At 34.9% G+C, this 71,666-nt stretch overlaps 4 protein-coding genes and 1 long non-coding RNA gene across 13 annotated transcripts in view; 1 reads left to right on the top strand and 4 right to left on the bottom strand.

Annotated features, from left to right (window-relative positions):
• Nucleotides 1–32,943: 32,943 nt before the first annotated feature.
• On the bottom strand, nt 32,944–36,479 carry LOC105636081 (GDSL esterase/lipase At5g03610). Of its 3 annotated transcripts, none has more exons than XM_020680083.3 (5): nt 36,383–36,479; nt 36,093–36,305; nt 35,168–35,445; nt 34,114–34,423; nt 32,944–33,365 (listed from the first exon to the last, which is right to left on the bottom strand). In XM_020680083.3, the coding sequence occupies exons 1-5, from the start codon at nt 36,444–36,446 to the stop codon at nt 33,154–33,156; spliced, it is 1,077 nt and encodes a 358-aa protein (XP_020535742.1). In that variant the 5' UTR covers nt 36,447–36,479; the 3' UTR covers nt 32,944–33,153. The 3 variants fall into 3 exon arrangements, with proteins under 3 accessions (XP_020535742.1, XP_089578592.1, XP_020535743.1); XM_089722466.1 differs by having other exon boundaries at nt 35,168–35,340; XM_020680084.3 differs by having other exon boundaries at nt 36,093–36,302; nt 36,383–36,474.
• A 2,120-nt stretch (nt 36,480–38,599) lies between these two features.
• On the top strand, nt 38,600–46,542 carry LOC105636077 (protein SUPPRESSOR OF K(+) TRANSPORT GROWTH DEFECT 1). 3 transcript variants are annotated; one of them, XM_012219247.4, is made up of 9 exons: nt 38,600–38,745; nt 39,156–39,867; nt 40,960–41,065; nt 42,216–42,414; nt 44,770–44,838; nt 44,929–45,003; nt 45,117–45,215; nt 45,343–45,498; nt 46,166–46,542. In XM_012219247.4, the coding sequence occupies exons 2-9, from the start codon at nt 39,396–39,398 to the stop codon at nt 46,289–46,291; spliced, it is 1,302 nt and encodes a 433-aa protein (XP_012074637.1). In that variant the 5' UTR covers nt 38,600–38,745; nt 39,156–39,395; the 3' UTR covers nt 46,292–46,542. The 3 variants fall into 3 exon arrangements, with proteins under 3 accessions (XP_012074637.1, XP_012074639.1, XP_012074638.1); XM_012219249.4 differs by having other exon boundaries at nt 46,145–46,281; XM_012219248.4 differs by having other exon boundaries at nt 46,096–46,221.
• Nucleotides 46,543–46,666: 124 nt separating this feature from the next.
• On the bottom strand, nt 46,667–50,465 carry LOC105636076 (RNA-binding (RRM/RBD/RNP motifs) family protein). 2 transcript variants are annotated; one of them, XM_089722630.1, is made up of 9 exons: nt 50,021–50,465; nt 49,850–49,947; nt 49,405–49,642; nt 49,224–49,342; nt 49,073–49,138; nt 47,902–47,991; nt 47,302–47,370; nt 47,118–47,224; nt 46,667–47,023 (listed from the first exon to the last, which is right to left on the bottom strand). In XM_089722630.1, the coding sequence occupies exons 1-9, from the start codon at nt 50,389–50,391 to the stop codon at nt 46,937–46,939; spliced, it is 1,245 nt and encodes a 414-aa protein (XP_089578756.1). In that variant the 5' UTR covers nt 50,392–50,465; the 3' UTR covers nt 46,667–46,936. The 2 variants fall into 2 exon arrangements, with proteins under 2 accessions (XP_089578756.1, XP_012074636.1); XM_012219246.4 differs by having other exon boundaries at nt 49,224–49,321; nt 50,021–50,464.
• Nucleotides 50,466–66,749: 16,284 nt separating this feature from the next.
• Nucleotides 66,750–67,425, bottom strand: LOC119369641 (uncharacterized). The gene is made up of 2 exons (XR_016321435.1): nt 67,212–67,425; nt 66,750–67,116 (listed from the first exon to the last, which is right to left on the bottom strand). It is a non-coding gene; the product is annotated as an uncharacterized LOC119369641 (long non-coding RNA).
• A 1,375-nt stretch (nt 67,426–68,800) lies between these two features.
• The window catches only part of LOC105636075 (uncharacterized), a 5,117-nt gene continuing 2,251 nt past the window's right edge, over nt 68,801–71,666 (bottom strand). For 3 of the 4 annotated variants that reach the window (XM_012219244.4, XM_089722501.1, XM_020680087.3), the window contains 12 exons: nt 71,622–71,666; nt 71,422–71,544; nt 71,120–71,292; nt 70,876–70,951; nt 70,350–70,436; nt 70,063–70,143; nt 69,940–69,972; nt 69,768–69,821; nt 69,625–69,666; nt 69,428–69,506; nt 69,171–69,241; nt 68,801–69,106 (listed from right to left, as the gene is read on the bottom strand). The exon at nt 71,622–71,666 is cut by the window's right edge and continues 68 nt beyond it. In XM_012219244.4, coding sequence (XP_012074634.1) covers nt 69,020–69,106; nt 69,171–69,241; nt 69,428–69,506; nt 69,625–69,666; nt 69,768–69,821; nt 69,940–69,972; nt 70,063–70,143; nt 70,350–70,436; nt 70,876–70,951; nt 71,120–71,292; nt 71,422–71,544; nt 71,622–71,666 — 951 coding nt within the window. In that variant the 3' untranslated portion in view covers nt 68,801–69,019. Of the gene's footprint in view, nt 69,107–69,170; nt 69,242–69,427; nt 69,520–69,624; nt 69,667–69,767; nt 69,822–69,939; nt 69,973–70,062; nt 70,144–70,349; nt 70,437–70,875; nt 70,952–71,119; nt 71,293–71,421; nt 71,545–71,621 lie in introns of all 4 variants that reach the window. The other variant, XR_005177264.2, reaches the window with a different exon arrangement.

The following is a 71,666-nucleotide window of genomic DNA, read 5'->3' as shown; positions in this document are numbered from 1 at the left end:
TTATTTAAAGGCTTTTAGCCAAAATTTTGATTTAAGCAATTTGTCGCTAAAAAAAAGATTAATCTCACTTATAGGCAATTTGTTTGCCAAAAGTGATTAATTGATTTGCAATGTAGGCAATGTATTGCCAAGAAAAAACGTGTTTAATTAAGGCTATTTAGCCACAATTATTGATTAATTGGACTTAAGCCAGACTGTTCGAAATAAAGGCGATTATACCATAGCTATTAATTAACTAGGTATTTTAAGCCACTATTGTCGGATTCAGGCTTTAATACCACGATTATTAATTAACCGGGCATTTAGCCTAAACTTATTTATTTGAGGCAGTTTACTTGCCTAATGATGACATGAATGCATTTATGCAGTTGTAGAATTAGGAGTAGAAGAGAAGCATGCATGAAGTGCTAAAATTAAATAAGCAAAGTTTCGTTTATGTACCTGATTTAATCGACGGCCGCTTCTTAGCTTCAGCTTGAAAACTCCAAATTAAGCTCCTCGTTTGGGGAATATTAATTTAAAATTTATTTAATTTAAGTGACCAAGTATCACAACAACAAAATAATAAAAGCCTATGCTAAATGCAGAAAGCAGTAAAGAATCGCAAGGAGCGTAAGGGAGAAGGAGCGTCCGTCAACACAGACTCAGTGAGTAAAACTGAGTGCCGGGGACAATATTTATAAGCAAAATTCGGCCAGGAGGGCGGCCGCTGCCGCCGAGGCCGGCGGCCGGAGCCGCAGTGTCCGGCGACCTGAGTCGTTGCGTGTCCGGCGGCCTGAGTCGTTGCATCCGGCGGCCCGAGCCGTCGGGGCCGGCGGCCTGAGCCACCGGGGCCGGCGGGTTTGCTAATTTTTCATTTCGGAGGCTTTTTCGGGAGTTCCGGACCTCCAAAAAATATTCTGGGACCAGTTCTGCGATCTTCATAATTTTTCGGACGTTTCAAGTACCATATTGGCATACTTCCGGTGAACTTTCCGAATGGCCTTCGGTTCGGCCGGACTGTTTATAGTCCGGGAAAACTGGCTCTTTGAGCCTCAAAATTTGGGTATTCACAGTTGCCCCCCACCGGCAACCATAAAAAAGATTTATGGGAGTCGGTGGTTGTCTGAAACACAAATTTTGAAGGCGAAAATCGGACGCGTCCAGAAGACTCGCCTTTTGGGCTATTTGCTTATAAATAGCTTAAAATTCTCACTTTTCATTCATTCTAAACTCTCCAAATCAAAGAGTTCACTCAATTCTCTCAACTTCCTCATCATGACTTCTCCGAGCCGCAGCAGCAACGAGAATTTTCTGGAGTCTCTGGGGATTTCCCTCGAGGAGGCCAATGTTACGGCGGACGCTGACACCCACGCCTCCGTAACTGACATCTATGCCCAGGTAAGCTCCCTTTCACCTTTGTTTTTTTTAATTATTTCTTGGGCCTTAGAGGCCAAAATGTAGATCTTTGGGCCTCTGTGGCAAAACTGTGGATTTTTGGGCCTCAGGGGCCAAAATGTGAATTTTTGGGCCTCAGGGGCCAAGATGTGAATTTTTGGGCCTCAGGGGCCAAGATGTGAATTTTTGGGCCTCTGTGGCCAACTGTGAATTTTTGGGTCTCAGGGGCCAAGATGTGAATTTTTGGGCCTCAGGGGCCAAGATGTGAATTTTTGGGCCTTTGTGGCCAACTGTGAATTTTTGGGCCTTAGGGGCCAAGATGTGAATTTTTGGACCTCTGTGGCCAATTGTGAATTTTGGGGCCTCTGTGGCCAACTGTGAATTTCTTTTTTTTTTCTGCACTTACTGTTTTATTAGTATGCATGCTAGGGTAGAACTAAGATATTACCCTTAGTAAGGAACCGAGGAGTAACTCTTAGATTGCTTTACCTTTTAGGACTCCCGTATTAAATTGGATGTGGGTGAGAGTTCTGTGGCTGAAATTCCGATCGAGATATTCGATCACCATAACCCAGTTGGAGCAATTATCAGTCCGTCTTATCTAGGCTATCTGAGGCATTTTGACATGGGTCGGAGCAGCCACAAGGAGTTACTGGGCGCCTTGGTGGAGAGATGGTGGGACACCACCAATACTTTACACTTTTCTTGGGGCGAGTTGACAATGACCCCTGCGGACTTTTCTGTGATCTCCGGGATCCCTTTTGGCATTCGGCCGATCGAGCTATATGATGACTGGAGGACAGAGATCTCCCCTGACCGGATGGTGGAGCTGATCGGGATAGACCTACCTCGGATTGTCGAGCCAGGCTCTGCTACTCCCGCTTTGAGCGTTTCTAGACGCTGGTTATCCCTCCAGGCCCCTGACTTCTATGCTAGATACAGGGGGGGTGAGCTGACGGCTACTCAGGTGGCCAGATTCACTTTGTTGCTGTTGTTTGCTTCGACCTTCTGGTCCAATAGGAAAGAGAAGTTTAATCCTTCTATCTTGAGGAGTTTGGAAAATCTGGCCCATTTGGGGGAGTACGACTGGGCCGGTGCTATTCTGAGCCACATGTATGATGAAATGTGTGATCTGAGTCGAGGCCACTGTAAACTCAGCAGGACCTACTACTTCTGGGAGGTAATGTAAAGAACAGTCTTCCTTTCTGTGTTTTTCTGTTTATCTTGATTTTTCTTTCTCACTGATTCCTGTTTCTATTTTGCAGACTTGGGCATTTGAGTACTTTCCTTACATTCGCCCAGAGCTGATTCATACTGATCTTGGATTAGGGCTGGTGCCTTCGGCTTGGAGATGGTACCGAACAAACCTTCAAACCGTTCGGCGCAAGAAATCGCTGAGGGATCTGAGAGCCTTTTTTGATACTTGCACTCTAGAGCAGGTATGTGCTTAGTGATTCTTGGATATGTTAAATAAAAAGGATTTATTAACATATTTGCATCTTTTATAGGTCGAAGTGGGGGCGATGAATGCCCGTCTACAGAGCTGGATTCAAGTTGATCCCGATTTCCAGCGGTCAGATGCCTTGTCTCGACGGAGGGTGGTCCTATCGCACCCCATCCTGCGGCGATATTATTTGGGCGAGAGAGTAGACATTCAGATAAGAGGCTGCCGTTCTGTCCCTTATTCCCCTCCTGAGGACATGCGAGCAGGCAAGCAGATGACGCTCACCGCTGCTCATACTGAGGGTATTCCACATGTGGAGTTCATCATGGGAGGAGATTATGATGAGTTCTGCAGAATCTCTTTGATGCAGCCCATTGGATCTCGGCTTAATAGTTTTCACAGATCGGCTCCTTCCCAGCCGCTTGGCACCCATTCTTCTCGGGCTTCGGGTCCCTCGACTAGGACTCCAAGGAGGAGGCCTATGATTGATCCCACTTCTTCCACTCCGGTTGAGGGTCCGTCTCGAGCCGGGCCTAGGCGCTCGGCTGGTCCTTCCAGAGCTCCCCAGGCTATTTTGGAGGCTACTGGGACGCTTCACCCAGACCTGGCCAATCTACGTCTTCCCTACAGCATTCCCTACTATCCTCCTGACGGCCCTCCAGCTTTTCGGGAGGTCTCCCTGGAGAGTGTGGATCGCCTGACTCTTCCTTCCGAGGACATTACTGAGGTAAAGACTGACAAATCTCTCACAAAAAGGATTCATAAGAGATTTGATATTGACTTGTATTTTCCTTTCTATGATTTCCAAGTTCCTGTCGGGTTGGTCAATCAGATGATGGAGTTGATTCTCGGGATGCAGAAAGAGCTAACTTCGTCCTGGACTCATAAGGCCTTTGATGATCAGAGGAGGAGGAGGCCCCATCACTGATAGTTGCTAGATATTCCCTGTTTTTCTTTCTTTACTGCATTTCTGTACTGAACTTTGACTGTACCTACACTTTGTTAGTACTAAAAATCTTATATGTATGCATGATTACTAAATTTGAAAGAAAAAAAAAAAAGGATTTCATTTCAGCCCATTCTATGGAAAAAATATTTTTTCTGAAAAAATTTTTTTTATGGTACTGGAAAAAAAATTTTTTTTTTTGGCGGGGGCCGCTGCCTCCGGGCGCGTTTTTTCCTATAAAAACTGTCTTTTGGCCTTTTTTTTCAGATTTCATTCATTCTTTTCGAAATTCGAGCCAAAGAAGCAGTTTTCAGTCAGTTTCTTCTCTTTTCTCTCTTTTCTTCCTTCTTTTCTTTTCAAAAAAGAAAAACATGAATCCTTTTTACAACCATAGCATGCACAGCTGGACTAGGAGTCTCTCCAAAGTCGAAAAGATCAACTTGGGGAGGTACAGTCTCTCTCCTATCATTACTCTTAGGGGGGTGGTAGTTGACTGGGATTTTTTACTGGCCTGTATTAGACTTTGGGACCCGGAGGCCCAAGTTTTCCGGTTCGGGGCCATGATGGAAGAGATGTGCCCTCTTTTTGAGGAATTCTGTGCTATTATAGGGTGCGACCCCAATGACCCTTTAGTCAAGCATGAGGTAAAAATTGGGTATGTCCGGTCATTTGAAAACCTATTTCAATTCAGCCGACCCCAAGCTAGGGCTATGATTGTTGATGACCAGAAAGCAATTCTGCTGCCCCTGATCGACGAATTTTCAGAGGCTTGCTCAGACGACCCAGACCGGATGAGGCTGAGAATGCGGGCCTTGGTTTTCTGCTTATTGGCTGGTTTCTTGTTCAACCGGGACCCAGGCTTTGGGGATTTGCGCCTCAGACCCATAGTTCAGTAAATGGAGGATATGGGTTGTATTGGCGGCATTGTGCTGGCAGAGACCATTAGGAGCCTTGACAAAGCTGCTTTAGGCTTTGATGATTGGACGGTCTCTCCGATTATTCTCCAGGTATTTCCCCTTTTCCTTTTCCTTATTTATTCTTCTTTCTTTTGGTCCATTCCTTTGTAATAGAAAGGATCCATTACTCAGGTTTGGTTAAAGGACCACCTCCAAGTAGTTGCTGCTCCTACTCTCTTGCCCTATAGCCCCACCCAGTATCATATGCGGAGGATCTTGATCACTCATCCGTCTACTGATGCATGGACCTCGTGGCTGATTGAGTTGGGTCCAAATGAGGTATTGTGGTTCATTTCCTGGTATGACATCACCCACTTTATCCAGGTTAGCTTCCGCCATACTCGGGTTTACCTTTTAGGCCTTACACACTGTACTTGGTACTGCGCTTCGCGCGTTTTGAGGCAGATGGGGATAGACCAGACTGTTCCGATTATGGATGACATTTCATCTGACTCAGACATCACTCCGGGTGTTACCCGAGCCGTCCTTAGGGCTTGGGTTAGAGATCATCACATGGTTAGGCCTTTACCTAATCCTGCCAGTGTTCAGACTTCTCCTGAGTATCAGACCTGGTTAATCGCCGTTGTCTAGCCGATTGAGAGGCCAAGGAGGACTGCACTGCTGAGTGCACTCGAAGGTTGGGTTCAGGCTGACGCTGATGATGAGGTTGGGACTGGTGAGTAGATTGTGTTGGCTCCTCGGACAGGCGAGGTTGGACAGAGTTTAACAGCTAGGGATGACTCGGAGGATGTTGCCCCACGGAGGCGACGGGACACCTAGTCTCCTATAGGCTTTCTGTTGTTTTTTTTTTTTGACTTTGGATTTTGAACATATGTTTTTTTTTTTTTTGCTTTGGATTTAGACTTCATCATTTGTTTATTTTGCTTGGACTTTATTGCTTTCTGCTTGACTTTGGGCTATTATTAGAATGAGATTTGACTTTTAAGCTTAAATTGAGAATGTCATTTGGCTTCTATGCTTTCCAAGCATTTTCCAACTTTATTTATTCAAGCTCTAATTTTTGCCTAAGCAGCCCTTTCGGGTTTTCAACTTAGCGAGCTACCCATTTTTGCCTAAGCCGCCCTTTTCGGGTTTTCAACTTAGCGGGCCCCGACTTTTGCTTAAGCCGCCCTTTCGGGTTTTCGACTTAGCGGGTTTTTCTTTTCTTTTGTTTTTTTCTTTCCTCTTTTTTTTTATTTGGCAAAGAAGAATGAAATATGAAATTATTTTTTTTATTAATGCTTAGACCGCGCCCAAAGAGGGCTGCCTACATATCTCCGATACATAATTTCTTTTTTCCGAGGAGAATCAGGTCTAATGTAGCTCTTTTTACATTATGCAATGCTTATTATACAAAATATCTTTTTAACTGATCTAAATTACATGGATTAGTGAATTCCAAACCATCCAAATCAGTCAAAATGACAGCTCCGCCAGACAATATTTTCTTCAACACATAGGGTCCAGCCCAATGAGGACGAAACTTCCCACGTGGGTCTATGATTGCCTGTCTAATTTCCTTCAGGACCAAACAACCTTCTTCCAGTTTTCGGTGACCTTCTTATTGAAATGACGTGCCATTCTTCTTTGGTAAACTTGAGTTTGGTGGATTGCTCGCAATCACTTTTCATCCATACCCAAGAGTTGCAAGTGATAATTCTCAGCCCAATCTGCTTCGCTGATCTGGCTTTCCCGGATGATTCTCGCCGACTGAACTTCCAGCTCGATAGGCAACACTGCTTCCATACCATACACTAAGGAATACGGAGTTGCCCTAGTAGGCGTTCAAATTGAAGTCCTGTATCCCCATAGGGCATTTGGCAACTGTTCATGCCAAGCTTTGTGCTTTCTAACCATCTTCTGCAAAATGACTTTTATAGCCTTGTTTGCAGCCTCTACAGCCCCATTTGTTTGTGGACGATAGGGAGAGGACTTATGATGTTGAATCTTCTTCTCTTTCAACAAATCAGAGAATTGACTCTGAAAATGAGACCCATTATCAGTTATGATCTCAAATGGTGTTCCGTACCGACAAAGGATGTTAGTACGAACGAACTGTGCTGCCTTCTTGGCATTCAAGACCGAATAGGAGGCTGCCTCAATCCACTTAGTGAAATAATCAACAGCAACCAAGATGAATTGATGACCGTTGGAAGCCTTCGGGTGGATCTTTCCGATCACGTCTATGCCCCAAGTTGCGAAAGGCCATGGTGAAGCAATAGGATTCAAATTGACCGGAGGCTGTCTTTGTAGCTTAGCAAAAATTTGACACTCATGGCACTTCTGCACGTGCCTCACGCAATCTGCATTCATAGTTGACCAGTAATAACCCAGGTTCATAATTTTTTGAGCCAGAGCTATCCCGTGGATGTGTGGACCAAACTCCCCATTATGTAAGGAATCCATGATCGTTTGAGCTTCTCCCTCATCAACGCACCTTAGGTGCAGGCCGTTCCAACTTCTTTTATACAGAACTCCCCCAGTAAGGAAATATCCAGATGCTAACTGTCTCAATGTCCGTTGATCAATCTTAGTGGATCCCTCCGGGTAGGCTTCATTCTGAAGATAATTCTGTATATCCCAATACCAGGGCTTGTCATCCACCAAATTCATGATATGTGCTGGCTGTTTCTATAGCTGAACTGTCAGAGGTTAAATGACTTGGTCTCCCCCTACATTAACCATGGAGGCCAAAGTAGCTAGAGCATTAGCAAACTGATTTTTGGCTCGCGGCAAGTAGTGGAAGGATAAATCCTCAAATTGCTGAGCCAATTCATCCAAGCGCTGTTGGTAAGGAACCAAACGCTCTTCTTTAATTTTCCATTTTCTCAAAGCTTGGGAGACTATTAAATTGGAATCACCGAAAACCTTGAGGACCTTTATTTCCTTTTCCAGGGCTGCTTCTAACCCCTTTATGCAAGCTTCATACTCGGCTTCATTGTTGGTGCAGTCGAAATCTAATTTGACTGCGATTGGGATGTATTCTCCACAAGGAGTTTTGAATACGACTCCAACCCCATTTCCATGGTAGTTTGAAGCTCCGTCGAAGTACATTTCCCATACTTCACTCTCCAAGCTTAACAAGTCTTCATCAGGAAATTCTACCTGCGGCATTTGGTCTTCGACCGGTAATTCTGCTAATTGATCCGCCAAGGCTTCGCCTTTTACTGCCTTCCGTTGTACAAACTTTAAATCATAGGCTGCGAGTACCGACACCCACTTAGCCATCTTACTGTCAAGAACCGGCCTTTCCATAAGGAACTTCAAGGGGTTCGATTCAAAAATAACGTATGTGGTGTAGGACGAGAGGTAGTGCTGCAGCTTCGTACAAGCCCAAACTAGAGCCAGACACAACTTCTCTATCTTATTGTATTTTAACTCATATTCTAGCATCCTCTTGCTAAGGTAATACACGGCATTTTCTACCCTTGTATCTTCTGCTTGTTGAGCTAGCATTGCACCCATCGCTTCTTCCATCACTGATAGGTACAATAGCAAAGGCTTCCCTAGCCTTGGTGGCTGTAAAACCGGCGGGGATAACAGATATTGCTTGACTTGGTCGAAAGCTTTCTGACAATCCTCATTCCATTTTATGGCTACTCCTTTCTTGAGTAATTTGAAGATCGGACCACAAGTATCGGCCAATTGATTAATGAACCGGCTGATGTACTGTAGCCTTCCCAGGAAACCCCGAACTTCTTTTTCCGTCTTCGGTATTGGCATTTCCAGAATGGCTTTGGCTTTTGAAGGGTCAATCTCTATGCCCTTCCAACTGACCATATGCCCCAGAAATACTCCGGATGTAGCTCCAAACAGACATTTTGCCGGGTTGATCTTTAAATTGTACTTTCGAAGTCTAAGGAAGAACTTGTCAAGTGCTGTTGTATGTTCTTCAGCTGTTTTTGATTTAACAACCATATCGTCCACGTACACTTCTACTTCTTTGTGAATCATGTCATGGAAGATGGTCATTGCCATTCTTTGATAGGTTGTCCCGGCATTTTTGAGCCCAAAAGGCATAACCCTATAGCAGTAGGTTCTCCACTCTGTGATGAATGACGTCTTCTCTTTTTCTGGCAAATGCATCATTATTTGATTGTATCCGACAACAAGATCGGTCAAGGAGACCATCTCGTGTCCAACCATTCGGTCCACCAACAAGTCAATATACGGCAGGGGGAAGTCGTCCTTCGGGCATGCTTTATTCAAATCTCGGTAATCCACACACATTCTGACTTTGCCATCTTTCTTCGGAACCGGCAACGTCGGGTAGGCAATGGGTTTTATGAACTTATTCTCCAGTTGCTTGGCTACTTCCTCCTTGATTTTCAAGGACCATTCTGTTTTCAGCCTTCTTAGCTTCTGTTTTACTGGCTTAGCCTCAGGGTATACTGGAATCTTATGCACCGCTATTGCCGGGTCAATTCCCGTGATGTCACTTGCCTTCCACATGAAACAATCGACAAACTTCTTCAAACATTCACTGACCTGTTCCCTGTTCACACAATCAGATGCAATGTATGTATGTTCATTTTCTTCTTTGCCAATTATTATTTTTTCCTTTTCATTTTTTATTTCATTTATTTAATTCTCAATATTTTTTGCTTGGAAATGCTTGGAAAGATAGACACGCAGGGTAGTCAAGAATTTGCAAGCCTTTATTGATTATGACAGAATCGTCCTCAAAAATTACATCAAATTTGAAATCTGGATTTTCTAAATCCGACATAGATGAATCGGAACTGGAACTGGACTCTGACTCAGTTTCAGACTCGGGGTCAGACTCAGACTCAATACAGGACTTGATTACAGACTCTAGGTTTGACTCGGGAGGGGGTTTATCAGCAGTGTGTTCCTCCTCAGCGTACCAGTTGGTGAGAGGCCCTTCGTACGGCTTGATCAGGCTCAGCAGGTCTTGATTCCCATCACTTCCTGTAATGACTGCAACCTCGTCAAAGAGACTGGGCTGCATGAAGTCTTCCACTTCTAGTTCAGTTATTGTTTCGGGCTTGTTGCCCCAGACATCAGAAAATATCTCTAAACCAGGCAGCATCTTCTTGGCAGTCGGGCAGCGAAATGGTTCTTAGAAGCCACGATAAGGAATCGTCTCTCCCGGTCTGCAGAAGTAACCATTCAAAGTCAAAAGGTAAGGCCGCATCTGTATACTCTCCTTCCTTCCCCTCCTGGTTCTCTCAACACGGTCTTCATTAGTGGGCTCATAACCCAATCCAAATGTCCCTTCATTCACCGGACACTCCCAGGCTTGCAGTGCGGGGTATGTCTTTCCAGAACTTGCCATAATCATTCCCGGCAGATAGGACATCTTCAGCATCAAAGGCACTATGCAGTTTATTTGCACCGTCCCGAAATCAAAGAGAATTCGAGAGTTTGCAGTCTTTCCTTCTATGAATTGCATAGTGTAGGATTGAAATCCCGAGAGGGGCAAGTTGGCAGTTTCAGGGTTGACCTCAAAGAGAGGCTGGCCCTTTGGCTTCTTGAGCTGACTGTAGTCATCCCCCTAGATAGTGATAACCTTTTCCTCATAAGGAAACTTGACCTTTTGGTGCAGGGAAGAGGGTACTGCCTTAGCATGATGTATCCATGGTCGACCCAGAAGTAGGTTGAAATTGGTAGGCACATCAATTACCTGGAACGGTACCTCCATTATGGCTGGCCCAATTGCCAATTTTAGTGTAATGACCCCCAATACTTCCCTCCTAGTGCTATCGTAGGCTTTGACTATCTGGTCTGATGGAATGAAATCTATTTCTTCCAACCCTAGACAGCTGGCTACCCTTAGTGGGCAGACGTTCAGTGCTGACCCATTATCAATGAGAACCATGGGCACAGTTTTATCTCTGGTCTGAACAGTGACATAAAGGGCATTGTTGTGACTGCCTCCCTCCTTGGATACTAGCACTTCAGGGCTAACCTCCACCGATGTTTGCAGTTGACTCAAAGCCTTGCAAAGAGCTTGGCGATGAGGAAAGGATGATGCCAAAAGTTCCCAGATTGACACTTTAGCTTGGGTCTTCTTCAACTGTGAGAGTACTGGGTCTTCCTTTGGCTCTTCTACCCTCCAGTAGGGGTTATTTTGGACTTTGTCCAGGACTAGTTGTTCATACTGTCTTCCGCTCCTGGTTATTGCATCGACCTCTTCAGTTAGGTCATTCAGATCCAGGACATAGATTTCATTCATTTCTAGGAATAGGTCGAAAGGATCGATCAATTCCTGGTCAGAAACAATAGCATTTACCCCGTGATTTGGTAAGGGATTAGTGCTAATGTTTGGCTTACTTCTTGTAATAATTGAACCGTTGTCCACCAGGTCTTGGATGCGGCTCTTAAGTGTCCAGCATGCTTCAGTCTTGTGCCCACTACCCTGATGGTACTCACAGTATTCGTCGGTTCTGTAGTTCCTTGGTAATGGGTTGGGTGGTGGCCTGGCTTCCAAAGGCTTAAGGTAATTTGCCTTGACAGCCTCTCGGAATACCAAAAGGATTGGCATCCCGAGATCAGTATATGTTCTTCTGGACTGATTGCCATTTCTCATATTCCCCACACGTAAAGGGTTCGTGGGGGTGATGCTTGCCACTTTGTGGACTTTGCTAGCTTGGCTAGGTTTCTTGTATTTGGAGGTTCCCGAGTCTTCTTTCAGTTGCCCCATTTGAATTAGATCTTCTACCTTCGTAGCAGTGGCAATGAGCGACTAAAACGTTGGTTGGTACTGGGTTTGTAGTTGTTGTTGGTAGACAGGCTGCAGGTTCTTTATAATTATGTCTACCTGTTCTTGCTCAGAAGGCCGGTTAATCATTTGGGCGGCCTTGGCTCTCCACCTCGTAAGGAACGAGAAAAAGGGTTCGTTGTTTTTCTGCCCTTCGAGTAACATCAACCTCCATATTATAGTGGTATTGTGTATTAAACGCATTGCAGATATCTTCCCAGGTCTTCATCTTAGACCGGTCCAGACTGACAAACCACCTCAAAGCAGCACCAGTCAGAGATTGTTGGAACAATTGAGCAAGGAGTTCGCTGCTCAATCCAAACGGGTTAAGGGCACCCACATACATTTTCAGGTGCGTTTTGGGACAAGTGGTTCCATCAAACTTGTCCATGTTGGGCATTTTGAACTTAGTCGGCAGTCTGGCTTCAGGGAACAAGGACAAGGAGTCCATGTCTACTACTTCCTTGTGTGTCTTAAGGGCAGTAATAGACCTTTCCAGCAATTCTAGTTTTTCTCTCATTTTCTGAGCTTCCAGCTCAGAAGCAGTTCTGGAGGGCATGTCATCTAGGTTAAGGGTAGAGTTTGTTGGTTCAGCAACAGGACCCTGATTGGAGGTAGCAGGTCCACTTCCCCCGGCCGAAGCCCCATTTCCATTACCATTACCCAGTTCAGCTATCAGGGCAGTCCTTTGAGCAGCCAATGCCTCATTCATTCTGGCCTCCATCCTGGCCTCCAGTTGTTCAATGAGGTTTTGGATGTCAGTGAGTGATGCCATTGGTGTAGCTGGAGTTGGTGAAGTTGGTGAAGCTGGTGAGGTTGGTGATAGCACTGTAGGTGTGACTGGAACTTGGATAGGCACTCGAACAGCGGGTACCTGATAGGATAAAGGTAGCTGGATTAGGGTACAATGGGTAGTATTTTGTATCAGGGTAGCTGAAGTAGATCGGCTCTTTGTCCAACTGTGCATGACTAAAAAAGGGTATTTTGTGTTCCTCTTAATGTGATGATATGTCATGAATGCGCACAACATCACGTCATAATCCGTTTATGATATGATTCACATCATTGGGTGCATACAGTCCTAAAGGGTAGGTTCTATAGGCTATGACACAAATAGAGAATAGGCTTATAAAGGGACCCTTGAACCTTGAGCATGGATATACCTAACCACATGTGAAACAAAGAGTTTCGCGTGGGTCCAACAGTACGCATGCACATGGGCCATCCCCAAAAGGATTAGGGATGGTTTGCGGTAACAGGGAGGACGCTTTGGCTGTCCGTCGACATAATCAAGGAGACCTGCCGATCAGTGCTACTTACTATCCAGACTCAGAAGTTTGAATAGAGAGAGAAGAAATTCATTTGAAATTCATTTTTTATACAATGGAGAAAAAGATTCTCAATTCGTGCAAATAAATAAAAAAATTTAAATGATTTAAAGTAAAATTCAATTAGGTCCAAATTCTCCTTATTAAGCATTCTTAAAGAAAGAACACTTAATCTTTGCTAGGGTATCCTACAAAATAAAGCATAGTAAAATAATACCCTAAAGAAGGGCAGGTTAGTTTAGACAACAATCGTAGTCCACTTTATGCAAAATGATTACATAATTCCCCAGCAGAGTCGCCAAACTGTGAACCCCTCCCCAAAAATCACGTCAGGCATATGAATGCATGTGACTAAGGGCAGAAATGCACATGAATGTATGAGTCGCCACCTTATTTAATTATTTTAGGGTAAACTAGGAAAAACCCTAAGTGACTCCAATTTTAATTAACCTAATTACAAGATTAATTAACCCAATGCTTAAAGCACAATCTGCGAACCCGAGGTGGATCCCGAGACCATGTCATGTTGATGAACTAACCTGTGAATGAATGCTTTGCAGGGTAAATGATGTAATTGGACCAATGAAAAATGTTTATGTGATTTCGACTTGCCGCTCGGGGTTAAATCCCAAACGTGCCTACGTACTTCCATTTGAATGGAAGATCAAAGTCAACGTAGTTCGATAGGCCTTTTTGAAAGGGCTTTGAATGGGTATGCTTAATGCATGAGTGTGTGTATGCTTTGTGCATTTTGTTTAGGCATTTTGCCAAAGAATTGATTGATTCGATTAGGCGCTTGTTGCCAAAAATGTTGATTTAAGGCTTTTTAGCCAAAAGGATTGATTTAGGCAATTGTTGCCAAAAATTGATGTGATTTAGGCGATTGTCGCCAAAATTGATTATTTGAAGGCTTTAAAGCCAAAATATTGATTTAGGCAATTTATTGTCAAAAGGTGTTGATTGGGCGATTGTCGCCAAAATTGATTGATTTAAGGCAATTTATTTGCCAAAAGTGATTATTTGAAGGCTTTTAGCCAAAATTTTGATTTAAGCGATTTGTCGCTAAAAAAAAGATTAATCTCACTTATAGGCAATTTGTTTGCCAAAAGTGATTAATTGATTTGCAATGTAGGTAATTTATTGCCAAGAAAAAACGTGTTTAATTAAGGCTATTTAGCCACAATTATTGATTAATTGGACTTAAGCCGGACTGTTCGAAATAAAGGCGATTATACCATAGCTATTAATTAACTAGGTATTTTAAGCCACTATTGTCGGATTTAGGCTTTAATACCACGATTATTAATTAACCGGGCATTTAGCCTAAACTTATTTATTTGAGGCAGTTTACTTGCCTAATGATGATATGAATGCATTTATGCAGTTGTAGAATTAGGAGTAGAAGAGAAGCATGCATGAAGTGCTAAAATTAAATAGGCAAAATTTCGTTTATGTACCTGATTTAATCGACGGCCGCTTCTTAGCTTAAGCTTGAAAACTTCAAATTAAGCTCCTCGTTTGGGGAATATTAATTTAGAATTTATTTAATTTAAATGACCAAGTATCACAACAACAAAATAATAAAAGCCTATGCTAAATGCAGAAAAGCAGTAAAGAATCGCAAGGAGCGTAAGGGAGAATGAGCGTCCGTCAACACAGACTCAGTGAGTAAAACTGAGTGTCGGGGACAATATTTATAGGCAAAATTCGGCCAGGAGGGCGGCTGCTGCCTCCGAGGCCGACGGCCGGAGCCGCCGACCTGGGCGGCCGGGGACGGCGACCTGAGTCGTTGCGTCCGATGGCCCGAGCCACCGGGGCCGGCGGCCAGAGCCGCCGTGTCGGGCGGCCTGAGCCACCGGGGCCGGCGGGTTTGCTAATTTTTCGTTCCGGAGGCTTTTTCGGGAGTTCCGGATCTCCAAAAAATATTCCGGGACCAGTTCTGTGATCCTCGTAATTTTTTGGTCGTTTCAAGTACCATATTGGCATACTTCCGGTGAACTTTCCGAATGGCCTCAGGTCTGGCCGGACTGTTTGCAGTCATGAAAAACTGGCTCTTTGAGCCTCAAAATTTGGGTATTCACAGTTTCTTGCTAAACCATGATACAAGGGCGCTACCCAGAAATTAACAAGTTCCCGACGTGCTTTTTCTATCTGTTATGCTTCCTGCAAAATCAAAATCACTATACCCAACAAGATCAAATGTATCACCTTAGAATACCACAGACCCAGATTAGAAGTTCCACAAAGATATCTTAGAATTCTTTTTACAGCAATTAAACGAGATTCTTTAGGACTCGATTGAAATCTAGCACATAAACAAACACCAAAGTGAATGTCAGGTCTACTTACCGTTAGATATAGTAAAGAACCAATCATACTTCTAAACAATTTGATGTCCACATCCTTACCTTTTTCATCTTTTTCTAATTTTGAGGATGGACTCATTAGTGTACTACATACCTTGGCATTTTCCATTTTGAACCATTTCAACAATTCTCTAGTATATTTTCCTTGGCTTATGAAAATTCCATTTTCACATTGTTTGATTTGAAGTCTAAGGAAGAAATTTAATTCTCCCATCATGCTCATTTCGAACTCACCCTGCATAATCTTAGAAAATCCTTTACAAAGAAGGTCATTAGTAGAACTAAAGATTATTTCATTAATATAGATTTGTACAACTAGAATATCATGTGCTTTATTTTTAATAAATAGTGTTGTATCAATCTTTTCTCTAGAAAAACCATTTTCTAATAAAAACTTACTTAATCTTTCATACCAAGCTCTAAGAGCTTGTTTCAAACCATAAAGAGCTTTAGTAAGTTTGTAAACATGATTTGGTTTATCATAAACTTCAAAACCGGGTGGTTGTTCTACATATACTTCTTCATTTAGAAAACCATTTAGAAAAGCACTCTTCACATCCATTTGATGTAACATGAAGTTTTTAAAACATGCAAATGCACAAAGCATTCTATTGGCCTCAAGTCTAGCAACCGGGGCAAAGGTTTCATCAAAATCAATGCCTTCCTCTTGGTTGTACCCTTGAGCCACTAACCTTGCTTTGTTTCTCACAACATTACCTTGTTCATCAAGCTTATTTCTAAACACCCATTTTGTTCCAATAATAGAATGATTTTTAGATCTAGAAACAAGTTTCCAAACTTGGTTTATCTCAAATTGATTTAGTTCTTCTTGCATAGCAAGAATCCAACTTTCATCATTTTGAGCATCTTCTAAATTTTTAGGTTCTAATTGAGAAACCAAAGCAACATTACCAAAATATCTCTTATATTGAGCTTTAGTCATCATCCTTTCTGAAGGATTATCCATGATGTCCTCTTGTGGATGATACCTGTAGAAACACCATTCTTTTGGTAATTGAGAATTTTCATTTTCTGTTTCCAGCATTTGACTTTCAGTTGCATTTTGATCTTCATGTTCTGTTTCTGGTTCAACCTGATTATCAACATTCTGCTCATTTTCTAGCTGTTCTAATTGTTCTGATTGTTCATTATGCTTTTCTTGATTAGAATCTACAACATCATCATTTTCTAAAATTCTAGAAGAAGAGTAAGATTCATCAAACACAATATGAATAGATTCTTCTACAACTAGAGTTTTCTTATTAAACACTCTATATGCTTTACTATTACTAGAATATCCTAGAAAAATTCTTTCATAAGATTTAGCATCGAATTTAGCAAGGTGATTTTTCTTGTTGTCTAGAATAAAATATTTATACCCAAAAATGTGAAAATAACCAATATTTGGCTTTCTACCTTTATATAGCTCGTCTGGAGTCCTTTTCAGTTTAGATCTTACCAAAGCCCTGTTTAGAATATAACATGCAGTGTTTACTGCTTCTGCCCAGAAATACTTTGGTAATTTAGAATCACTCAGCATGGTTCTGGCCATTTCTTGAAGTGTTCTATTCTTGCGTTCCACTACTCCATTTTGTTGAGGTGTTCTAGGTGCTAAGAAGTTATGGAAGATTCCTAATTGTTTGCAAAAAGCATCGAATTTTTGATTTCCAAATTCTCCTCCATGATCACTTCTAATTGCAGATATGTTGTACCCTTTCTCATTTTTTATTCTCTTGCAAAGATGAACAAACATGTCATATGACTCATCCTTATTTCTAAGGAAGAGTATCCAGGTGAATCTAGAATAATCATCTACAATAACAAATGCATAGAATTTTTCTCGAAGACTAGAAGGAGTAAGAGGTCCGAATAAATCAAGGTGTAGTAATTCTAAAGGTTTAGAAGTAGAAACCATGCCCTTAGATTTGAAAGATGTTCTGGTTTATTTGCCCAATTGACAAGCATCACAAATGTGATCTTTTTCAAATTTTAACTTTGGCAAACCTCAAACCAAGTCTTTCTTAAACAATTTAGAAATAAGGAGCATGCTTGCATGTCCAAGTCTTCTGTGCCATAACCAACTAGAATTATCAACAGAAACTATGCATATCAGAGAGATCTACTAGGTATATATTTTCAAACATTTTTCCAACAATTAAAGTTTTGTTATCATGCATGTTCTGAACTTCACAATAAGAGGGTTCAAAGATCAGTCTTCTATTTTTATCACAAATCTGACTCATACTTAACAAGTTATAATGTAATCCTTCTACTAAGCATATATCTTCTATCGAAGGATTTGAACCTACCACACCAATACCAACGATTTTACCTTTCGCTTTGTCTCCAAAGCTTAGTGTACCTCCCTTTTTCTTTTCTAATCTGGTGAATTTCTTTCTATCACCAATCATATCCCAAGAGCAAGCGCTGTCCATGTACCACATTTCTGTTTTCAGCTCACTCCTTAGGCACACCTGAAAAGATCAAGCAAATTTAGGTATCCAACTCATATTGGGTCCAAGAGGGTTAGTGGTAACAGGTGTATTTAGCTTACTATGATTTTTCTATCTATTGAGACTGTCAGATTTCTAATGTTCTAAAGCCACAACATTAGAAATAGCATTTTTCTTATTAGAAATATGATTCTGTTTAGAAATGCAATCATAGCTAGAACTTGTCTTTTCTTTAGAAAATGATTCAGTTTTTAAAGATTCATTTTCAGAATTTAGATTCTTACATTTTTCTTCAAAGTGTTTCAAATTTTTAGAAAATTTATCATTACAATCCTTATGATCTTTGATCTCTATGATAAGATCTTTGCATGTAACTTCTTGATAAAAAGCATCTTTTAAATGATTACATTTAGTTTTTAACTTTCTGAAATCCTTCTTTAGAATTTTATGCTTTCTAACAAGCTTTTCAAATTCATTGCAAAGGTTATTATAAGTATCTAAAAGATCATCTCTTCTGAAACAAGAGCTCCTATCAAGTATCATAAGTAACGGGAGTCTCTTTGCAATTCATAACAGTTCCTATACAATTCCATTTTTTAGGTAGAATTCTAAGGATTTTCTTAACAAGCTCATCTTTTGAAATTTCCTTTCCGAGAGTTCTCAAAAGATTAACTATATTAGTAAATCTAGAATTTAATTCAGCAATAGTTTCTTCTTCTCTCATACTAAATATTTCATATTCTCTCCAAAGGATATTTATTCTTGATTCTTTCACTCTATCTATACCCTCATAACTCTAAGTTTTTGCCAAACTTCCATTACAGACTTACATCCAGACACTTTGTTGTATTCTGTTGGATCTAAAGTACAATGAAGAATATTAATAGCTTTTGCATTTATAGAAAAATAATTCCAATCAGCATCAGTATATTCTTCTTCTGATTTTCTAACTCTCTCATTTTCTACAGTTTCATAGGAATGCGAGGACCAGTAATGACATTCCTCCAGCAGTTTATGTCGACTGATTTTATGAAATTTTTCATTTTGGTTTTCCAATAAGAGTAATTAAAACCATTGAACAAAGGAGGTCTAGAAACAGATTGACCTTCTAAATATGTAAGAGGAAGTGGGGCTACCATAGGATCTTATCTCTTAAGCTGTTAAGCTTTGGTAAGTCAAGAGCCAAAGCTCTGATACCAGATTGTGGATCCCGTATATGTATGGCACAACCCAAGAGGGGGGTGAATTGGGTTTTCTAAAAATAAAAATTTAACTTTTAAAATCAGACTCAGAATTCTGTTGCAGCGAAAAAAGTATTCATTTGTGAGAGTAAGTTATTAAAATTTTAACTTCCTCACAAAGCTCTATGCAGAAAATAGAAAGACTTTGTAAAGAACAATTATAGATTAGAACTGCTTCACAATATCTTATTCAATTTTAAAAATTACTTTATGCAGGAAAGCTATTACTTTTGGAACTTCCTCATGAAGTTTAGATATATATTAAAGACTATATGAGAGACAGTTATTGAATTCTGAACTGCTTCACAAAGCTCTAAGCCAGATTAAAAAACTGATTAAAATCCAAATAGTGAGATATACTGAAAATAGAAGAACAGTTTAGAACTTGGTATATTCATTGTGCAGAAGTCCAAAATTCTAATGGTCAATAATAGATAGAGCTTATTCCAGTTTAGAACATCAAAACTATTAACAACTTTAGCATTTCTAACATATAAATAGAAGTGTGAGTAAAATAGTATCAAGCAGAAGTTCAGAAAATAAAAAGATTGACACAGTGATTTATAGTGGTTCGGCACTAACTCGGCTATGTTCACTCCCCAAGACTCATCTTGAGATCCTCAACTCTCTTTTCAAGGGTAAGAGACAAACCAACAACACAAGGCAATAGATTAACTCCTAGATCTACCCTTTGTCCCACTAGATTTTCTAAGGTTTTAGTTAACCTCAACCCTTTCTATTTTTGGCTGAGTACAGAAACTCAAATCAAGACATTAGAATCTCTCTCACGGAGAAGGTCACTTGATAACCTATTTCACAATAGCTTTTCACCTAAGCTATTACACAAATGTTTTTCAAATAAAACATGACTACAAAAGATTATAGAATCTACATAGACAGACAAAAATGTAAATATAAGCACAGGAAAAACAGTATTTAAGATTAGAAAATCATTTTAGAGATCAGAATTATTTTTCAAAAGAAGTTGTTATAAAATTTCTTTTCTCTTTTAAAGATAAAACGTGAAGTAATAAGATGAAAAGAAATAAGGGGGTTGAGAGTAAGTTTTGAGAGATAAAATATTTGATCAATAAACGTATACTCTTAAAACAAAACCATTTTTTTCTCCACGTCTTTTAAAGAGAAGACGTCTTTTATAGAGAAGGATGAGAATCCCGTTTTTAGAAAGTAAGATCTCTTTTTCAAATCAAAATATTGACTTTCCATTTTTAAAAGATACGGAGATCTTTGTTACCAAAAATTCTTTTGAGTCAATATCCTTTCTTTTTGGTAAGTGAATAAGAGAAGATTAAACTTTCCTTTAAAAACATAATTTTCAAAAATAAGGATATGAAAAATCTTTTTCAAAATATTCATTTACCAAAAATAATTGAGACAAAATCTCTTTCATTTAGATAAGTAAATAAGAACAAGATTTTGGTTTTCCTGAAAAATTTATTTCCAAGAATAAAAACATAAAGATTTTATTCTTAGCTTATGTCAGTGAGAATATCCATGCAACTTTTACATCCGATATAAATCCATGCAAAATCTAGTTTCGAATGAGAATATTTAAGCCTTCAACAACAATTAAAAAAATAAATGCGGAGAGAGGATCTCCCTATTTAAGTCCACAACATATTTGAATTTCTTCAATTGGAGACCCATTTATCAATACTGATAGCCTTGAACTCCTTAAACACTCAGATATCCAACTCTTCCATTTGGCACCAAAGGCCATCTTTTCCAATTTCAATAATAGAAAATTCCAATTAACTATGTTGAAGGCTTTTTCAAAATCTAATTTGAAAACCACTGTGAACCCCTCCCCCAAACATCACTGGCATATGAATGCATGTAACTAAGGACAGAAATGCACGTGAATGTATGAGTCGCCACCTTGTTTAATTATTTTAGGGTAAACTAGAAAAAAACCCTAAGTGACTCCAATTTTAATTAATCTAGTTACTAGATTAATTATCCCAATGTTTAAAGCACAGTCTGCGAACCCGAGATGGATCCCGAGACTATGTCATGCTGATGAACTAACCGATGGATGAATGCTTTGCAAGGTGAATGATGTAATTGGACCAAATGAAATGTTTATGTGATTTTGACTTGCCGCCCGGGGTGAAATCCCGAACGTGCCTACGTACTTCCGTGTGAATGGAAGATCAAAGTCAACGTAGTTCGATAGGCCTCTTTTAGAGGGCTTTGAATGGTATGCTTAATGCATGGGTGTGTGTATGCTTTGTGCATTTTGTTTAGGCATTTTGCCAAAGATTGATTGATTTAGGCGTTTATCGCCAAAAGATTCATTTTGAGGCTTTTAGCCAAAAGAGTTGATTTGGGCTTATTCTTGCCAAAATTTGCACATTCGGACTTATTATCGCCGATGTGATTGGTTGGGCTTATTACTGCCAACAATGTCGTTTTTAAAGCTTTTTAGCTGAAACGAGTTGATTTAGACAATCAGTTTGCCAAAAAAAATGTGTTGATGTGGTTTAAGCAATTTGTTTGCTAAAAACGTGTTTTAGGCGATTGTCGCCAAAATGAGTGTTTTAAGGCTTTTAGCCAAAATTGTTTGATTTTAAGGCTTTGAGCCAAAATGTGTTGAGTTAGGCAATTTATTTGCCAAAAGGTGTGATTTAGGCGATTGTCGCCAAAATGGCTGATTTTGAGGCCTTTGGCCAAAATTGTCCGGTTTTACGGCTTTGAGCCGAAAATGGTTGATTTTGAGGCGTTTCGCCGAAATTGTTCGATTTTAAGGCATTTAGCCGAAAAAGATTGATTTTAAGGCGTTTTGTCAAAATGGTTCAATTCTACGACTTTTAGTCGAAAAAGATTGATTTTAAGGCGTTTCGCCAAAATGGTTCGATTTTACGACTTTTAGCCGAAAAAGGTTGATTTGTAGGCATTTTGCCAAAAATGTTGATTCAGGCTTTTAGTCACAATTATTGATTAATTGGACTTAAGCTGGATTTGTTCGAAATAAGGCAGTTGAACCGTAGTTATTAATTAACTAAGCTCTTTCAGCCAATATTGTCGGATTTAAGCTTTAATGCCACGGTTATTAATTAACCGGACGTTTAAGCTTAATCATATTTATTTAAGACAGTTTATTTGTCTAAATGATGATGTGAATGCATTTATGCAATTATAGAATTATTAAGAGTAGAAAAGAAGTATGCATGAAGTGCTAAAATTAAATAGGCAGAGTTTCGTTTACGTACCTGATTTAATCGTCGACCACTTCTTAACTCCAGGTTAAACTCCTCGTTTAGGTATATTAATTAATTTTTAATTTTATTTAATTTTAGTGGTCAAATATCACAATAAAAATGCAATAAAAATTAAATTAAAATGCAAAAAGCGGTAAAGAAGGACGCAAAGAGCGTGTGAGAGAGAAGGTTTCGTCTATCAAAACAGACAAGGCGCACCAGAAATAGGCTGAAAATGGTCTATTTATAGGCCATTTTCGGGTCCCGGGCGGCAGGCCACGACCACGCTGGGCGGGGGGCTGCCGCCCTGTCGGGTGGTGGCGGCAGGCCCGCCACGCTGGGAGGGGGGGGTGGACGCATGGGAGCGCGGCTAGCTGAAGCCCAGTCGGTTGGGGCGGCAGGCCCCGCCTGGTCTGGGCGGCAGTGTAGCCCAAGCTGGGCGGCAGGTGCCGCACAGGGGCCGTGGGGGTGGCCAGGCCCGCCTGCGAGGGGCTACAGGCATGCAGGGCGCTGGGCGGCACGCCGTCGCCCGCGCGGGGCGAAAGGCCCCGAGCGCGCTGGGCGGCGGCCTCGCCGCTCGCGAGCTGGGCGGCAGGCCTAGCCAGCGCCGAGCGCTGGGCGGCAGGCCTCGCCCGCGAGGGGCGGCAAGCCCGCCAGCGCGGGCGGCAGGCATCGCTCGCGAGGGGCGGCAGCCCGCGTCCCGCAATGGGCGTCAGGCCTTGCCCAGGAAGTGCGGGCGGACCAGGTGCCGCCAGCTGGGCGGCTGCGGACGCCTTGCCCGGGTCCGGCGGCAGGCGCCGGTGTGGACATCGTGCCTCACTCCGGGGGCCTTTGTGGGAGTTCCGGACCTCCGAAAAATATTCCGGGACCTGTTCCGCGATCCTCGCGATATTCCGGACGTTTTAAGTACCATATTGACATATTTTTGGTGAACTTCCGAAATAGCCTCCGGTCCGGCCGGACTGTTTGCAGTCCGGGAAAACAGGCTTTCTGAGCCTCAAAATTTGGGTATTCACAACCGCTGCTTTCGACCTTTTGATTTTCAAATCATGGTATCAATCTACGCAAAATGAAGCTAAATGTAAAGTTTCTAATGGAGCTGTTATTTAGTGCATTTGTAAATAGCTGTTTTAATTTTTGCAATATAATGTGTTGACTTAATCATAGCTGACTAGGATAAATCAGTTATACAGCTAAGAAAATTCTTAGCCAAACTACTTTTACTCTTTTACTTGTATATATTGTATTGATTAGTTCCATCAAATACTACATATAATTCATTTTCTTCATCTTCTCTAGATTCGTGACATGGTATCAGAGATCTAAATCACAATTTTTCGTGTTTCAAGAGATTATTGATTTTCTTCATCAAATTTTCATTGAAACCTTCATTGTTCATCAATGCCGACTTCACCTAATTCTTCCAATGCTGCTAATTCTTCATCTTCGGTCCCCAATCTTGTTGAGGACTCTTCTTCTCCTTATTATCTACATCATTCAGAGAACCATGGTTTAGTTGTGGTTTCTCTAGAGCTCACTTCGAGCAATTTTTCGACATGGCGTCACTCTTTTCTTCTTACAGTTTTGATAATGAACAAGTTAGGGTTCCTTGATGGTTCGATTCCCAAACCAGATGTTTCTGACCCTCTTTATCGGCCTTGGATTTTTTGCGATAATCTTGTTAATGCTTCACTTCTTATGTCAATTTTTTTCTCAAATTGCATCTATAGTTTTTATCCAGAAGAAGCGAAGCAAATTTAGGACAAATTACATCAATGTTTCTCACAGCCTGATGACGCTAAGGTTTGTCATCTCCAACGTCAATTGTGCAACACTACTCAAGGCACCAAGTCAGTAGATAGTTATTTTACCGAATTAACAACTATTGAGGAAGAAATGAGAATCTATAGACCTCTTCCTCATTGAACTTATGGAAATTTCTAGAAATTCATTACATCACAATAGAAGGATCAAGTTTTCCAGTTTTTTAATGGCCTTAATGAGATTTTCAACGTGTTTATTTACGAATAATAATGATGAAACCTTTTCTCTCTTTGGATCAAGTCTATAACCTAATTCTTCAAGAAGAAACTCAGTGATCACTTTTATGCTTCAAACACACTCCTTTCATGAATCTTCTACTTTGGTAGTCAAGTGACACAAAAGTAAAGCTGAGTTGTTATGCTATCACTATGGCAAGCTTGGCCATCCAAAGGCCAATTGCTTCAAGCTCATCGGCTTTCCTCCAGACTTCAAGTTCTATAAGTCTAAAAATTAAGGTCATTTTGTTTCACGACCTAAATTTTCAAGGCCATTATCTAGAGCTACAAACTCTATTACTACTCAGTCTTTGAATTCTAATTCAGAAGTTGATGTTCCTTCTATTGGAGCTATTTTTGAGCATATTTCTGGTACTAAGCTCTCTAAGGATCAAGTGCAAAAAGCTCATGCATCTTTTGAATGATCAATCTGTTATTTCTTCTTTCTCTCCATCTTCCAGTTCAGCACCTTCATCTACTACAACTCAGGTCAAGCTTGTAGGTGTTAATTCTTCAGTCTTTTCTCCTACTTCAGCTTCTGTTTTTCATAAAATGCTAAATTCTAAATATGATTAGTCACCTTGGATCGTTGACACATGTGCTATTGATCATATCATTTGTCATGACTCTTTTTTCTTGCACTTTTCTCTTTTACAAAACTCTTATGTTACTTTGCCAAATGGTATACTTGTGCGAGTTACAGCCATAGGAACTGTGAGATTGAATGTCAATTTTATTCTTGAAAATGTTCTTCTTTTGCCTTCCTTCAATTTCAACCTTATTTCTATTAGTAAGCTTACTGCTACAAATCTTCTATGTTTTGTTATCATTTCTCGTTATTGTTGTATCCAGGCCCTTTCATCGTGGACAACATTAGACGGGCTAAATTGCGAGATGGATTGTTTGTTTTGCAAAATAATTTCATTTTACCAATCCTATTCATTTTGTCATTTCTATTTCTTCGTCATCTAGTGTTTCCTTTGAGATATAGCATCATAGATTATGTCATTTAGTAGATGATAAGATCAAATTGTTACAATCGTTATTTTCTATCCTTATAACAAACACTTAGTCCTTGTGACACATGTCCTAGAGCTAAGATGAAAAGATTGCCTTTTCTTTGTAATGATTTTACTTCAATAAAACCTTTTGATTTTGTACATATGGACATTTAGGGTCCATATTCCTAGAAAGACATCAATGGAAACCATTATGTTTTGACAATTGTGGATGATCATACTAGATGTGTTTGGACTTTTCATATGAAGACTAAAACTGAAGTGTTTTTTTGGTACCACAATTTTATAAATATGTTCAAACTCAATTCCAAACCAGCGTTAAAATAATAAGGATAGACAAATGGTAATGAGTTTTTTTTACACACATTTTTTGTCTCATCCGGCATTATTCATCAATCCAGTTGTGTTTACACTCCTCAATAAAATGGAGTTGTAGAACGTAAGCATCAACACGTACTTAATATGGCTAGGGCTCTTTTATTTCATTCTTGTTTGCCACTTATTTTTTGGGGTTTTACCATCCTTACCTCTGCCCATGTCATCAATAGGATTCCTATGACACAATTGTAAAACCAATCTCGCTTTGAAATGTTATTTCATAAGTCTCCTTCATATACCTAGTTAAGAGCTTTTGGTTGTTTATGCTTTGCTTCCAACCTCATTTCTTATAGAAGTAGATTCACTTCTAGGGCTAGAAAGTCTATTTTTGTTGGATATCCACTTGGGGTTAAGGGCTATCTTCTTATGACCTTGATGCCAAATCTATTTTCATTTCTAGAGATGTGATTTTTCATGAATCTATTTTTCCCTCAAAGCATTCTACACCTTCTTCTACTTTACCTTTGCCTTCTTTAATTGTTTCTTGTCCTTCCTTACCTTCTGGTTCTTCAACTATTCCTTCTTCTGTTAATTCTGATATTTCTCTTGATATTTCTTCTTTACCTACTTCTGTTTTTAGGTCAGATTTTCATGATATTTCTCCTTTTATTCCTATTTCTTCTTCTAATCATGTTTCTCTTGACTTTCCTGCTTCTCAATCTTCTCCTATTTTAAGTAGGACTTTTAGACCTCAGAAGCCTCCTTCTTACTTAAAATATTATCACTTACCCTATATTTCTAGTTCTCATGCATGTGTTACATCTCATCCAATTCAGAAATTCCTTTCTTAACAACATTTATCTCCTTCCTACAATTCTTTTGTCAATTATATTTCCTCTGTTTCTGAACCTATTTCTTATCACTAAGCTGTCTTGGATGATCATTGGAAAGAAGCTATGAAACTTGAGCTTGATGTATTAAAGGATAATAATACCTGGACTATTACTCAATTACCTCCTAATGTTAAACATGTTGGATGTAAGTGGGTTACAAAATCAAGCTTAAAGCTGATGGTTCAATTGACAAATACAAGGCCAGGTTATTGGCTAAATGATACACTCAAAAAACCTGGTTTTGACTACCAGGAGACCTTTAGTCCCATGGCAAAGCATACATCATTTAGGGTATTTTTGTCTCTTGCTGCTATCTATTATTTGCATCTCTCTCAATTGGACATTAATAATGCTTTTTTGAATAGGGATTTGCTTGAAGTGGTTTATATGGATCTTCCTCAAGGTATATACCTAAGGGGGAGTATGGTTGTGGTTATAAAATGGTTTGTAGACTTCAAAAATCTTTATATGGCTTGAAACAAGCCTCTAGGCAACGGAACATTAAATTCACATTGTTGTATTGAAGGATTTTCATATTAATGTACCTCAACCTGTGATATTATATTTAGATAGCATGTCTACTATCCATATTGCAAAGAATCCAGTATCACACGAGAGAACCAAGCATATTGAAATAGATGTTCACTTTATAAGAGAGAAAGTGTTGAATGGTGTTAACAAACCAATATATTTTAAGTCCAGTGAACAGAATGTAGATCTTTTTACCAAAGTTTTGCATCCTTCTTAGTTTAAGTATCTGTTGAATAAGTTGAATATAAAGAACATTTATGTTCAACTTGAGGGGGAGTATCAATCTATGCAAAATGAAGATAAATGTAAAGCTTCTAATGGAGTTGTTACTTAGTGAATTTGTAAATAGTTGTTTTAACTTATGCAATATAAAGTGTTGACTTGCTCTAAGCTGACTAGGATAAATCAGTTATACAACTAAGCAAATTCTTAGCTAAACTACTTTTACTCTTTTACTTTGTATATATTGTATCAATTAGTTCCATTGAATACTACACAGAATTCATTTTCTTCATCTTCTTTCTAGACTTATGACATATGGATGACCTCACTACATATGAGTATACCATCTGAAATTTGCCTTCCCTCAATAAAGGCTGTGAAAATTCAAGGACCTCACTTTGACTTGAAGCGAGTCTATAAATGGGGTCGCAAATCAGAGTTAGGAGAGGTGTTGAGGTTGAAGAGAAGATATTCTCACAATAGAATTTTGCTACTTCCATAACTTAATGCACCTCATAAATCCAAGAGCCATCAACTAATAATTTGCCAATATGGTTCATTCTCTTCTTTTATTAATGCTGGCATGAAAAAACTTGGTATTAGCATCCCCTTCTCTAAGCCCAAGAACTTTTGCCATCTGTTTGAGTATGCTTTCGTGAATTCTTTATAATTTAAATAATCTTTGAGTTGAATGCTTTTTGTTAATAATATCCTCATCAGCAAGTGAACTGTCTTCTACTTTAAGATCAAGCACATTTAAAAGCTTGCAATTTGGCCATTTCATATGTTATGATACCAAAAGAGGACCAATTCCAGTCCTTGAGATTTAACTTCAACTGCTTTAGCTTTTTCTGAAGCACAAAACCAGACCCATAAAAAAGATTTGAAACCCAAGTATCCTTGACTAAGCTCATAAATTCATTGTGTTCTCACCAACAATTTTAAAAATGAAAAGGCTTTGGCCCCCAGTCTATAGAATTTGGTGCTAAAATAATTGGACAGTGATCGGAGCATAATCTCTTCAACCCTTGCATCTAGTATTAGGCAACTTTTGCGACCAGTCAAAGTTTAAAAGAAATCTATTTATACGACTTATTCTCGCACCATCAGCATCGATTAAAGTGAACTTATGGCCGATTAATGGAATATCAATGAGGCAGCAAGAAGAGGTAAAGAGGTTGAAATCATTACAGCTTGTAATATCCTCCCTAGAACTATTTCTTTCATGGGCACAAAGAACTGTGTTCAAATCACCTCTAATACAAATGAGCCCTAACAAATTTGAGTTAATGAGGTATAAGTAAGACCACAGTTGCTTCCTAAGGCTTACATCACATGGTGCATATATATTAAGTGACAATCTTCTGCTAAATTTGCCAATTTACTAGACAGTAGCAAAAAACCTTCCCCTGAGATTACTTGGGGATGCATCAAAAAATTCAAACTCCAAATTATTAAAATACCACCTGTAGCCCCATTTGCATTAATAGCAGCAAATTGAAAATTTTGGTCCACCCACAATTTATTTAAGAAATTTTTGTCTAAAGAAAGCTTTATTTCTTGAATAAATAATACCACATGCAAGAAACAAAACCAAAAAAGTAAAGGGGATACATGAGCAGGTTCAGAAGTACATAAAAACAAAGAACAAACAATATACAACACAAGTCAATAGGGGCCGCCAACTTGCCACTTTCGAACCGTGAGATTGGGTGTAGGTGCATACGAGGGAATGAGATTTCCTATTAAGAGAGAATCAAAGTTGCAACCAAAGGGTGATAGTCCATTCCAAGTTATGGAAAAGATCAATAACAATGCTTATTGTATCAAGCTTTTAGTGGGAATTATATATATATATAAATAATCCTGAAGTAAAAAAAAAAAAAAAAAAAAAAAAAAAAAAAAAAAAACTTCAATAAGATTATGTGGCACTCTATTCTTTCAACATTCCATTATTTCTTTTTTTTACCAATTTTCTAATTTTTTTAATTAATTTTTAAATATTTATTTTCCTATATCTAGTATCTAATCTAACATATATCAAAAATTTTAAATAATTAATAATTTAAAAGTTTTGAATTTTGAAATTAAAACTTTTAAAATTTTGAATTTATTTTGAATTTTGAAATTAAAAATTTTTTAGTTTTATAACATTTTTTAAAACTTTTGAATGTCTTTTGAATTTTAAAATTAAAATTTTAAAAATTTTTAATATATATATATATATATATATATATACCTCCATATTAATCATTTCCAATGATTTTCTTCCACTGGTTTTTTATTTATTTTTCGTTGCTTTTCAATTCTCTGAGTTTTGATTGCTTTCTTTATTTATTTCTTTATTTGTATATATGTGTGGTTTTTAGTTTTGCAACTTCATTCCAAATAATATTAATTTCTTTTTTTTCGATTGAGATAATGTTAGTTCTTTGATCTCTTTTTTCCTTTTTTTTTACATTTCAAATTTTTTAAATTTTTTTGTGCAATTTTTATGGTTTTCTCTTTTTTTTTTTTCTGTGCATCATGTGATTTCTTTTTTTATTATTATGTAGGTATGAGAAATATCATATTGATGGAGATGAAGGAAAAAAAAAAGCTCACTATTAATCCATTTATTTATTTTTTAATTTATTATATTTTTAGTAGATAGTAGAAAATTATTAATTTTTTTAGTCATTGCTTCATATATATATATATATATATATATATATATATATATATATATATATATATATATATAAAATTAAGTCAGTAAATTACATGATTTGAGTATTTGACTTTTGAGAGAGTTTCACTAAAATTGAATAGAGAAATATAAGTATAATTTTATTTATTTATTTTTACATCATCATCATCATCATTTTGCCAAGAGAAATCTGTTTACTTAAAGTTATATATATAGCAAAGTGAATATCTACACCTGCCTATAGTTAAAATAATATTTTTATTATTAAAATTTTATTATCATTTGTATCAAATAATTATATTTTAAAAATTAATATTGATTTACAATAATAATCTATATTTATATTTCAATTTTAAATTTTTTTATTTGATCATTTAATATACTTTTTAGGTTTAAAAATTATTATTTGTTTAAAATAATTATTTATATTTATATTTGAATATTTATTATTTTTTAGTTTTAGATTGAATTGCTTAATTTTTTTTGTGTCCTTTTTTAGAATAATAATTTACTTTTACATCTATATATCTTTATTTATAAGTAATGCTTATTGTTAGGGCTTTATATTGTATGTATTTATTTACTCTATTTTAGTTTATATATATATATATATATATATATATAATTTTTTTTATTTGTTTCTTTTTATTTCTTTGAAGTTGTAGGATTTATTTATTTTTAAATATTTAATTTTATATGTGCAATAAAAAGTAACATCTAATACAAAGTATAATAACAAAGTAATAAAGCAATCCACGCAATGCGCGAGCCTCCTCCTAGTTCTAGTTGTAATATATTTTGATATTTTATATGAAATTTATTTCTCAAAGTAATTTTGGACAACAAGAGATAGGTTGTCATATTTCATGGGATATTTTGGTTAATTTAAACTAATTTAAGGCATTTCAAAAAAACTAAGTGTGGGGTTGGTCTACATCTTGAGAAGACAATGTCAACCATCAGTTTTGAAAGGTTTTTGGTGGTTATTGGAAGTACTAGAATTAGGGAGATTAAGATTTTATTTTATTGTTATTATTTTGATTTGATTGTAATCTTTTTTATTTGATTTTGGGAATAATGTTGTCTCCTGCTGTATAAAAAGGGAGAGGTTGTTAGTGTAGGGCATCTCTTTTTTTTTCTACAAAGCACATTGTTTAATTTTGTAAGGTTTAATGGCCATGAATGGCTAAAACACATTTATTCCAACTTAAGGTTTAATCAAGGGCTTGGTTCTACCAAAATGTTGTGAGATTTGTTCTTCTTTTACTCTCTTGCTCTTAATGGTTATAGTGGATGTTTGTTATTCTATTTAATTAGATAAATTTGGTCAATTATTTAGTTAAGTTAGAGCAATAAATGCTAGTTAATAAAATCAAATCTTTTAATTGTTTAACTAAATTAACATTTGTAGCAATTACTATAACTTGATTAAAACCAAATTTTCAAGTTATATTATGAAGATAAATAATATCTAACTTGAATAGGCTATGCATGTGGTTTATTAGTTAGAATCAGGTTTTTCTAATTCTTAAAGTTGTCAACAAATTAATATTAGGCGCATGTCAAGATTAATTATTGGTAAGGGATTATTCATAGTGCATTGTCTTATTTCATCCATTACTACGGAAAGATTAAGTTGTTAGAAGCATTTTTTGGCAACTATAATCGATTTATTGAATGAATTGATAAGTCTATTTTTGTTTCTATGATCAACACTATAGAACTAGTCCGAAGATGCCCTTCAGCTGGAATTATTTCTCTAATTGATTTTCTTAGTTTAATTTCTTCTATTTACTTAAATTTAATTTTTCCAATTAAACCCTCCAATTTATTTTCGTTAATTTTTCTGGTTTTTTAAAAAAGAATACCGTTAATTCCTAGTCTCTATCGATTTCGACCTTTACTCACCATTATCTGCAATTCTTTGTAAATTGGTTGTAAGATATTTATTTTTGTTAGAAAAAGGCACTTAAAAACATTTTCTTCAAAGTATAAAGTTGCCTTTCAATATTTCCTATTTTAATTTTGTGAATATTTACTATGGTTTGTTTAATTTAAAAAATATGCAATTTAATTGAATTTTATATAATTATATTTGAAATTAATTTAGAATGGAAAATTCATTCACTATTTCATAAAATGCTCTTGATATAATAATTTCTTTAAAACAAATCACAAATAATAGATTTATATTAATTGAATAAACTTAATTTATATATAAGAGAAAAATATTTATTTTAAGAAACTAAGCTAGATTATATACATAACATAAAAATTAAACTTATTGAACAAATAATACTCATAATTTTCATCGGCAATGTAAATTTTGAATAAAAAGTTATATAATATATAACAAGAGAAAATATATACATTTTGAAACAAGATAGACATTTTAGCAATTATTAAATCAAGCCCAAGTTAAAATGGTTGATCCAGTCAAATCTGAAGTGCTTCATAGTTCAACCAACTGGTTGAACTAGCCCGGTCCATCTGGAATAAGACTATAATGATACCATATGCAAGAAAATTAAAAGGCAGGAAGAAATTGGTAATTTTGCCGGTTAAATTTTATGGAATTCATTTAGAAATTACATTTATTTTAATAAAGTTTGATCTAGTAATTTTCAATCTATAGAATTAAATTCATAAAATTGAAACGTTTATCTTTTGATTCAAAACACAAAAATTTCGATTTTCACATATTAATTTATCAAAATTTTATGGAATTCATTTATTTCGGAATATGGAATGATTAGAAATATAAATATGATTTTGTAGTCATTTTGACTTTTTATATAATTAATGTCATTACAGTAGATAAAAAATTTCTTTTCATATTCTTTTGGTTTTATAAATTTTTTCTTATATAATTTCTTATAAATCGTAAATTATTTCAAGGATCGTGCGAATAAATATATTCTTGTTCGTTTTATCTTTAATCGCATGAATTATGAAGACGGTTTACTTGATAGAATTTGAGTGATGAAAATAAATATTATGTGCATTTGTCATCTAAAAAAAAAAAAAAAAAAAGATTGCACTTTCTAATCCAACGATGGAATATTAAATTCTAAATTTGATGATTATTCATATATTATGCAATTCTTTATATAGGCGAACTTCGAGCAGATCCAAATATAACTCTATATATACCTATTCATCATTATATAATCAAATTAGAACATAAAACTATTTTAATTGCTCCAAACAAAATAACAAGTACAACGAACAAATAGAGTAGGCATTTCATCTAATTGAGTTTTTTTCTTTTTATACTTGCATGAGATGTCTAGACCCACGACAGTTTTAACGATTTACAGTAAAATTTGATTATTCACGCTCACTCTCGGAAGCAGAGGAGCTGACTCGGGAGAAATTTATCTCATCTAATAGAGTTTGTGAAGCGAAGATTTCAAAGTAAGATAAACTTGATACCAACCATTCTGAGAAGGGTGTACTATATCCCAAAAGATTGAAACCTCTGGGTTATTGCATATCACATACTTGATTGTTCCATTCTTGTCTATGTCTCCACATGAGGAATCACTTGTCACTCCTTCGCAACATGGCTTCAAGGAACTCTCAGAGTTCAAGCTTTCTGAATGGAAGAATTCCAAGAAAAAAAGAAATAATATTATTATATTAATCAATCATACGTTATATTTTTAATTTTGATTATACTAAACTATAAATAAAATGTTAATTCATTACCCGGTAAAATATGATTTTTAGTTGCTAAATACATTAATTCAGTTTTAAACTTTATAACTTTAATCTTTTGGCGCCGTGAACTTTGTTAATGACCTATTATTCACTTGAACTTGTAAATTTTTGTAACGTTACTCAGTTTTCCATATTAACAATAATAATTTTTAAGACTTTTAGCTTTTATACATAAAATATTTATTTGATATATAGTTAGCATAGTTTTTGAAATAATAATTTTCACATTTTTCAACTTTTAATAGGTGTTTAATTGATCTAATTTTGCAAGTTGAAGTGTTTAATAAAATAATTTTACAAATTGAAGTATTTAACATGTGTAATTTTATAAGTTTCAAGTGTTTGATGGGTTAAAACAAAAATAGTACCATAAGGTTAAAGTAACAAAATTCAGGTGTGAAATTATATATTGAAACAATTTTTAGTATGGTCACGAATATCAAGCCAATCCATAAAGAGTTTTTAAGAAAATTATTACTGTTTTATTATTATTTTTTTCCAGTAAATGGTAAAAAATGCTCTGGTTATCACCAAAAGCTTGTTTTCGATTACTTAGTATATAAATAGGATAGGCCCATAAACTCAGAGTTGGTAAGTCTTTCACCAGACATTAACACACGTACCTGGATACAGTGTTTTGTTGAATGCATGCATGAATGCACTAAATAGATCCAAAATTTCAAAAACATGTTTCTGTGAGTGGGTGTCATTGTTCAACTTCTGCACTTCTTGCTTCAACATCTGGTTGTGGAGTTTAGAGGCTCTATTCCAACTTTCACTGCAGTTTTGATATGAAGATGAGGCAGCAAATGCAGGCAAGCAACCTACAGGCTGCAATCCTGTTACTGCTATTTTTTGCACTCCTAAACCATTAATCCTTTTTAGGTTCTCTGAAAGTTGTTTGATAATTGATGCTGTGAACTTTGGCAAATCCTGTGAATTATAGAAAATGATAGCATTGAGTTAGATTTAAACCAGCTTCTATGTCCAAAAAAAAGTGTTATATTTTAATATAGATAACAAATTTTTAACCACCATTAAGGGTTTTTGGCAAAAGTTTTTTCACTATTTTTTATACTGTTCGATAACATAATCTTTCAATGGTATGTTCAGCAACAGCATTTTAGGTAGCTTTTAGCGTTTTGATCAGCTATTTTTTTATAGTGTTTAGTAACATAATGTTTAAACTAGTTTTTAGAGGTTAAGGTAGGATTTTATGAAAAGTTAATTCATGTAACATTTAACTTTTACATTGCATGAAAGCTACTCAAATAACAAAACAGCTAAATACTACTATAACGGTTAACAGCTACTAAAACATCTAATTCTGCTGAACAAATCCCAACTAGTTAAGGTAACAGTTATAAAAGATTAACTCATTTAGCTTTTAGTATTTTATAAAAAGTTATTTAAACGGCTACTACCTACTCAAATAGTCAAACGCTAGTAAAACAGCTAACAGCTAATTTTATTAAATGGACCCTAGCCTTAATTATATCAACCAAACTAAATAATTAAGCCTGGTTGGTACCAACAGTAACCATTTTATGCCAAATTTTAATTTATGGGTAGTTAATGACACTAAAATTGTAAATCAAATATAAGGGGAAGGAACAGATTACCTACCAAAGGGTTAATTATAATAAATATGAACAATATTCAGTTTACCAAACTCACCTTAAGGTCACCATTCTTATAAAGATAGGTATTGTAGTCATTGCCTGCCAGAGATACAAGAGCAATGGAAGAGTTAAGGTCCTGTTTGGTGTACACTTTTTCTTCAAGTAGCTGTTGAAAAAGGTTTATCTGTGTCCCCATGTCTGGTTCTTTGTTTAAAGTGTCAAACACACCTGTCCCACCATATGCAAAGTTCATTCCATACTTTAGACTCTGTTTTTTTGAGGTTTGCTTCCATCTTGAATAAGGCACTGGAGACTCTATACCCAGGAATGAAGCTGCGTGTTCCAATAAATAGTAATAGAAATATTTATTATAACTTAATGAGTCTTTGAAGTAATGATTTATGTAATTGGAAGTAACCAATTAGGTTTATAAATTGGAAGCAACTATTGATTCACTAATATGCAAATTCGAGTGATTATGTTAAAAGTCCTTCCCAAAATTCGGACTTGCTCTTCTCGAGATTCAGATTTCACGACTCAATCTAGCGATCACTAGAGTGAGATATATTGCACTTCAACCATTAAATCAAGCTAACGTTATTAAACAGAAAGACATTTTCCACATATATAAGCACATACTATTTGGAGGCAAAATGAATGTAACTATTTTCCTATTTTACCTTTATTTGTATGAAAACATTGTTTAACTCAAATAAAAAATATTTTGAGTTTTTAATTCTAAACTGCTTTGTTTTCTTTCAAATGTCAATTACGATATAATTTCTTTTCCTCCAAAATGACTCATTTTCTAAACTTAAAAGACACAATTTTATTAATTTTGTTTTATAAAAGGGACAGGATTTCATTAATCCTATTCTTTCTAAACAAGAGAAATGAATTCTATTTTGATTTTCTAAACAAGAATTTAATTTGCTGCTTAAGCCATATGATTCTATTCTATACAATGGTTATAGTGTTACCTATATAATCTGTCAAGACACGGCCATCGGAGAAGCGACCGGCAGGTCTCCCTGGAAAAGTGATCCCATAAGGCTGTTTCCATGAAATAGCAGACTTTTCCCAGTTGCCAGTATCAGCATATGAATCTCCAAAAACAAAAAGCTTCACTAAGCCATATTGGTGAAGATGATGATGGTATTTTTCTCTATGGGATTCTTTCACTGCATCAACTTCTTCAAATTGATGAAAATAAAACCATTAATGGAAAGAAAACCATGTAACTTAGGATGTGAAAAGAAAGGCAATTTACCTGTAAAAGAATACAAGTAGCAGAGCAGAAGATAACAGATATGGAAGCTAATTTGTTTCTTCATTGAGGAGATTGGTAGTTTTGAATGGAAAATTGTTATAGCTATATATATAGATATATATAGCTTTTCTTGAGACTGGGAATTCAATTTAGTTTCTTAAATCAAATGATCAGTTGAGCTAATTAACTAATCATTATTACTCCATACATAAGAAATTGTTACCTGGCTACATGCATGCATACTGTGCAACAATAGAATATATTAATCAAATCATCTACTATTTTTGCAGTCTATTATAAATTTTAATTAGGTGAATTCTAGAACACCATTGACTATATATATATATATATATATATATATATATATATATATATATATATATTTTAATATATGATTCCAATATCTTTCCAGTACTAATAATATAAAATATTATGTTCCTAAATAAATTTCCTTTCTAATTTTTTATCCGGTATCGGAAAAAGTTTATATAAATTGTTTTAAAGGAAAACATAGACATATTAAAATTTTATATATTTCGTAATGTATTTATAAATTATGAAAAACTCTTTATTTCTCATTTGAAATAATTATTTAGTTGGAATCGAATAGTTGGGACTTCTCCCTTCATCAAAAGTTTTGAGTATGATTTATATATTTTATTTATATGATCCTTGCAGTAATCAAGCTGAATGGAGCTGGAGTCCAATGGAGTTTTGAATACCGGAGGTTATAGACAACAAAAAAAAAGTAAGTATTTGGTTCTAATATTTTCGATATTCATTACTAAATTGACTAAAATTGAAAAGAAAATGCACACTTTAATGATTTGGTGTAATTTTTTTAATTCATGGTATACCTCGTAGAATAATGAAAAATCAAAATGTCTTGTAAAAATTAAAACCAAAGAATACAGAGTTAGATTTTCTTTGTAAAAAGAAATTCACGTCATTTTGTTGGCATAGATATATTTAGGGATGTATACGAGCAAAGCGGGCCTGTGAGCTATACGATTTCGACTTGAAAAAAAGTTTTAAAAAATCTGCTCGAATTGAGCTTGTTTAATAAATAAATAAATCTAACCCTTACTGAATCCTCGAACATTCATCGAGTCAAGCTTGAGCTCAAAATTATTAGAGTTGAGCTCAAACTTAAATATTTCATATTTATCGAACTTGATGCTCAAGGATTTGAGCTCGGCCTGAATTTTTACACTCTAGATATATTATTATAATATAGAAGCATTTTTTTTGGGCAACTTAACAAATGTCAAAAATTAGATTTCTATATTAATAAAATGTCAAAAAATAAATAAATTAATTAAGAGATTGTCAATATTGGTAATAAATAAATCAATAATCCTCAAACTATTCTTATACACCTTATGTGATTCAATCACGACAAACAGCAATAGAAACGATGACGGCGTCCATCGATCAACTTCCGGTGATCAGCGACGATAACAACAATGGAATCGACAAAGGCGACAACCATGACAACAACAACAACAATGACGACAACAACGACAAGGACAATATGATGACAATAAAATGGTAAAATAATAAATGAATAGTGAAAATAATATTATTTTAAAATTTAAGGTCAAACTGATATTTTTTAAAAATAAAATTTTAAAAAATGACATTTAGGAATGAGCATTCGGTTCGGTCAATGTGATTAATTTAATTAATTCGGTTAATTCAATTCGTTGAATAAATGTTCGATTAAAAATTTGGTAAAAAAAATTTAAATTTTTAGTTATAAGTTAAAAATTATTTTAAACTAATTAATCAAATTAACCGACTCTCAAAACTACATTGTTTTGATTAAGTGAATAATAAAATTAAAAAATTAAAAAATTTTTATTTTTATTTTTATTTTGATTAAGTAGTGATTAATAAGTTCAATTAATTTTTATTTCGGTTAAAGTCAGTTAATCATAAATTTAGGTTAATTAAGTTTTCATTTTCTTTAACTTCAATTCAGTTAATAATTAAAATTAATTCGGTCAAAACAGTTCGATTAAGTTCGCTTAAAAATTAATTCAGTTAAATTTGATTAAATTAAAAAATTTTTTTAATTAATTTATTTCAGTTAAAAATATTACTCAAATCAACCAAATTAGCGCAATGCTAACCCTAACGACCTTTATTGCCATATTTTTTTTAATACACGACTATATTGTTGTTATTTGTGGGCTTGTGGCCCATTTTCCATTTTTGAACTGACAAAGGCCTGTCCGGCATTAATTGGCTGGCTTGCTTAATGATGTGGAACACCCGAATCACAAACATCAGAGCACCATCACTTTGCAGCAAGCAGCATGCGTTTGTGATCGAGGCTCAAATGGCAAGCTCGTTAATGGGTATTTTCGTTTCTGCTACGCTAACTTATGTATCGCTTTATTTATTATTATTATTATTATTATTATTATTTTATTTCTTATTTGCTGCAGAACTGCAGATAGATTATTAATACATCAAAATTTCTTTATTGGATTGGTAAAAACAGAGAAGACAAAATGAAAATGCAACAAATTTGGGTTTTGGTCCTGTCTTGTTTGTAAATAGAAAAGCAGATGTACAAGTTGTAGTATATTAAAGCATCATGTTTCTCAAAACTAGTTTCAACTTTATATTTTGAGTATTGGGTTCTTAAGCTTTGACTGAATTTTGGTGATTTTGGGTCCTTCATTGTTTTGAAGTGTTTTCCTCTTTCATGCATTGGATTTCATTTATTATTATTTAATTTTGACTGTTTTCTGGTGTTTTTCAGGCCCTGATTGTGTTGAAGTATTGAATGCGTAGCTTGATTAAGTTGTAGCACTATTAATGTTTTGTATATGTTTAAACAATTGAAAACTTAAAGGGATCATATTGCTCATTGGAATATTAGGTTTTCATATTCTTTAAGGTTTACAGTCTAGACTTCAAGAAAGTCAGGGAGTTGAAAAAGGGTTGATTTTAAGTGTAAACCATCTCTTTTAGGATTGATTTTGTCTCTTGTGAGTGCAAAATGTATTGCAATTTTATAGAACATGGGGCAGAGTATGCAAAGCATGCTGTTAAAGAGGATGATGCTGGAAACTATGCTAAAGCGTTTCAGCTTTACAAAAATGCGTTAGAGTACTTCCAAGCCCACCTTAAGTATGAGAAGAATCCACAGATTGCGAAAACAATTAAGGAAAAATGTATGGGATACTTAAGGAGGGCAGAGGAAATTGGGGCAATTCTTGATAATGAGGGGAGTGTTCCCACCTCGAATGGATCTGGTACAGATCCTAAGGCAAAGCCAAAGTCAAAGCCCAAAGATGTAGAAGGAAAAGACGAGGATCCAGAGCTAGCAAAGCTTAGGGCTGGACTTGATTCTGTTATCATTAGGGAGAAGCCAAATGTGAAATGGAATGACGTGGCTGGGCTTGAAAGTGCCAAACAGGCATTGCAAGAGGCTGTGATATTGCCTGTGAAATTCCCACAGTTCTTTACTGGTTAGTTGCTTTATCATAATGTTTTGAACTGTATGTTCTGCTTTTGGTTTCTTGTTCAGTGTATTGCTGTTTCCTATATATTTGTAAAATCTAAGAAGGTGGCATGAACAAATCACCATAGATAAGAGTTCCTGAAGTTGGCAACAGTTGGCTAGTTGAAATTCATTTACTATTCTGTTGTAAAGTTGTATTTTCTTTCTTCAACTTATAATTGTTTGACTGATTTGGTTAAAATGGAATACGCAATTGTTCATTCAAGTGGTTGCTCCTTCCAATGATAGTGTATAGTCTTTGCACATATATTATTACCATGTGTTTCATGAAATGCAACAACTGAAAGGTTAACTCCAACTTTACTGAAATTTTTATATTAGGAGAAGAGGAATGTATGGATTTGTATTTATGAGTGTATAAGCAAACACATACAGAGTATGCATTTGAAAGGTACATACATAAATTCATACAAGGACATGGTATGATAGATTCAGCTGTCAAATAGCCTCCTACTTCTGATCTGACACTATTGGGGTGTCAAACATGTTGTGAGATTAAAAAAAATGATAAACTGAGTTGAAGTTTACATTCTTAAGTTAGAAGTCAAAATCTAGCGTGTTTATTGCCTGGTTGGTTGATAACATGCTTGCTGTGAATTTGAGATCAGTTTTGGGAGATATCAAAGTTATTCTTTTATAGTAACTGGTGCGATGAAGTCTACACCCTTCCATTTTCTTGTTCTTGTTTTCTCAAAATGGAACCATTTCATGGGTATACACTTACCACTTTATAGACAATAAATTTACAATTTGACTACTTTACAGGATATATATAAATATTTGTATTTTTTTTAAGAGATTAATTATGTCGGAAAACATGACTCTTTTGTTTTTTAATAAGTAAACAGTAATTTAACTCTTCAGCACGCAACATCATAGGGCAAATGACCCTGTTAGTCATGACTTTAGTTAAGTGCTTCCAGATTTCAGCAACAAAATCTAAGGAATGAGACAACTTCATCCTTATTTTGTAAAATTTTGTTGCATTTGTTAATGTCCTAAATCTGGATGTATATTCATTGGTCTGCTTCTTTTTCAGGGAAGAGAAAACCTTGGAGGGCCTTTTTGTTATACGGTCCTCCTGGAACAGGTAAGTCATACTTAGCAAAGGCTGTTGCAACAGAAGCAGATTCAACTTTCTTTAGGTAATACAGCCAATCACAGACCACAATTTAGCATATACCTCCATTAATAGCAGAGGGATATCTGATCTTCAGATCTTTTCAAGATGCTCTTTGCTGTTCCAATCTAGCAAGAATTTCTGCATTTTATGCATTTTCAATTATGTATCTTGTTTGTACTTTCACCTTCACATTTTGATTATTGTGTTTAAAAATTGTCAGTCTACTACGAACTCCTTTAATATATTTTAAAATGTCATTCTCTTAAAAAGTGTGGGATTGTGGAGCATTTTCAGCAGATTAAGGATATGACGAGTGTAAAGGATGAGAAATGAAAGATTGAGAATTGAAATTTAATAGCTGGACCACTGATGACATATTCCGGAGAAGTGTTACTGGATCTTGCATTTAAAAAAAAAAGAAGAAAAAAGAAAAAAAACTCTGTAAAATGATTGTATCCTTGGCAGCACCTTCATTTGAGTGCAACTCTCTATCTATGATGGATATTACTTGCACAGAATTTTGGTGGTATCTCCCCAAATAAATGGATCAATATCATATGCTGAATCTTTGACTCCATAGAATCTGTGCTATCTTTATTGGATGAAAGTTGACATGCTCGAGGCATTAGAGCCAGATTTCCTTGTATGGAACTGGGTTAGATGGCGCCACGAACTTGCAAGAGAAATGCCATTCAGAAGAACTGAGCCTAAGTTTATTTGGCTATTCATTTTATATAAATGATCTTAGCGGGGATATTGACTTAATCTGGAGGGGAAGGTCCATAATGAGCCGAGGATTTTATGGTCAAATATTCAGTATTCTTAATTTGTGTTTACAGCACGAGGACTGGTTACCACACATGATATCTTATTGTTTTCTCATGTGTATCACTCTGTTTTTTAAGTGAATGTCCGAGGTCCTTTTCCTTTTATCTTTTCTTGTTAATATCATGTCATTGAATCCTGGAAAAGAATTTTCATCAGATATATGCCTAGTATTTTATGTCTATAAACTTATTGTTATAAGGAAGTCACTCATGCAACTACTATGACATCTCTTGTTTAGATGCATGTATGTTAGATTGTAAGCCTGAACATCCAAAACTTCTTTAATTACAAGTCTCCTCCAAATTTAATTTTGTTTGCTTTTAAGCGTTTTCATCTATATGCAGTGTTTCTTCCTCAGACCTTGTTTCCAAGTGGATGGGTGAAAGTGAGAAGCTTGTATCAAATCTTTTCCGAATGGCTCGTGACAGTGCTCCTTCTATCATTTTCATCGACGAAATTGATTCATTATGTGGGCAACGGGGTGAAGGCAATGAGAGTGAAGCATCTCGGCGCATCAAAACAGAACTTCTTGTACAAATGCAGGTAAGTTGCATTTTCTGGATAAAGACCAAAATGGTTCTCATTTCAATAGTACTCCCTCCGTCCCAAAAAGATAATCCATCTTTCATTTTTGGTTTGTCCCAAAATATAGTTCATTTCCTTTTTTGTATTAGAGTTAATCATTAAATTGTCTATTATACCCTTATGAAATTTTATCTTTTTTTTCAATAACCTTCTTTAATTCTTACTTATTTTTCAAATATAATAATTGCTCATGTTCTATTTAAGATGGGCATAATTGAAAAGTTATATGAATAAAGTTGTCATTGAACCATATTTCCTAATCTGTGCGAAAATAGGAAGTGGACGATCTTTCTGGGACATAGGGAGTAACATTATTACTCTACGTAAGTGCATACATGTGTGTGTGTGTGTGTGTGTGTGTGTGTGTATTCTATTTTCTTCTGTGCAAAATATGGAATTTCTGTTGTTTTCTGCAAGTATGCTCTAGGAGAAAAAGTAATTGCTTTCTGATGGGATATTGACATCTCAGAATATTTTATGTAATTGGACATATAGATTGTTCAAACTAGTAGGAAAATGTAATTGTGGTCAGCAAGACTATTCTTCTTTTGATCTAAAGTACTGCGTTTTGGCATACATGTGGATTGAAGAACTAAAATAGTTAGAAATATAAATGAAGAAACCATCTTGATTACACAGAAAAAATACTAAAGAAAATTTTTAAAATCCAACTAAGGGGTATTGTAGGAAGAAGATTCAGGCTTCATGTTCTGGTAGAGTCGACTTTCACCAACTGTGATTCTTTTAGACAAGTTAATGGATAATATATGGATAGAAAATAATAGATAAGAGTGAGAAGAAAGAAAAGGAAACAATAGGATGGTAGGAGGGATTTCATGGCATTATTGTCTGTGACCATAGTTACCTAATACATTGCCATCGTGAAAGTACTATGGTGCACATTGAATTGCAATACTTCCGCAGTCCAGAACTTGGTGGTACACATTCTGGTTTGTGTCATTTGATTACCCCATCTGGCAGATAAATAATGGAAAAAAGAATGGAGGAGTTGAGAAGGATAAAAGTTTGGCTCTTCTTAATATCTAGGCTATTTAATATTAAGCGAGAAAAATATTGTTTCTTATTTTCTAGGCTTAATCAATGTTATGATAATAGCCTTTCTAATAGCTGGGTAATTTAATGTTAATTGAGAAAAATTAATAATTTTGTATTTTAGGCTTAGTGATGGGTTAATCAATGTTTATCCATACTATTAGGATGATTTTTAAAATTTGTTTCAAGACTTTTGTTTGAACAGCCATAATAATAATGAAAGAAGGACGTCTGACATAATTTAGTTATGTATTACGTAAATCATCATGTGCTCCAGTTCGTAAGTGTGATACATTGTTGGTGGAGGATGCTAAAAAGGAAAGTGATGGACTTAGAACTATATGGGTGGAAATTGTCGCAAAAGATCTACTGTTTCTTGAGATTTTTGCGGATTTAGCTATGAACAGAGCAGAATGCAAATAAAAGACTCGTATAGCCGACCCCAATTAGCTTAGTCGATGTTGTTGACAATATACCACCTATTGGTATCAATTTCCTCATTTTTTAAAGTATATCATGTCAAATAAGATTATAATAAAATCAATTATACTATTCTAGTATTTAAAAGGAATACATGAATCAGCCCAACTACTCTAATTCGTGTACTCTGACTGAGTCTTCCTTTTTTTACCAAATGTTAAGTTGTATATTTTGACCCTGTTCCTGTAGCACGACCTGCAATGTACTGTGTTCTAGGTAATCAAGTCTCAAAATTTTTCGACTATGCTCCCCCTCAAGCTAATGCATAGATTTTGCCCTCGTCTAAGTCACACAAATCGGCATGAGAAAACTTGCAATTTTGAGCCCCTTTTTCAAAACGTCAGGTTTGCGCTTGGTTTCATTACTGGTGTGTAACTGTGTAAATAGACTAGTCTATATCTTTGTTTGATAATTATGTTAACTTTAGGTGCATGAATATGCAATTTAACCAGGTCACCACCGAATTAATCGTGTCTCTTAACTCAAGTCCCTTGACACAAGTTAACACCACTGTAACTTGAAAGCCCTAGCATGAGCCCTATATCTCTTTTATTTCATCAGCATTCTTGTACATAGTGGTGCAGAGATTATGAATTTTTCTGCCTTTATTCTTCTCATGATATTAGTTTTTGGAATTAGTAAAACTGCCTCACTCCTCTTGGGTGTTTTAACTGGAATATTGTTTGGTAAAACGCATGTATCTTTTATCCAAAATTGGGGTTTGTGCACTTTCAGTTTCTGTTCCACCTCATACTGAGGGGTATCTTTTATGTGTTCCAGGGTATAGGGAATGATGATCATAAAGTTCTTGTTCTTGCAGCCACAAATACTCCCTATGCTCTGGATCAGGTGAGAATAGCCTCATCCTTTAGACTTCCATGTTCACAAATAAAATTGTCTTATAATATCAGTAAAGTTTTCTTGCAAAATGGACAACAGGCCATTCGGCGGCGTTTTGACAAGAGAATATACATTCCTCTCCCAGATTTGAAGGCAAGGCAACATATGTTTAAGGTATTATGTTTTTCAAATTGTATAGGCCTATTAAAATATCATAGTAAAATACATTTCTGTAGTTTAGGACCTTTTTATTGTCTTTTCTGGAACCTGATATGAGTCATCAATAGGTGCATCTTGGAGATACTCCCCACAACTTAACTGAAAGTGATTTTGAGCACTTGGCTCAGGAAACAGAAGGATTTTCAGGTTCAGATATTTCTGTTTGTGTGAGTGTCAGTTTACTTCAAATATTACAGTACTGTACTAATAAGTTTCATTTGAGAGGTTAATGAAAAGACAGAAGTGGCTAGCTATTTCCTGTTTTCTCATTTTGTTCTTGTACTCATTTGATAGGTTAAAGATGTACTCTTTGAACCTGTTCGTAAAACCCGAGATGCTAAATATTTTATGGAGACTTCTGATGGCATGTGGCTGCCTTGTGAACCAACCCAACAAGGAGCTATCAAGATCACACTAGAGGAACTTGATGAACAAGGCCTTGCTTCAAAGGTATGGACGGGATAAACAAAAAAATGTTGCATATGATAAAAAATGGCAACACTAAACTTTTTGGTACACAGAAGACTTATTCTTCATTGATCTATCAAATGATAATAGTTAAGTGAATTGCACCTACGGTTACCAAATTGATTCCTAAATCTCAGTTCATTCTGAAATCTTAGTTCATTGCGTTTAAGCTGTTATTATGAAGAAATATGACACAATGCTTGTTAGCAAGTGCATGGGCTTTTATGCAACCACCTAGATGTCACATCAACTACCTTTATAATTAACAGATTATTTTTTCCCCAGTCAAAATGAATCTGATTGGGCAGTCTATGCCAATGGATTATGTTGCATCTGTTTTTCCATTCAGTTTTGGTGACAGGTTTACAGATTCCTGATTCTGGAATATAATTATAGTCACGAAATAAAAGAGTGGTTGTCTGACTGGGAAACATTGAACTGTCGTGACTGAACTAGAACTTTTAAGTTAAGCATTTCTGAATGCAATTTACCATTTTTAATTTCTATTTATTTTCTGTTAAAGTTATTGTGCATTTTGTGGGCGAAAGATTGTTATATATGCCTTTTTTAATAGGACAGATTTGTAGTTTGATGATCACACTAGCATTATGTCCTTTGACTTAAAAAGGTGGTTTGATTGGGAATTCAGATCCTTCCGCCGCCGATAACAAGAGCAGATTTCGATAAAGTGCTTGCAAGGCAGAAGCCAACAGTGAGTAAAGCTGATCTTGAAGTACATGAAAGATTCACAAAGGAGTTTGGGGAAGAGGGCTGATAACTTTTGGCAGAAGATAATACCTGATTAGTATTATACATGCTGGTTACATAATGTACATAGTTAAAAATACAATAAAAAAATGTACATTGTTTGCCATCAAATATAGATCAGCAGAAGTGATATTTCCAGCGGTAAGTGTACATGTATCAAGGATCCTACTTTTATGTTTTTGTTCTGTTGGCCTGGCCTGTACCAGGTGATTCTAAGAGCATTTGAGTAAACAAGAATTTTAGAGTACATTTCACAAATCTGAGTATATATATTAAGTTTCTTCCCCCTCTTCCTTTAAAGATAGAATATATTACATTTACACAAATCTAAGTAACCATAACAATTAGGATTACAAATCAATAAGAAAAATTCAATAGAGAATAATGCACAAAGGTCATGCTTTCAATTAACGAACCATATGCTTCTTTTCTGCACAGTGAGAAACAGTAAGCTTTAACTTCTACTATTCAAATTTCAAAAATGGTAATAGAGCAAAAGTAACACAATTTACATGATGAATTATGCCTACACTGTAATGAGAAGCTCATAAAAATGAGTAAACCTTTTACAAAGTAAGAATCCTAATGTGGGAAATTTCGGCTAACTTGTTTAAAGAATAATCCACCATCCCAGCAGTCAGCTCTCTCATTCTCAGGCTACTGGTCTCGGACGACCCTTGCTGTATTTTGGAGGGTTGCTCTTGGCAACATCAACCACTATCATCCATCCATTAATAATCTGGGAATCGAAAATAATGAAGTTCAGCTCAGCCCACTTGCCGAGTATTATTAGAGCTAAAGAAAAAAGAAAAAAGCCTTGTGTTGAATCTTACTTTTCCATTCATCTCTTTGAGTGCTGCACTTGCAGCCTCCTCTGTGGTGTACTCTATAAATGCATAACCCTTCGACCTTTTAGAGATTTTATCCATTATTATTTTAACTGTCACAATTAGCACTTTGTAAGTATAAGCAAAACTGATTCAGCATTGTCAAAGAAGTGAGACTGCAAAAATGTACCTTCAACAAGCTCACCAAAGCCTTCAAATGCTGCTCGCAAGGTCTTTTCAGAAGTATAGAATGACAAACCTGTTGTAAATATGCCCAAGCACTTAGCAGAAGATAAACTTTTGGATGGCACGAAAGAAATCATATCTCACAACATGAAATGAATTCAGCAACTGAATAAAATTGTTCATGAAATTTATCATTGAAGTATTATTTGTATTAAAATACAATGAGACATTTCAAGATCTTTTCAGTTCAATAATAATTTTATTACAAACATATTATATTACAAATACAGCTATGCCCTCAAATACATATAAAATGCAAAAAGCATTCATATAATTCACAAATCAAATCAAATAAATCAAAAACATTGCAAATTAAAAGATATTAGGGGATATAAAATGTAAACTATGAAACTGATTTGATAATGTTAAAATTAGGATAAGTCCCAGCAAATGTCATTTACAGAATTTTGAGCCACTTGCAAGCTAGTTTTTTAATTGAAAAAAAAAAAAAAAAAAAAAAAAAAAAAAAAAAAAAAAAAAAAAAAAAAAGAAACAAACATGTTAAAAAACATAAAATACTCTTTTGTTTGAAGACGCCACATACCAGTCACAAAAAGTTTCTTTGTCTTCACAGGAGTTATTTGACTTTTATCTGAAGAATCCAACTGAACTACAGAATTTTCAACATTATCACCTGGAAAATTCCAATTGTTAACTACAGGGGGAAAAATGTCAAAACAATAGCATTCTCAGTGGCATAAAGCTAAAAGTATAAGTAATTAGTTTTCCTTAAGGGGCCAAAACATAGAACAGATCATTTGAGCTGAAAATCATAAAATTATTCTGATATTGTTAAATCTCTTATTGCATGTTTACTATCTTAGAAAAATGCGCAATTACAAATGCACTCTATGATTAGTTAGACTATAATTCTCTTTTTCTGGAAGTACAAAGCCTTGTTCACTTTTTTCTCAAACAACTTGTACAATTAGAACTAAAAACTAAAATGCCAATCAATTTTTTTTATCACAATGCAACCTAAGTTCTGAGCACATTTCCACAAATTGCTACCTTTTTCATGATTCTTAGCATATGCCAGTTGTTTTTGCTCATCTGCTTCTCTGTGGGTATCATCTCATACCTTCTAAAATTTCTTCACAAGATAAAATTTCCAATACTATCAATTAAGCTCAGCTAAGAACATTTCACAATAATTATTCTTTTTCAGTACAGTAGGTCAGAAGCTCTTTATGTCATTAGCCAAAATTCTACAATTACATTATTTTTTTGTCCAAATTTTAATTTTCAACATAAATCACATCAATTTTATGCATCATATGCATGAATAAACGAACAACAAGATTCGTCTCTGTATCTTCTTTTATTTGGCCATAGAACTGACCAAACTGTAGGGTTATGAAGCTTATAACCCTCCCTAAAGCCTGTTTGATATTTTCTATGTGCATCATGAAGAATCTACAAAGCTAATTCTCAAAAATCAAAACCCTGCAAGTATGTTCAAAGTCACGTCATTATGATGATAAATACAAGGAAAGGTGACACTCAATGTTGGTCCTGTATGCCCCCTTGAGAAGAAGATATTTAATTAGCAGTAAAAAATGATAAACTATAAAAATTATATCTAACTACTTGCTATTGGGAAAAGAAAAAAACAATGATGAAGCATGGAAGCAATGTGTATATATATTCAAGGCAGCCAACAAAAATAAGATAAAAAGGAAAAAAACTTATCTCATTAAAAGAAGAGGACACACCTCCATAATTCTTATTTTGTGACGCAAAATTCTTATCTAGATGAACAGATAAAACACCAGGTACACCTACAAAAATATGGAAGCATTTTTTTCCTTAAAACTGCATAAAACATTCAACAAAAAAACAACAGTTCAAATGGAATAAACTAACTAGCTAGTTCTCGTGCACATTCCTCATCAAGTTCACAACAGAACCCAAAATTTGATCGCCAAGAAACATGATATATACACATTTGTGCATCCTTTTCACTGCAGGTAATCAAAATTTCACTTTTGGAATAAACAGATTGTGACAATAAGAAACAGATTGTTGTTCAGACAGTGATACTTACTTCCCCATAACCTTGGTCAGTATTCCAGCATAATAATCAACCATTTGTGCCTTTGTAACAACTCCAACTCCAGGCTTATCCATTCTAACTAGCCAGTGTTTGGTATTCCCAGCAGGAAACAACATTGTACTTCCAATTTGTGAATTTGATATATTACTCAATTGATTACTTGAACTATAGTCCTTTTCCTCAGAATTATAATCTGGGTCAGGCCTAACTGATAAAACCCCAGGCAAACCTATAAAACATACACGGATAACAATTTTATCCACTTAGAATAATTAACAACTCAAACAAACCTCTTGCAGTCTCCAATTTCTCTAATAGTGACAAAGGAAATAAACACAATGTACTGTTTTACACCCTCTTTATAGCATAATCAAATTATTTAAACAGTTGCCAAGAACAATAAAAGAAAACGATCAATAAGGAACAAAAAGCTTACTGGAAAGAAGATGAGAGGCTTCCTCATCGATATCACAACAAAAACCGAAGTGGGTATCACAAGAAACATCATATATACACATTTGAGCATCCTTTTCACTATTGAAAACAACAAAGAAAGTAAATTCACTACCGAAAACCGAGAAACATTTAAGTATTGGAATAAACCCACCTGCCCAAAACTCTTGTTAGCGTCTTGACATAGTAGTCAACGATTTCTGGCTTAGAATCGACCCCTGGTGGCGGACTCTCCATAAGTACCATCCAATGGCGGTTCTCAGATTTAATAGAAGTAGAAGCAGAAGGGGAAATGAAAGGGGTAGCAGTCGTGGGCGCTGCTTTTATCCTGGTTAATGAAGAAAATATAGAAGATTGAGAAGAGGATAATGAGAGTTTTGTATGCTTGTGGTTGTTGTTTATTGGACTAGGAATTTTGATATACGAAGTGGAAGTTTGAATTTGAAGTTTGTTGGATATGGAGGAGGCGAAAGTGGTGGAGAATGATGACGAAAGTGTCTCCATGGCTGCCTTATGAAGTATCATTACAGAGAATGTTCAGCTCTCAGCGGTCTAAGCATTGATAAACTGCGTTTCTATCTCTGAGATATTTTTTTGACGGAGTTTTAAGTTACAGCGGACATTTCACGAGGCGGACGCGTAAAATTGTTATTTGAAAAATTTATTTATTATTGTTAACGGCTTAATTATTATTTTACTCTAGTAATAAAATGGCAAAGAATTATTTTTACAATAATGAACAAATATATTATCAATTAAAATAATTGATAATTTGCTTAATTGTAAGTATTGGAAAAAAATGAAAAGGTCTCAAATATTTAATCACGTTTTACAATAATTAATATTTAAATAATTTATATTATTATAAAAATGCATTTTATCATCATATTTTAATTTTCAGTAAATTTTTTGTTGACATGCTTAAAATATAATTTAGAAGTAACTATTTTAATATCCAATAAATTATTATTTTCTGAAAAAAAATAAATTTTTCATGACAATGGTATTTTCGTGATCTTTATATTTAACATACCATTGGACCAAACAAAACAATGTTATTAAATATTCATTTACATAGTTCTCCCTAAATATAAAAAACACATTTATTAAACTTTCTCTTATCATATTTTACTATACCTTACGTTGATGATCCCTCTCATTTCATCCAAACAAAATGTTACACCAACACTAAAACAAGCTACACCAAGCTAAAGAAAATATATTAGCTTCCATCATAATTTTCCTACAGTCCTCCACCATAAGCCCATATTCAATATAGTCCTTGTTTGTTGAGTCAGTAGCTAAACCAACTACTTGAGCATCCAGTTCAACAAAAACAACTCCCAAGTCTTACTTCTTCAACCATGACAGCACCTCCCTAAGAGCCATTATCTCTGCAAACTTTGGAGAGTTAATTCCATAAACGAAACCAGAGATACCCACCACAAAATGGCCCCAAAAATCCCTTACGATTGCACCAAACCTAGAGCTGGAATCATCTACATTATTGGCGCATCCAAATTGCATTTGAGGACTCCTGCAGCGAGTGGTTTCCATCTTAAAAATACATCTTTTGCTCCCACTTGCCTATTGCCACCCTTCTGCAATTGTGCAGCACTCCAATCCCTTAAAAAGTCTACAGCTTTAGAGATAATCTCCCCCTCATTCATATCAGACTGATTTAAAATTTCGAAATTTCAATGGTACAAAATGAACCATAGGAGAATAACTGTTTCTTGCACCTTTGCTACATCACATATATGAATTAAGTTGTTAAACCAAGCTGCAAAGTTCAAGTCTGAGAGACTATGAAAAGAAATATTCAGATTTAATAATCATAATGCCGCTTTAATGCACTAAACTAAAGTGTGAATTAAGCTTCCCTGTTCACCATAGATCTCGCATCCCTCTAACATGTGAATACCTCGCTTGTTCAACCTTTATTTAGTTGGAAGAATGACCCTACAAGCCTCCACAAAAAGTTTCAGACTTTAGAAGGGATTTCCATAGCCCATATCTTCTTCCAAAGCAATAGATTACCCATATAATGATCCTCAATCATCTCCTTTATAGCCATATGATAAGCACTTTTAACCTCATAAACTCCGTTCTTAGAATCCTCCACCCTTCGAAAGTTTGAAAGCATCTTTAAAACTAATTCTGCTTCTTGAGGGAGAAAAAGACCACGGACAAGATCTACATTCCATGACATATTACCCAAGTTCATCAAATCCCCAACACACAGTTCTCTAAACCCATCGATGACTAGAGAAGAAATATGAAAAGAATTTTTCGACACCAGCTAAGGATCTTTCCAAATATTAATCTGACTACCATTTTCAACCCGTCATCTAACACCTTTCCTTAGCAAGTCTTTAGCTTCCAAGATGCTCCTCCATAAAAAACTGGGATGATTCCCTGAGGTTGCTCCCATAAAATCCATCATAGGATAATATTTAGCTTTGTAAACACTCGCAAGAAGAGAACAAGCGTTGACATAAGACGCCAACCTTGTTTACCAAGAAGTGCTAAGTTAAAACTATAAAGATGACGAAATCTCGTACCTCCCTGACATTTAGGAACACATAATTGTTCCCCCTGAGTCAGTGCAAACCTCTTCTATCTACTAGTTTCGATCCCCACTAGAAAGCATTCATCACTTTCTACAGCTTATTCCATACAAAAAGAGGCAAAAGAAAAACACCTATAGAAAACATATATAGGAATAGCTTGAACAACTGACTTTAATAAGACCTCCTTCCATGCTTTGGACAAAAACCTACTCTTCCATCCTTGTGTAACCTTCCATAGTAGATCTTAATGTAAGAAAAAATCTCCTTTCTTACCAATTAGAGATGGTAGCCCCAGAAGACGATTATGGCTCAACGGATTATGCACTTCAAGGGAAGCACAAATATGATTCCTCAATTTCTATCCAACATTAATGCTAAATAAAATACTTGATTTTTGGAAATTCACTGCTTGGCCTGACGCGTTCTCATATTAACCAAGAATACTTTTTATCACATTACTTTCTTGAGGTTAAGCCCTAAAAAACAAAAAGTTGTCATCTGCAAAAAAGATAGGTGAAATATTAGGCGCTGCTCTTGTAACTTTACACCCTTGCAACTCCCCCTAGCTCCATATTACGCAATAGTGCTGATGAACCATTGGTACATAAAATAAATAAATAAGGCGACAAAGGTTCTTCTTCCTTAAGTCCCCTTTCAGGCACAATAGGACCAATTTCCAACCCATTAAAAAAAATAGAGTATCTCATAGAAGAAATACACATCAGAATCCAGTCCACCCATTTAGAATGAAATCCAAACTTTCCCATGATCACCTTCAAATATCCTCAATAAAACCCTATCATATCCCTTGTTAATGTCTATTTTTAAAGCTACCATCCCATATTTTCCTTTATATTTTCGCTTCATGGCATGAATCACCTCAAAGCCAATCATAATGTTATCGATTATCAACCTTCCAAGAACAAATGCTGATTGCGAACTAGATATAACTTTATCTAAAACAAGCTTAAACCTACTGGCAACTTCAGAGATAATTTTGTAAACCACATTACAGAGAGCTATTGGCCTAAAATCTTTAATTGACTACGGATTAGCCATTTTAAGAATTAATACTACATTTGTATTATTAAGATTAGAAGGAAATGCACCAATATTAAGCCAGTTTTTACAAGCCGTGATGACATCTTTGTTAACAATAGACCATGATTTCTGAAAAATATGGATTCATCCTATCGACTACAAGTGCTTTATCTTGATTCATTTGGAAAAGTGCATTTTTAAACTCATTATTCTCAAAAGGCCCAAGTAAAAATTCATTATGTGCATTTTAAGATAACCAGTTCTATCTCTTGTACCACCCTATCTGCATCTGTTTGCATTCCCAAGAATAACTCCTGAAAATATTGTCTAACCAAATTAGCCATTACATCCTCCCCATCTTCTCAGTTGCCTCCCGAATCATATAGCCATCTAACACGATTTAACAGAGCTCTATTGGAAGCAGAAGCAAGAAAGAATTTACTATTCAAGTCTCCATATTGCAACAAACGGACTTTCGCTCTCTGTTTCCAGAACGCTTCCTCCTATGCCAATATTATGTTCAATTCAATGTTGCACCTATTATATTCCTTGATAGCAACGTTAGTACCATTGTTGCGCCATCTGTCCATCTCCGGCTTTAGCCTATGAGTTTCCTTTCTAAAGCATTAGAGCAAATCACCTCCACATTCTGAGAGTCTGCTTCATAACTTATTAATTTAGTAGCAACTTAGCTTCATTATACTCAACCCACGAACTTACTACAACATCTACAAAATTTAGCTCGTTCACCCATGCATTTTCAAACTGGAATCTGCAAATAACTCAATGATTTCCTTTATCCTTCAATAATAGTAACAGAGGGGAACGATAAAAAATAGAGGCCACTAAGTTCATCAATAAATTACTCGAGAATATATCTGTTGGTTTAGAAGAGTAGAAAATTAAGGAAGAGAAGGAAAATTCTGCAGAGAAGGGAAATCTGCAGATTTTGTAAGTGTGGAGAAACAAATATTCACATCTCATTAATTCCATTACAGCATAATGTAAATATTTATACTAAACTTATTCTAAAGTTTGTTCACCAACCCTCCATAAGTCAAGGAAGTTTGTTCACCAAACTTCTACCTAAAAGCAAGGTAGTTCAACTACTTCTAGACTTCAACAAAGTACAAAAAAAATCTAAATGACTTTAACAAAATTTCTCCAAAAACTGTCAACAACACTTGCATCAATAGCTGTAGCTGTAACTTTAACACTCCTCCTTGATGCAAGAGTTGAGACAAACACCAAGTCTATTCCTAAGAAATTCAAATCTTGGTTTTTGCAATGCCTTGGTGAAAATATCTGCTGTTTGGTCTTCATAACTGCAATGATCAACCTGAATTTTATTTTCCTTTTCAGCTTCACGTATTGCATGTTACTTGATTTTTTTATGCTTGGTTTTTCTATGGAAGATTGGATTCTTAATTATAGTAACAGCTGATTTGTTGTCACAAAGTATTTTAGTTGGATTCTCTTGATGAAAATTCATAATCATCTTCAACTACTCCTCCATGACAGCTCTCCACTTAGGCAATTTTAAGGATTCATCCACCTGAGTTGGTTCAAGTGAGACAACATTACATCTGCTGTAAATTTTCTCTAGGGATCTGGTCCCTCTAATTGCATAATCATCTTCATTTGATTCTTCTTCATTATCAACCGGAAGTTCTTGCTCTTGCTGGAAATGATCTTGTTCAAGAACTGATTTAGAATTTTCTGGTTCCATTTTACTCCAATTCCATTCACCTTTCTCATCGAATTTGACACTCCTGCTGACATACACCTGTTTAGTAACAGGATTCAAAATTCTGTAGGCTTTGGATTCATTGTTGTTTTCAACTACAGATGGCAAATCAGCAACTAACTTCTTGGATTGCAGCAATTTTAATGAATTGAGATTGGTATGACCAAGTCTCTTATGCCACAAATCAGATTCTTCTTTATGACTCAAGCAAGATTCTTCTTCGAATCTTCTTAAATTTAGAGGAAAGCTTCTCTGTTTCATTTTGATAGCAAATAACTTTGAGCTAGAAAGATCACTTATTTCACAAGTTTTATCTTTAAATAGCAAACTGTAATTCTTATCCAGCAATTGACCAACCGAAAACAAGCTTTGATTTAGTTCCGGTACGTAAAGAACATCGGAAACTCGCTTTGTACCTGAAGGAGTTTGTACAATCACATCTCCTTTGCCTTTGACATCAACAAGCCTACCATCTCCAAGTCTGACTTTTGAAGAATAGTTTGCATCCAAGCTATCGAAATTCTCCAAATTTGGTTTCATGTGGTTAGTGCAGCCACTATCAACTAGCCATGCTCCTTTAGCTTCAATTGAGACATCACATTTTTCGATTTCATTTGCAGTAAATAGTTGTTCTTCATACTTTTCAGAATTTTCGGTGATTTGTGCATGATGGGCTTGTGTTTGTTGATTCTGGTTTGTAGAACAAACTTTCTCGGTGTGACCAAATTGCTTACAAACCTTACATTGAGCTCTAGGTCTGAACTAGCAGTAGTTCTCAGTGTGGTTTGTTTTTTTGCAATGTGGACAAGGTGGAAATCTGTCTTTCCTCCAATTTTTTTTGAAATTGTTCTTCATTTTTGGTTGTTGAGTCACTACAAGAGCCTTCTCTCCCAAGGTTTCTTCTTCCCTGTAGGCTTTTCTTTGTTCTACAGCTTGTAGAGCATTTAAAAGCACATTCAATGATATTTGTGACATGTTCCAAGTATCTTCAAGAGAAGAAATCTTGGCTTCAAATTTTTCAGGGAGAGTTACCATAACTTTCGCCGCAATTCTCTTCTCTTCTAACTCTTCTCCCAACAATCGAATTTGGTTTACAATTTTCATAACTCTATCAACATAATCTTTCACCTTTTCATTATCCTTCATTTTCAACATTTCAAATTCTTTTCTTAAATTAAATACCTGCATCTGTCTAGTTTTTTCAGATCCATGATACTCAATTTTTAACTCTCCCAAGCTTCATGTGCTGTCTCACATGTCATAATCTTGGTGAAGATAGGATCTGCAATAGTTGCATGGATATAGGATAAAGCTTTCGGAGCCTTAGCAATCTCTTCTTCATGTTGTCTAATCTGCTGAAAGGTTGGATTTTGATTAAGAGGTGGAGGTACTCTGTTTTCCTCCACATACTGCCATAATCCAAGCCCCTTGAAATAAGCTCTCATCTTCACAGCCCAAACATGGTAGTTTTCCCCACTAAAATGAGGTGGTGAAAGAGACATGCTGCTGGAAGCCATTTGAGGAAAAGCAAATAAACAGAAAAACTTCACAAATTCTGGTTTACTTGGTGGCTTTCTCTATGATTTTCACTCAAACACACACACATAGAGCCCTTTGAGATCAATGTTGCTCTGATACCACTTGTTGGTTTAGAAGAGCAGAAAATTAAGGAAGAGAAGGAAAATTCTGCAGAGAAGGGAAATCTGCAGATTTTGTAAGTGTGGAGAAACAAATATTCACATCTCATTAATTCCATTATAGCATAATGTAAATATTTATACTAAACTTATTCTAAAGTTTGTTCGCCAACCCTCCATAAGTCAAGGAAGTTTGTTCACCAAACTTCTATAAGTCAAGGGAGGTTGTTCACCAAACCTACCTAAAAGCAAGGTAGTTCAACTACTTCTAGACTTCAACAAAGTATAAAAAAAAATCTAAATGACTTTAACAAAATTTCTCCAAAAACTGTCAACAACACTTGCATCAATAGTTGTAGCTGTAACTTTAACAATATCAATCCATGATTGAGAAACTAGTGATCTGTTGAATCTCTCCTCAAGTCAATTTGCTCCTCTCCCACGTGCCCAAGTAAATGGATAACTAGACATTGGCAAATATATTAAATTGCAATAATCTGTGGCTTCTTTGAAGCCCCTATAAAACGATGGCGGGTGATCAGTAGCTCCCTTTTTATCATTAATACACAACAGGTCATTAGTCCCCAATATATACCCAAGCCAAAGATGACATACTAGCAAGCATATGTAAAAGGTCCCAAGACTCAAGACTTCTACTTCGCTGAGGAAACCTATAGAAACCCATCAATCTCCAAAGCACCCCTCCATCCTCCTGCATATGTGTGTCAATATAGTTAGAAGAATAACTAACTAATTTAACTATATTCTAATGTTTCCAAAAAATAGCTAGGTCCCTACCGTGCCCTTTACTATCCATAACAAAACCTCCATCAAACCCTAACTTCACCTGTAATTCTTCAATTTTTTTTATTAACCAAAGTTTCCATCAAGAAAGGGATCTCTAGCCTGTGGCTACAAACTAGCTCCTTAAAAGCTAACACTGCCTGAGGATTGCCAAGTCCTCAACAATTCCAGCTTATGCAACTCATGGCTCCCCTTGGGCCTGTAATCCGGGTTCCACCATTTGCTTTTCAGTAATAAATGATTCATGGCCCGAAATCTCATTAATTGTTGAAATTTGATCCATCTCGTCAACTTGCATTTTATTGGAACAGCTTGTACCCAACCCTCTCCTTGGCCTATTTTTACCTTGCAATAAGGCTAATAAATCATCCTCACGCTTCTCTAGGCCTAGGCCCTTCTCTGAGCTTAACTCCATGCTCCCTTTCTCTTTAACCCAATTAGCTTTATTACTCCCAATTGAATTAGCGCCAACTTTATTAAATTTGAAATTAGCATGATCCCTAAAACCATGAATGTTATCTCTGCCCTAAAAATGTGCCGCTAACTTAGGGTAGTTCCCATAGCCATCATGCAACTGATTCCCTTTATGGTCCTGGAACCATTGCCTATCATCGAAAACCACCGATTGTTGTCTATTAATAGCCTTCAACCAAGGACCCTCCCCCCTTTCCACTAGAATCTCTGAACTCTTGAATAGGAATTCATAGTACTACTCATTTTGTCCAAGCTTCCCACATAAATAACAAAACATTGGAAGACATTCATAAAAGAATCTCACTATAGAGGCAGTGCCATCTAATGGTCGAATCCTTTTCCACTATTTTAGTGACCTTCTCATATCTACATTCACCCTAATCCTCATATATGTTCGCCATGTACCAGTATTGTTATTAGGATTGTACACCATATAATTCCTAATGAAATGCCCTAGTTGTTTTGCCATAGTTTCCGACATTGTGCCCACAAGTAGGTTGTGAATTTGAATCCAATAATGATAAAAAAAAATAAGGTTTTAGTGAGTGCATCCATCCTAACCTCAATTTTCTACAACACCAGTAGATGATTATCGAAAGACCACGAACTCGCATTCCACACACCCGATTAATGTCCACTAATGAAAAAACTAGAAGAAGAACACCCCCGGAGCAATATCAGTGATACAAATCCCACGTCCAGGTTGCCATGTACTAGCCAAAGAAGCCTTCATTACAACAAAGTTAATTTTTCGATCTGTTAGCAACCGACCAACCAGACTAAATTGATAATTTAGAGGTTCTTCAATTGATCCCGACAAAGCCAAAGCTATTTTCATTCCTTCATCATTCAATAGATTCATAACAATCATATCATTCTCTATATATTGTTGTTCATCTAAGTATCCATGTCTAGAATCAAACATTAATCTGTAGAAAAACACTTGCACTAGGGCAAGAAAAAAAAAAGACATAAAAATTTTATTTAAAAGTAAAAGTAAAGATTAACATAAGAAAAGATATTATCGATGAAATTATCCAAATCACTAATATTGATAATAACATTGTTAGTATTATTATAAATATTAACGATTAAGTATTAATAAAAATGTTAAGATTATTATTATTATTGATAATAACATTAGGGTTACTATTATCAATATTCTTATACATTATTATCAAAGTTACTATTGCTGATAGTAACATTAACATTATTTTAATTAAAAATTTGGCTTCCTAATCTTAGCATATGATTATATTATCAAGATACGATGATTATTATTATTATTATTATTATTACTAATATATTATTAAAATTACCATCTATAAATACGTATTAAATAGTTAACAGAAATTGAATGGATGAAAGTATTCTGTTATTGTTATGATCGGTGAGTTTATAAAGAGAAATACACAATCACATCCTAAGGATATCTCAACAATAATAATTAAATAGAAGATTTTCATGATTTTAAAAAATAGAAAATAATCAAAAAAACAAAATATTCAAGAAACTGATACAAATTCAAATGAGTTAACTGTTGCTTCCTCTATTATGGCCTCGCAAGTTGGTAGTGTCATCAACGATAGCAAATGATAGTGATTTTTTGCAAATATACGAAGTCGCAACAAGTAATATAAAATAAGTAGAGTATCGTTTCCATGAGGATTGTATACCAAATACCAAAATTGTGTTAACCTACTATTATTTAAACGATAATAAGGAGATTTATTTTAAGAAATTAAATTAAACAAATAAAAGCGAACAAAAAGAAATCAAGCAAGAATATTTGATGAAAAGAAATCAAGGATTTAAAGCTACTAGGAATTTTGATGTCACTTAATTCTATCCAATTTATTTTATTAGTTTCATAATCAATCTCTCACGATGTATTGTTAGCCATTTTAACCTGGTCTAATTACCTATCTTCCAATAGCGCAATCAAACATGAATTAAATCATTAAATTTTATGGTTTGTCTTGTGAATTTATAATCTAAGGTCGTTAACTTGTGAAACCCCCCCCCCCCAATGAGTCAAACCATATAGCTTTCGCATCAAGTTATTATTCTCATGTAATTTATTACCTTTTTCATATCAAAAAAAACCCTTCTTTCGATAGTGATTAATGAAATAAATCAATCTAGGGGAGAAACTCTGCCTGGAAGCATTAAGTTCAATAATAAATTATATCATGAACAAGGAAAAGCAAATCTAATATTATAAATTGGAATCGAAATTCAATTACATCAAATCCCTAGTATGAAAGTTTAGTTCGACATAGTAATTAAATAAAACTCAATTAAACTTGAAAATAATTTCATAATCAATATGAATGATGAAAGGTAGAAAAAAGATTAAGAGTTTAGAGATAAAAATTAGTCAACAAATAATTCTGGACGGCTTCTTTGAATCTTGACACAAATCCAGAGAACTTTAAATCTTAGAGAGAGAGAGAGAAAATAATAGAACCAGAGATTTTTTTACAATGAATCTGTTCTCTCTTATATAGACTTCCTAGGAGAAAATCCGATTTCGTTTAGGAAATAGAGTCTTCATTAAGTAAGAAATCTTTTGAAAATCGGAAACTGTTTAGGCTTTGAATTTCTTCTCAATTAGGACTCTCCCATGCGCCTAAATAGGATTAGAAATTGATTTGCATGTCAGGAAATCATCTTATATGCGCCCTTGCAAGTGGTAGGGACTGGCTGGCGTCCTCAGCTCAAAACAAAACGTAATATTCAGCACGGGCGTGCTGTGCTAGGCGTGTCAGAGCCTGAGTTCTAAGGATGGTTCAGTATGGGCCGTGCTCAAGGGCACATCCAGAGAGGAATCTGTGGCATGGGCGTGCCAGATAGCGTGGCTAGGGCATGCTAGGCTCTGAGTCTTTATGATGGAATGCAGCACGGGTCGTGCTCAGGTAAGCATGCCTTTGGATTGATGTCCTCTTGCGGCACAGGCGTGCCAGATAGCATGGCTAGGGCATGCCAGGGCCTGAGTCTCCATGCTGATTTTGCTTGATTCCAGCACGGGCATGCTGAGTTACATGGCCAGATCGTGCTATAGCCTGAGAGGTTTGCCTTATTTTGCTCTTTTCTATACCAAAATCCTAAAAATTTCTTTAAGATCAAGCAAATTATGTTTCAAGGAAGCTTTGAACATAAACATAAATAAAACTAAATAAAAACTAATAAAAGTAATTAAAACTACTAAAAATCCTAATAAAAACTATATTAAAAATACTATAAAAATACACTTATCAGTAAACCTGTCAAACATATGATCAAAAGAGGCATGTGGTAGAGGTTTAGTGAGAATATTAGCCACTCAGTCTACTGCATGTATGTGTTTGACCTCTACATCTCTGTTTTGCACCTGATCACGTACAAAATGAAAATCAATAGCAACATGCTTCGTTCGACTATGAAATACAGGATTCTCACAACGGTAGATTGTGCCAACATTAACACAAAAGATCCTTAGAATAGCAGCTAAAGAAAGACAGAGCTCGAGTAAAAGATTTATAAGCCAATTATTTCAGCAAGTGTAGCAACAATTGCTCGATATTTCGTCTCAATGGAAGAGCGAGAAATAGTCCTTTGTTTCTTTGAGGACCCAAAAATCAGAGTGTTGCTATGATAAGTTACATAACTGGTAGTAGAGGTTTGATGAATAGGGTCACCAGCCCATTTAGAGTCAGAGTAAACAAAAAACCGATTGTATATTCACGAGCAATTTGAAGACCAAAGGAAGAGGTGCTTTTGAGATATCAAAATAACTATTTAAAAACCTTCCAATGAGTATCTCTTGGACAATGCATGAATTGAGAAAGCATGTTGACATAAAATGATATGTTAAGTAAAAGATAAATATTATACTTTGCCAACATTTGCATATAGTTTGTGATATTAGTTAAGTTCTACATCTATACTTGATATTGTTTGTGGATGCTTGGATGGAATTTAAATGAAGTAGAACCGCTGGTGGTTGAGGTGGAAAGTCATTACATCAGGTTAGCTAACTATATTATATACTAAACATGTGATTATGATGAGTCTATGCATCAAGGACTTCAAGTAGTTGTGAATACTCAAATTTTGACCTTGCAAACAGTCCGGCCGGACCAAAGGCCATTTTGAAAGTTCACCGAAAATATGTCAATATGGTACTTGAAACGTCCAGAATTTCATGAGGATCGCAGAACCGGTCCCGGAATGATTTTTGGAGGTCGAAAACTCCCAAAAAAGCTCCCGGAGCGAGACATGGTGGCCACCACCAGCTACGGCGGCGCCGGCCGCCGGACACGGCCGCTCCGGCCGCCCAGCATGGGCGGCACCTGCCGCCCCACCGACTGGGCGGCACCTGCCGCCCAGCCTCTTGGGCGGCAGGTGCCGCCGAGCCAGGCGGCACCTGCCGCCCTGGACCCGAAAATGGCCTATAAATAGACCATTTTCAGCCTATTTTTGACACCTCTGTCTGTGTTGACGGACGAATCCTTCTCCCTCTCACGCTCCTTGCGTTTTCTTTACCGCTTTTTGCATTTAATTTAATTTTTATTGCATTTTTATTGTGATATTTGGACATTAAAATTAAACAAATTAAAATTAATTAATATTTCCTAAGCGAGGAGCTTAATCTGGAGTTAAGAAGCAGTCGTCGATTAAATCAGGTATGTAAACAAAACTCTGCCTATTTAATTTTAGCACTTCATGCATATTTCTCTTCTACTCTTAATAATTCTACAATTGCATAAATGCATTCACGTCATCATTTAGACAAATAAACTGTCTTAATTAAACACGATTAAGCTTAAATGCCCGGTTAATCAATAATCGTGGTATTAAAGCCTTAAATCCGACAATATTGGCTAAAAGAGCCTAGTTAATTAATAGCTACGGTTCAATTGCCTTATTTCGAATAAATCTGGCTTAAGTCCAATTAATCAATAATTGTGGCTAAAAGCCTTAATCAATCACGTTTCGACAATAAATTGTGATTAAGCTCGAACGCCCGATTAATCGATAATCGTGGCATTAAAGCCTAAATCGCACATTTTGGCAAACTAATTACCTAAAACAACACATTTCGGCCAAAGGCCCAAAATCAACCATTTTAGCGACAAATCGCTTAAAATCAATCTTTTGGCAAAATGTCTTAAAATCAACCATTTTCGGCTCAAAGCCATAAAATCGACATTTTTGGCAAAATGCCTTAAAATGAACCAATTTTTGGCTAAATGCCTTAAAACCAACTTTTTTGGCGACGAACGCCTAATCGAATCAATCGATCTTTTGGCAAAATGCCTAAACAAAATGCACAAAGCATACACACTTATGCACAAAGCATACACACTCATGCACAAAGCATACACACTCATGCACAAAGCATACACACTCATGCACAAAGCATACACACTCATGCACAAAGCATACACACAAAATGCACAAAGCATACACACACTCATGCACAAAGCATACACACACTCATGCACAAAGCATACACACAAAATGCACAAAGCATACATACACTCATGCACAAAGCATACACACTCATGCACAAAGCATATACACACTCATGCACAAAGCATACACACTCATGCATTAAGCATACACACTCATGCATTAAGCATACCCCTTCAAAGCCCTTCAAAGAAGGCCTATCGAACTACGTTGACTTTGATCTTCCATTCAAACGGAAGTACGTAGGCACGTTCGGGATTTAACCCCGAGCGGCAAGTCGAAATCACTCAAACATTTCATTAATCCATCATTCACCTTGCAAAGCATTCATTCATCGGTTAGTTCATCAGCATGACATAGTCTCGGGATCCATCTCGGGTTCGTAGATTGTGCCTTAATCATTGGGATAATTAATCTAGTAACTAGGTTAATTAAAAATGGAGTCACTTAGGGTTTTTTCCTAGTTTACCCTAAAATAATTAAACAAGGTGGCGACTCACACACATCACGTGTATTTCTTCTCATTCATCATATGCATCACATGCTTATGACATTTGGGGAAGGGGTTCACAGTAGTCTATATGTTGAACATGTAAAACCAAGCGATTTGTATATGGATCGCTTGTGCGTCGTGGGTCTTAAATGCCCTACTTGTAAATACTTGTGGTCAACATTTGTGTCAGCAATATATTATGGGATTCGTGTGATATCAAGTATGTATTGTCTAGAACCATTTATTGAGTTTGATGTTCATCTCTGTCTCTTATTTTTCTAGTTTAGGATGAGGTAGTCGATGAGAAGTTTAGTGTATTTCTTCTTTTGCTAAGGCTTCGATTTCTTGTGATGTACCGTTTTGCGCATAATTATTATAAATCATTGGTAAATGACTTAAAATAAATCATGATTATAAAATACTGAGGATGGTTGAGCCTCCTCCCCACATGTTATTGTAAAATGACGATAGAACCTAATTATTATTTTACAAGATATGTTAACAAACTTATGAGAATTATTATAGAATATTGGGACATGGGTTGAGGCCTTATACACACATATTATTTGGATAACATGCTTGAAGTTTAGATATTGTAATATTAATTAAATTTTGAAATTTAATCTGAGACCTAGTTGTTATTCTAAATGAGATATATTGCTTGTAGCAAGTCATGCTTACTACAAGCTTTGGTAACCTTAAACTTACCAAAGTCTTAGTGTCGATTCGATCTATGGGAAGGAGTTGTGATAGAAACCATAATATCATATGTGCAAAGAAGAAAGTGGATCAATTCATAAATTTATCAATATACTTTTCATGAAAAATCTTGTGGCACAATTTTTTCTTTGGCTCATTGAACACGTTTAAATTATAAAATTATACATATTAAACAGTTTAATTTGAGATATCAAGTACATTAACTTATAAAATTAGATTGATAATAAAAAATGTGAAAATTATTGTTTCAAAAATTATATTAACCGCGTATCAAATCAATATTTTGCAGATAAAAACTAAATATCTTAATAATTATTATTGTTTGTGTGAGAATGTATGAGATTATTATAAAATGAATTTCAGCGTGATAAAAGGTTTTTCTTATAAAAGTTAAAAAATTAAATTATATATTCGACCGGAAAAAAAAGAAGAGTAGGAAGAAATTGACAGTTTTATTGTAAAATTTTGAATAATTTGAATTTTTTGGAATTCATTTGAAAATTTCATCTATTTAGTACGATTTAATTTATTTAAATTCAATTCCATATAATTAAATTCATAAAATTCAAATCTTTATTTCTTTTTCTTTGGAAGCACATTTTAGATTATCAAATGATAGTACAAGAAAAATGGCAAATAGAATCGAATTTTTTCGTTCTAAATGAGCTAAATCCGTTGCTAAATCGATTTAGAAATAGATCCGCAATAGAAAATGTCTGCGACAACTTGATGCGTTTCTAAAACAATTTAGAAAGAAATGTGAATTCGTTCCTAATTTAGAAACAGGACAAATCTGTTTCTAATGAGTTTAATATTCTGTTCCTAGTTTTTGTGGAATTAGGAACGAATTTTTTTTCCAATTTCTTTCTAATCCATCTTTAAATCTGTTTCCAAATACGTTCATAAATGATACAAAAATTGTATTATGAATGTATTTCCATTACTAAATCCATTTCTAATTTCATCTCTAAATTGATAATAAATTCCTAATTTTAGTTCTTAAGTAGTCGACAGACCGCACTTCGAGCACGTGTATTTGAATATTATTTGAATAATTATTATAATCATTATTTTTAAAAAATTATTATGAATTATCAAATGTTTAGGAAGAACAATAAAAATAAAAACTGTACTCGAAATAAGTAAGTAATAATAAATATCAAAATAATTTATAATAAAAAGCACTATAACATTATTTATAATAGCATAAAATTTTTGAAATAAATAAGTAATAGTTATACACAGATTATTATTAAGCTGATAATGTAAATGAACAAACTTGATACATATATAACAAATCAGTCAATTAAAATACATGCATTTGGATATCAATTTAAATATAAATTAATTAAAATTTTAATAATTAATATAATGTAATAATTGTTATTTAATCTTAACGTGAATATGTAATAGGATGACTTTAATTCCAAATAAAGCTCTCCAACGTACAAGACAAACCCACACAAAAAGTCATAAATTTATACATCCTTCTTCGATCAAAGGCAAGAAATAAAATATAAAAGAGAGAGAAATAAAGTTTATTTTAAGATACTAATTAATGAGGAGGGAAACATGTGCTCAGTAGGCCTCAGTTTAGATACAGATAAGAAAAGAATTCAAAAATTTTTTAATTTTAATAATTTTTAAATAAGGCATCCAATCAAATTGTAAAAAATTTGTATCGTTAGGATTCTAAAATTTGTAGGTGATATAGATAAGAACAATTCAAAAAATTAAATTTGATTATGTATAATATCTATTAATTTATTTTATAAATTAATAATTTTTAAATAGAAATAATTGAAATAAGTAAAGAAATATGCAAATTATGAGAGCTTAAAGTTAATACATTTTTTAATTCTATAGAGCTTTCCACCCCTAGTTAGATTTTTTTTAAGGATAAATTAGCATATCATTAGTGCATAATTATGAAAAAATTAAAAATTGAAAGAAAATAATTATTTATTTGAAAAATAAAACTTACTTGCTATATTAATGAAAAGAAACGTTACCTCCTACTTTCTAAATGAAGGTTATATTGATCAATATCCACCCACTAAAAAAAAAAAAAAATACAGAAAAAAAGAACATATTTAGCCATTACAAATTATTCAATAATCTATCAAACATTAATTCAACTATAAATAAAAAGAAAAATAGAAATACCCATCAACAATAATGGCAAAAAAAAAACACTCATTTAACAGAACTCACTGAAAAAATCACAGACGACTAAGAAAACGCCTCCCGCTGTGTTACGTCAGGCACAAGCGACCCTGCTTCCTCTCCAGCAGAATATTCAACCTACCCAAAATATAAAATCAAAAATAAAATCAAACCCACCATTTATATTGCCTTTTAGAAGCATTAAGCAATATTTGTTTTGGCTTATAGCTAACATCGAATCTGGGCTGCGACCAGTGAGCAATGGCACTTTTGACAACATGGGAAAGGTGTCCTTGGAATGAGAAGAAGCTTTTTTTTTTAATTTTTGGGTTTCGATCACCGAAGGCATTGAGGAAGAAGAAGGAGTGAGATTTGATTTTGGTTGCTTAAATAATGGAGAGTGAAATTGTGAGACTTTCAGGAAAGGCACCCGGGTTAAGGTAGTGGAAGCCTAGCAAGATTGATAAATAGAGTATAGATATATATATATACATAGCTAGATATATTTAAACCAAAAACAAATTAAAATTGTAATTATCTAAATGTAATTATTTTAAAAATAATAGTTAAATAACATAGAAATAATTGAAAATTTTAAAATTCATAATAATCTACACAATAGCTATTAAACTTTAAAAATATATGCAACATCCAATCAAACTACAAAAAAATAAAATAAAATTCAAAAATTCCTAAAAAAAAAAAGTTGAAATGAGAGAACTGATTGAACTTTATCTTTGTTTCAGCTTTTATATATAACCTGGCGAAGCTCCGCACGTTGCGCGAATTGCTCTATTTATTGTATATTGTACTTTGTTTTAAAAATACTTTTATTTATAACTCTATACTAAATGATAATGAAAATAATTGAAAGTATTTTAAATAAAAATAAATTTAAACTAAGCTTGTTTAAATTTTTCGAATTTTTAAATTTTTATTTATTCATCACTATTATTTTACAAAAGTAAAAGTAAAAGGATAAGTGTTAATTGATATTTAATTTTTTAGAAACTCATATATTTTACCTAATTATAATTTGCTACTGATGCAAATATAACATTTCAAATCTATATATGTATAATCCTCAAACGAAAATTTTTTTTAAAAAAAAAAACTGACTTGGCATATTCTCCTTTGAGCATTTTCTTTTTTCTTTTTTAGAAATTTTCTAATTTTTTAATTATTTTTGAGCATTTCTTTTATATATATATATATATATATATATATATATATATATATATAAAATTCAAAAATTTGAATAACTAAAACTTTAAAACTTTTAAATTTTTTTATTATCTATATTTATATACATGTATCTATATATACCTTTCAATTTGAACGATTTTCTTCACAATGTTTCTTCTTCTATTTTTTTTCTTTTTTGTTTGTAGATTATTTTACTTTCAATTTTGTGGATTTTGATTGTGCTCTCAAATCTTTATGTATTTATTTTTTATTTTGATATATTATTATTATTATTATTATTATTATTTTATTATGGTTGTTGTTTTTCATATTTTTAATTGTAGAAGGAGTATAACAGCAACTTTAATCCCGTCTCTTCTTCTTCACCTGAAGTAATGCAATGTCGATGTAATGTCAATTCTTTTTTCTTTTTTTTTTTCTTTCTTTCTATTTTTGTGTAGGAAAAAGTTGAAATAGATGCAAAAGAGCGTAGAAAGGGAAAGATAAATACGAATGATATTAGTCGAAACTCATTATTTCCATAACTTATTAGATATTTTTTTTTTGGAAATATAATTTTTTTTATTTTTGATCTTTGTACAATCAATTATATAATATTAAATATTTAAATGTCAGATTGTAGAAAATAGGATAAAAATGTCATTAACCAACAAAAAGAGAGTTACAAGTATTGTTTATATACAGCTCTAATCATAACTCTCTTGCTAACTTCTATTTTGCCAGCGAAGAAAGGAAGTTACAACAACTAACAAACTTGAAACTAATTTTGGCGCTCATTTTCAGTTTTTCTTCTAACTGTTTCTGTGTTTCCAGTAGCTTCCATATGATCCAAGACTCAGGAAATTAACAGTGCTTCAGTATCTTCCTCCAGAGTTGAGTATTGCTCCGGTTTGAGCAGGCAAGCATAGAAGAAAGCAACCATCTAAGAAAATTAAAATTCATGATTAATAGATAGAGATAAAAAGATAGATGTCAGAGGAGCTTACCATGCATAGAGATGCAACTATGATGCTGAAACCTTTGCAGTTGAAAGGGGCATTGCTAGACAGGAACAAAGCTGGAACAACTCGCATGTAAGCAAAAGAGAAAGTGAAATGGTTCAGTTACATATAAAACAAAGATAAGGATATAGGTATTAGGCTACAATCTCAATGGTTGAGTGTCTGCATCGCAGTTGCTAAGAATTTTGCTGCACCAAGAAATAGGAAACAGAAAATAAAAGAGATGAAACATCACAACTCACTAGTCAATGGACTCATAACAATGGGGGATAAGAAACTTGCTATGGATTGCACACCAGCAACAAATCCTTGTGCTTTTCCCTGTATTGAACGACTAGAAGTACATATGACTAGATTCCAGAAACACTTGAAGTTTGAAAAATGTCTATCAGTTCCAAGTCAGATGTAGAAAGAAAAACCCAAGTTATTACTTACAGACCTGATTTTTTGAGCTTGATGCTTTAGAAATGATAGCATAAGTCTGCACAAGAAAAGTTCGGCACATAAAGCAGGAGATGTAGCATTCCATTGATTGAAGCAAAATAAGATGAAAAGGACTATCTAAAGGGATACAGCTCTTACAGATGGTGTCACAAGGACATCAATGGCTCCAAAAGAGGCACTCAAGTATGGCACCTGCAATTGACAATGAGAATGTATATAGAACTCTGTACACAAAGAAATTATAGACCTAGCTAGGACTAAAGCTATAAAAGATTACTTGGTATAAGTGCATATGAGTACATATACATACCCAAGATGCCCATGCCAAGCCATATAGCAGTGCCTGTAAACAGAAGAGCAAGATTATTTTTTTTCTTTCCATCCTTTCTGTTTGATGTGCAAATTGGTGGTTTCTAGGATAGAGGCAACTTACATAAGCCATAGATGCAAGTAACCCCAGACATAGTATCACTTTCTCTCCAACCAAAGGATTGATAAAAGGAAGCACCACAATCTAGAAGCAATATAAATAATAATAATAAACAAAAGACGTGTTAGGCAAAAGAGTTCTTGTAATTTGCCATCATATTTCAGTTCACAAGATTATGATCTGGAGTGGTTTGGAGGAGGAAGACAAAAATGTTCAGTATTTAAGCAGAATAGCCTTTTCTGTTTGTCAAGAAAATAACAGAACTATATAATCTCCGGAAGGAAAGGTGCCTGAGAGAAAACTTCACCGATTCCAACCATTGACAGAATTTCTGAGTACTGGTCTTTGCTAAAACCGAATGCTGCCTTTAGATAGTACTGTATAGGCAAAGGTGAAGAAGTCAGCAATCACCCTTTTTCTTTTTCTAATTGGAAACATGAAACTTAACTCAAAAATAGAAAAAGAATTAGACCTGCACCACTAAGCATCATTTTTTACAATTACAATTAGGTTTAGAGATTAGAAAATTTAATTAGAAAAGAAGCTTCTTAAGGATCATTTATGAGCTTTAATTCTTGCAACTACACATCTATCTATTCTAAAAATGAAGAAGACAATAAAAAGACTTTTTCTTATTTGGTGGGGGGAGTTGAATTTCCTTTTTTTTTTTTTCTTTTTTTTGCTCATGTGCTTCATACAACCAAAAAATAAATGAAACTTCAATACCATCAATTTCCTAGAGATTCTTTCCACAGAACTCTATCAATGATGAGGATAAAAGATAATTTGGTATGAAAAGATTAACAAGGAACTTACAAATAAGACACTGCTGATGCCAGACATACCCAATTGATAGAAGAAGGAAATGATAGAAATGTCTCTTAGTGTATGGCTGCAGAGTGATAACAAGTCCTTAGTCAGACCACACTGATAGAATTTTGCACTTACGAAAATTACATTAAAAGGCCAAAAAAAAAAAAAATTATAGAACTTGAATATAATAGTAAAGATGGAGAAATGATGTGCATTTTGAAGATTTATTTCAGTTAAACAACAATACCTGCTAAAGCTAATTATTACAGCATCTCTCATTGATTCATATCGTGTGTGAAAAAGCTTAATGATCCTAGAGAAGAAGGGTGAATCCTGGTCCCTACTTCGAGTAGGTTCAATTGTCTCAACTAGAAAGAATTGCAAATACACAGGGCAACAGATCAAGAGAGCAACTGAAACCTGAGATGAAATGAACAATCAGTCTGCAAATAATGAATTTGCAGGTAATCAGTCAAATTCACGACAACAAAGAGAAGTGATAAAAAGGAGTTGATGGAAATATGACTATTATTTATAGAACCTACATACTGGAAATATATAATTATCAGGAAGAAAACGTGCTACAACATTGCCCAAGAGATGAGAAGCAGAAAAGAGACCAGTGATCCAACTAAATGCTGCTGCCCTCTTGCCTTCCTTAACAAAATCTGCCTACCAAAGAAATGGGAAATATCATCCACTAACAATCTTCATCTGTGACTTTCGCATAAAAGGGGAGAAATTCTTACTGCATAAGCAACAGAAATGCAGAAAACACTCCCTTGGCTTAGAAC

This window comes from Jatropha curcas, chromosome 6 (assembly GCF_041381405.1).
Source record: "Jatropha curcas cultivar XTBG-Jc1 chromosome 6, XTBG_Jcur_1.0, whole genome shotgun sequence".
Classification (NCBI taxonomy): domain Eukaryota; kingdom Viridiplantae; phylum Streptophyta; class Magnoliopsida; order Malpighiales; family Euphorbiaceae; genus Jatropha; species Jatropha curcas.
The sequence above is the reverse complement of the archived record's forward strand: the minus strand, read 5'-3'. Positions and strand labels throughout refer to the sequence as shown.

Coding starts and splice junctions, on each gene's coding strand:
- LOC105636081 (XM_020680083.3), bottom strand. CDS start 36,446: ATGAAGAAACAAATTAGCTTCCATATCTGTTATCTTCTGCTCTGCTAC. Junction 36,306..36,382: donor CTACTTGTATTCTTTTACAG/GTAAATTGCCTT, acceptor ATCAATTTGAAG/AAGTTGATGCAGTGAAAGAA. Junction 34,424..35,167: donor ATAAGAATGGTGACCTTAAG/GTGAGTTTGGTA, acceptor TATAATTCACAG/GATTTGCCAAAGTTCACAGC.
- LOC105636077 (XM_012219247.4), top strand. CDS start 39,396: ATGTATTGCAATTTTATAGAACATGGGGCAGAGTATGCAAAGCATGCT. Junction 39,868..40,959: donor ATTCCCACAGTTCTTTACTG/GTTAGTTGCTTT, acceptor CTTCTTTTTCAG/GGAAGAGAAAACCTTGGAGG. Junction 45,216..45,342: donor GTTCAGATATTTCTGTTTGT/GTGAGTGTCAGT, acceptor CTCATTTGATAG/GTTAAAGATGTACTCTTTGA.
- LOC105636076 (XM_089722630.1), bottom strand. CDS start 50,391: ATGATACTTCATAAGGCAGCCATGGAGACACTTTCGTCATCATTCTCC. Junction 49,643..49,849: donor AGCCTCTCATCTTCTTTCCA/GTAAGCTTTTTG, acceptor TATGTTTTATAG/GTTTGCCTGGGGTTTTATCA. Junction 49,139..49,223: donor ATGTGCACGAGAACTAGCTA/GTTAGTTTATTC, acceptor ATATTTTTGTAG/GTGTACCTGGTGTTTTATCT.